At 48.5% G+C, this 71,545-nt stretch overlaps 1 protein-coding gene across 1 annotated transcript; it reads left to right on the top strand.

Moving 5' to 3' along the window:
- Window positions 1-11,577: 11,577 nt before the first annotated feature.
- CA12 (carbonic anhydrase 12) lies at window positions 11,578-68,903 on the top strand. The gene is made up of 10 exons (XM_056115320.1): window positions 11,578-11,722; window positions 17,589-17,609; window positions 46,314-46,493; window positions 47,179-47,321; window positions 53,893-53,988; window positions 54,782-54,845; window positions 55,398-55,555; window positions 56,742-56,868; window positions 67,728-67,815; window positions 68,831-68,903. Exons 1-10 carry the CDS (start codon window positions 11,578-11,580, stop codon window positions 68,901-68,903), a joined length of 1,095 nt encoding a protein of 364 aa, XP_055971295.1.
- The last annotated feature ends 2,642 nt before the right edge of the window (window positions 68,904-71,545 follow it).

Below are 71,545 nucleotides of genomic sequence, written 5' to 3'. Positions count from 1 at the left end.
GGAGGTTCTTCATCCTCTTAGCTATTTTTTCAATGCTCTTGAAGGCGTCCCAAGCCACTCTCTTCCTCCCGCACAACTCAGGTGCCAGGTCATTTGTCATGTTGACTTCTTGACCTAGGTACACATAACTGTTGCATTCGGAGATGTTGGTTCTGTTGAGAGTGAATGGAATGTTAGGAATGAGACCGTTTCTCATAAACATTGTCTTCATGAGATTCAGCTGTAGTCCAAACTTTCTATACTCACAGTCAAAGTCGGCCAGTATTTGTGCCACTTGGCTAATGTTTGGTGTTATTAGAACGATGTCATCAGCAAAGCAGAGGTGGTATAGTTGCCGACCATCTATCTTCACTCCCATTCCAGTCATTGCATGACGTTCTCAAGGGTAGCACTGAAGAGTTTTGGTGAAATAGTATCACCCTGATGAACCCCTCTCTTGACATGGATGATCACTTCCTTGTAGAATGGTGAGATCCTGGTAGTGAATCCATAATATAGCTCACGGAGGATCCTGATGTATTGAGTTTGAATGCCCTGTTTGGCTAGGGCTTTGATGACTGCTTCAGTCTCAACAGAATCAAAGGCCTTCTTTAAATCAATGAACATTAGACAGAGCAGCATTTTTAACTCCTGAGAAACCTCAATGAGCTTGGTTATCATGTGGATATGGTCGATTGTGCTGAATCCTTGTGGAACCCGGCTTGCTCACATGGTTGTCCTTCATCTAGTGTTCTTCCAATCCTATTCAGGATAACTCGAGTGAACAGCTTGTAGATGACAGACAACAGGCAGATCGGGTGATATTTGCCAAAGTCATGGATGTCTCCCTTCTTGTACAGTAGAACAGTACTGCTAGTTTTCCGTTGGGACAGAACCTTGCATTTAGACAGGTAGTGTGTGAAGAACTGAGCCAGTGTATTGATGAGAACTGATGGTAGGTTCTTCAGGTGTTCAGGTCTGACCTTGTCTGGGCCAAGTGCTGTACGCTTCTTTACCAACAAAATGGTGTGTTGGATTTCAGAAGGGAGAACGTTGGGAACGTCATATCTATCCTGCAGAATTTGGTATGTGGGCAGGTGGATGTGGCTATCAAAAAGATCCAAGTAGAAGTCATGGATAATCTTCTTCATTGCCCTTCTGGAAGATGTGATAGATCCATCAGGACGTCGGAAGGCAGTCATCTTGGTCTTGTAGCTGGTGAAGGACAGGCGGGTGTTGTGAATGCTTTTCCCAGCTTCTGCCACATCTATCAGCACTGCTGCTCTTCTCTCTTTGAGGTCTTAATTGCTTCTCTGCACTGCTCTGCGAGCTCGGACGTTCGCTTGCAGTTGCCTGAGGCTTGTGCCAAGCCACATTGGCAAATGAGCTCAAGAGTTTTCGAAGACAGGCATCTTTTTGTGGCTATCTCTCTCTCTCTCGGCATTCCTTGCACAATCATGGAGGTGCTGAGCCAGTCGATCGTATTCTTTGTCAATGTTGTCAACGATGGCATCTTCCCATGTTGCAGCAATAGTGCCAAAGAGCTCCCAGTTGGTTGTCGTTCTGGGAGTTCTCTTTTTAAATGTTGCAGCCCTTTCTCCCTGCTCTGTGAAGTAGAATTTTGCATGAAGAAGACGATGGTCCGATCCCATTTGGAATTTTGGGACAATAGCAACATCTGTCAGGCAAAACCATCGATTGAATATGATGTGGTCAATTTCATTGTGGAACCGTCCACTGGGAGACTCCATGTCTAACGTTTAGATTCAGGCTTCTGGAACTGTGAGTTACCATGGATGGTCTTGGTCAACCTGATGAGCTCAGATAGTTTCTCACCCTGTTCGTTCCATCATGGGTCCTGATGTGGAGTTCCTCAGCTGATCTTCTTGGTCCTATCTTGGAATTAAAATCACCGAAAATGATCTTATAAAAGGTGTGGTCTTCTTTATAGGATGTTTTTAATAAAAATTAATAAAAAGTAAAAGGTTTATGTCACCATAAGAGAAAGTCAAAAAAAGTCAAACATATATTTTAACTATATTAAATTATACTATATATTGAATTAAATTGGACTCTGGACTCAACGGGACCCGGAAGCAGAGATCATCTGCCTCTTCCCCCAGTCTCCAGTGAACCAGGGGTTCCACCCATGAGCCACACTCTGCTGGCACCAGATAATCTCCTCATCAGCCACTCTCCAGAACTCACGGCTGCTCCTCCCAGATGGGAGTATAAAATCAGGCCCCCATAAGCATGTCACCAGACTCTGCACCAGGCTGTTTTCACTCAGGGCGCCCCAGAGGTGGGTAGGCGAGAGCCCTCCCTGCCCCAAGGGACCCAGCCCCGGCAGCTGACCTCCACTACCCAGGCACCGCCACACTCCAGGCCGCTTTCCACATGCTCGGGCTGAGCCTCATATATGAGTGAACATATTCCTGGACACATCATAAGACACTCCCTACCCATTTTTCATAATTACCACACCATATTTGATGGGGTTCAGACAGTAGGCAACAAATCACAGAGGGATATATATATATATATATATATATATATATATATATATATATATGCCTCTCAGAGAGCCCTGCAAGCTATCAAAAGTATCCCGCCCTCACGGCAGAGCCTGGCAAGCTTCCTGTAGCGTATTCGATATACCAAGTAACAAGAAGTCTTACAATGGAGATGTTACTGGGCCCACTCCAGCAAATCAATGAACAATGGGAGGACAGTGCTACAGTGCTATTGTTACTCTTGATGCTGTCTCTTAATATTATGTTTCTTCGCTGTTTTTAATTCTTTCTTCTTTATGCTGGTCTTTTTGTTTGTTTCTATATATTTTTTTATTTATTTGTTGAATCACCATGAGAACAGTAACAAAGCCTTTCAGTTCAAGTCTCGGTCAGTCATACAATGATCAAAAACCTGTCCCTTCACCAGTGCACATTTTCCACCAGAACTCCAGTATACCCTACCTCCCACCCACCCCCCACCTGTGTGGCAGAATTCCACTTTACTCTCTCTCTCTCTCTCTCTCTCTCTCTCTCTCTCTGTTGATCACATTTAATATTATGACAAAAGACCCACCATTGTTATTTGGAATTTTCCCCAACATTCAGAATTGCCACAAAGACATTATTAGAAAATTGGTTTTCTATTTATTATGAAGAGAATATGACGTTGTGTGGCCAATATAGCGGCCACACGAATTTGGATTTCTAATTTTTTAGTAATAAACCTAGAGGGATTACTGCCAGAAGCCCCTGGGTTCCGAGATTGGTATGTGTGCCTCTGGGTTCATGTTCGGTCAGAAGCCGGAGGAAGCATTTCAGAGTGGCAACCTGGAGCATTGTCATGGTGGGAAACAGGGCCAATTCCACCCCCATCCCATGAACCCCCACGTGCCTCGTCAATGCAATCACATACCCGGCTGTTCATTAGGCTCTAAAAGATGCAGGCCACATGTCACCGCCACAGAGGGGGACAGGCGGAGAGACAGACACCCTTTCCCTCCTAGGGCGGCATAGCACCATAGTTAAATAACAGTCCAGATGTATTATGGTTGGGCATTATCTTTTGCTCAGATTTTCCCACAACCATTCAAGCCTGACTTTCAGGGAGAAATGCTGGATGATTTACTTTCCATTGATCACTTTGCATATTAGAAAATGTCGTGCGGCCGTGTATGCGGCCACACAGTTTGGAAATATTGTCCTGGTACCCGCATGCCAGAACCATGCTAGTAGAAGCTTATGGTAACCAGGATTCCATCTGGAGAAGGTGGGGAGACAGCACCTACCCCATCTGGGACCTCCTGGTGATATCGGCTCTGTTTGGGGCTTGGAACACTCTCCAGGAGCTGTGGGGCCCTCCAGCCGGTTTTCTTCTTTGCTGCTGTGTGCTGTAAGATGGCGCTGGGGGGCGAGTTGTGGGCATGACTTCCGGAATCAGAGGTCGCCTGGGAGCCGGGGCGGCCCCATTGCAGTTCGGAAAAATTGTCCTGGTACCCACATGCCAGAGCCATGCTTGTAGAAACTCATGGTCACCGGGATTCCATCTGGAGAAGGCGTATGCTGGTCTTTTTGGATGGCGTTCCCATCCAGCTCCCTACTTTCTGTATCTTCCATTGTGTTACTGAACTCTGCTGCATTTTTAAAAAGTTCAGTTACTGCAGCTTAATACTGCTGTATGATTTATTGCTTTGACATCTTCTTCAGGTAGCTCCTATAGCTCTGTGGCGTCAAAGTTCATTGTGTGAAAAGAACAAAGGGCCTAGCACAGGTCCTGAAGTAACAATAGGTGTCAATTACTGTTAGCGCTCCACCAGCTCAAATAAAGGATGCATTACAAACTGAGTGCCACTATTTGACCTTTTTTTCCCCTTGATTCTTGGGTGACATCCAGCTGTGCTCAGGGGTTACTCCTGGCTCATGCACTCAGGAATTACTCCTGGCGGTGCTCGAAGAACCATATGGGATGCTGGGAATTGAACCCAGGTTGGCCATGTGCAAGGCAAATGCCCTACCTGCTGTGCTATTACTCCAGCCCCTATTTGACCTCTTAAGAAATAAAAATTTTTTATCCAAACAATTGAGTTGAGGGGGAGTGAAGAGGAGGAATTTTGGGGTCCTTGGGAGAGGGAGGGGGCACATTGGTGATGAGTATGGTATTGGAATTATGTTCATGAGGAACCATTATTAATAACATTGTAAACTACAGAATCTCAATTTAGAAATTAAATACACACACACACACACACACACATATATATATATATATATAATATAAAATTTAGGGACGGAAAAGATAATACCACTTGCCTTTGATTTTGATGTGGTTAACTCAAGTTTAGTCCCTGGCACTACACATGGTTCTCTCCAGGCCTGCCAGGAGTGATTCCTGAACTCAGAGACAGGAGTAAACCCTGAGCACAGCTGGATATGTCTCACCCGAAATAAAATAAATTAAAAAAATTATAATTCTGGGGCCAGGGAAACGGCCCATAGAGTTGTAGAGAATGCTTTATATGATGTAGCCCTGGGTCCCATTCTCAGTACCACATGGTTTGCTGAGCCAGAAGTGATCCCAAAGAGCAGCTGGATATGACCCTCCCCTATCAATAGAAATCAAAGTTTGGGTTCAGGGATGTGGCTCAAGAGGTAGAACAAAGGGCTGGAGAGATAGTACAGTGGGGCCTAGGAAAGAAATTTACCACCTTGAAGAAAAGAATATTGCCATTAAGAGAAAGATGCAAGGAGCTCCAGAGACAGTTCAGCAGCTGTGACACATGCCATGCACTGATGCCTATATGGTCCCCAAGCTTGCCAGAAGTGATCCCTGATTGTAGAGGAATAAGTCCTGTTCACTACTAGGTGTAGTTGAGAGAGAGAGAGAGAGAGAGGATGGGAGAAGGACAGTGAGGGAGAGAGAGGAAGAGAGAAAGAAAGAGAGAGAGAGGGAGGGAGGGAAAGAGGGAGGGAGAGACAGAGGAACAGAGAGGGAGAGAGGGAGAGAAAGGGAGGGAGAGAGAGGGAGGGAGAGGGAGGGAGATGGAGAGAGAGAGAGGGAGAGAGAGGGAGGGAGAAAGATGAAATGAGAGAGAGGAAGAGAGAAGAAGAGAGAAAGAGAGGGAGAGAGGGAGAGAGAGAGAGAGAGAGAGAGAGAGAGAGAGAGAGAGAGAGAGAGAGAATCAGTTCCCTAGCCCCCTCCTTTGGTACAGTGTTTTCTGTGTGCATGTTTGCTGTTGCTGGGCCATGATGCCCCCTTGTACTGGAGATGGAGAGTCACACTTGTGAGGAGCTCAAAGAGGCCAAGCTGAGTCAGAAACTGTCCTCGAGATGGAACCCCAGAGAAGGTGTCTATGCCCCGGGACCATCCAAATCTCAAGGAGTCAGATGCTTCCTGTAAACAGAGGAGAGGGCACATTGGATTGACAGTCCCCAAGCTGAGACTGGGTCCTTCCAGCAAACTTCTTCCTCGCCAGGGACATCCACACCGGTCCACATAGTGGCAGGAAGAACGCAAGGGCCTGGCAGGACATGTTCGGTCTTTAATATTATCCAGTCCTCCTCTCGCTGTGCTGGGGCAGGAGAAACAAGAGGGCGAGAGGAAGCCAACAAGTTTCTATAATCATGTCTTTAGTGGTTTTCTCTGAGCAACTGCTTATCACCTGCCGCAGAGCCCGGGGTCAGCTGAGGCGACTCGGGAAGTGCTGGACGGCAGGGCAGGAGGCTCTGCGTGGTTAGAACCTGCTCAGCCCTCTCGCTCAAGGGCTTAGATGTAGAAATGCGTTTAGAGAGAGACTGATCTTACACAAGCTAAGATGGCTAATGGATCTTTTGGGAGGGAACAGAATGTATGCTGTTTTTCTCCAAGTTCCTATTTATAAATAAAGCCTGTCAGGTGGCTAAGTACCATCCACTCTTCCAAAGTATCCAGATGAAAGATGAGAGGCGTCCCCACCTTCTCGTGGCCCCTGGGTCAGGGGTCGGGATAGCCACAGGAATCTTCACAATTCAGCATGCCACGTTTCCCAAGAACACCACAAGTTTAACTCTATGGGGAACACTCTATGCACTGAGTGATCTGCTCCTTCTAGCAGGCTGACATAGATGACCAAGGTAAATGTGATGTAGTAAAGGGGGGATGCCTAGATCACCCTTGACTCAGAACTTAGGGAAGAGGATAGAAAGGAAAGAAATTCAGGGGGGAGGAAGAAGATGAGAAATGAAAGTAATGAGGAGCAGGGGTCAAGAACTGGCTACACTGGTAATATGGGAGATTGGTACAGGCATGTATCCAAAGTACAGACTCAACAACACTGAAAACATGAGATCTAAGCTGCAACCACTGACCTTTGTAATGGGCCTTTTAAGGTGGCAGCCATGGCCGGTGGGGAGGGGAGAGAGATGAAATATGGAAACACTGGTGGAGAGAAAGTTGGCACTTGTGGTGGGATGGGTGTTGAAATATTATATGCTTAAAACTCAACTATTAATAAGCTTGCAAACTGTAGTTCTTTGAGAAGCCTGGCAAGCTCTCCATGGCATATTCGATATGCCAAAAACAGTAACAATAACGGGTCTCATTCCCCTGACCCTGAAAGAGCCTCCAATACGGCAGCATTGGGAAGGACGAGTAAGAAAAAGCTGCTAAAATCTCAGGGCTGGGACGAATGGAGATATTATTGGCGCCCACTCGAGTAACCCGATGAAAAATGGGATAACAGTGATACAGTGGTTCTTTAAATTTTTAAATATTTGCCCCACCCCCAATACATAAGAAAGACAGTAGGAAAAACTGCTTCAATCAGGAGGCTGCCGGTTGCCTTAGGGAAGTGAGTCCTCCAGGGGTGCTCCCTGAACACAGTTGGGTGTAGCCCTAAAACAGAGAGAGAGGAGGGTGGGGGGGAGGGAGGGAGGTATAGGGAGGGAGGGAGGCATCACCACATAGCCCCAAATCACTGTCTTGTGTACTGGGAATGCCTCTTCTCTCATTCCCCAAGAAATGAAATGATCTAAATTCAAAGTTTTATCCCTGAAAGGACAACGAGAAACCGTGTAAAGTAAAATCTCACAAAGAAATAAAAGCCGGGTATTGATTGGACATCTCAAAGGTTTTATGAGGTCATAGAATCTAATCCCTATAGTGGTATCTCTTCCTTGCTGCCCCAGGACAGGTTGGGTGACTCCTGGGTATGCATCAGCGTTCCATCACACTTCTTACAATCATGCTTACCCATTTTTTTATGAGGCTGTTTTGTTTACACACTCTTCACAAGCAGGGACTATGCCTAAATGCTGAGCGTGTTGAGGGTGGATGGATGAATGAACAGTAAAGTCTGCTCTTGTTTATCTCATTCTGGCCATCCATTGACTCTGTTCATGACTCAGGGGCCAGGGTTACAACTTGTATTTTATGGATGAGGAAACTGAAGTTCCCGGTTCTTTAAGACTAAGACAAACCTTGTTCACAGTCAAGGCCATCTGGTCGGTGGATAGTGATACAGTCACTGCAGCCCAGTGCTCCTGACCCCAAATCTCTCCTTTGCCTGCACCATTCTCTGCTCTTTGACTCCTCAGCCTCAGTCTCTTGTGGGTTTTATTTAAATAATGACCCTACATAAGGATCTTTTTCTGGTATGTGGTGGTGGCCAGTTGCCATATTTTGAGTGTGGAGGTACCGCTTTCCCATAACCCACTGAGGAACAGGATCCATAGGGGCTGGCAGAAGCATTTCTCCTGGGGACAGCATAGGGCTGCAGCAGGTCAGCACCCAAGCCCCAGGCAGGGACAATCCTTGGAGCTGGGGCTTGAGTTCAACTTTGTGTTCTTTGTTGCGAGACCCTTTGACAGTCAGTTCAACATTTAGAGGTTAGGTCTTTCCTCCATTTCTGTTTGCTTTGTTTCCCTCAGGTTCCTTAAGACTAAAACATCCAATCAAGGCAATTGGGTTCCAGTTAATATTTGCATTCCTTTTTAATTGTTACCTATTCTTTACTAATTAACCAGTTCTTTGATCTAAGCAGGCAGTGAACTCTCAACAAGTCCAGTTCCAATAGGTTGCGTTACTATTCTGGTACAGCTATACTAACCCAGCCCCTCTTTTTACTCTCTTTTTCTAGGATCCCTGGAGAACACTCAAAAGTGAGCATCTGAGGAGAAATCAAACTTAATATCTAATTTAATTAGACATAATGGGAAATTACTTGGAGTGGGAGTAACACATGTGAGCAAATGTCCCAATTTACCTTAGTCGTGAGATGTAGGGTAGGTGATTTTACTGACTTCAGTACAATAATGATTCCAATACATGATCCCTGAACCCGCAGTAGCTCCTTCCAAGCCTCTCTGTTTCTCTGCTACATTTCATTTTCTAAAGTCCATAATAACAAATCAGAGACACTTCCTTACAAACTAGTCTCAAAAACCCACAAGCTTGCTCAACACTCAAGCTCGCTGGAGGCTCTTTATCGGGAGGTGTAGGCAGAGAAAGGTCAGCCTTAAGCCTGCTGTGGTCTGGGAGTGTGTGTGACACATTGTCTTTGTAACTATTTCCTTTTAAAGACTGCAAACCCCAACCTCAATTCTCTCCCCTCCCCTCCCCTCCCCTCCCCTCCCCTCCCCTCCCCTCTCCTCTCCTCTCCTCTCCTCTCCTCTCCTCTCCTCTCCTCTCCTCTCCTCTCCTCTCCTCTCCTCTCCTCTCCTCTCCTCTCCTCTCCTCTCCACATCCTCTCCTCTTCCTCTCCTCTCCTCTTCCTCTCCGCTCCTCTTCCTCTCCTCTTCTCTCCTCTCCTCGCCTCTTCCTCTCTTTTCTCTCTTCTCGCCTCTCCTCCCCTTTCCTCCCCTTCTCTCTCCTCTCCTCACCATTCCCCTCTTCTCTTTCTTTCTTTCTTTCTTTCTCTCTCTCTTTCTTTCGTTCCTTCTTTCTTTGTTCAGGTAACATGGTTCAAATAATTAACTTTTATGTTTTTGATGAACAAAATTATTGCACCTCACACCAAAGTCCTGAGACAACCCACCACTGTCCTTGTATTTCTTCTAATTGCATCTTCCTTGTCCCTCCCCTCACTTATTACACTTATTAGTAATCTAAGTTTTGCAATCGAAGCCAAAGATCTGTCCTCACTCAACATTGTCTATTCATTCCCTTGTTTTGCTTCTCTAGATCTACAGATGAGTGGGATTACCTGGTGTTTATTCTCCTTCCTGACTTCTTTCACCCTCCAGTTCCATCCATATTGCAGTATATTCAAGATTTTTTCTTTTCTTACCACTATCTAGTATTCCATTGTGTGCTTATAGTACGACTTCTTTATCCATTCATCTGTTGTATCCTCACTATTGTATTGAGTACTGTAAATAACACAGATACTCATACACTTTTTTGAATTAGTGATTTTGTGTTTTGGGGGTAGACACCAAGAAATGGGCTCACAGGAAGCTCTATTCTCAGATTTTAAGATTCCAGACTGTTTTCCATAGCATCTGAACCACATAATATTCCTCCCAACAGTGGATGGGATCCCTTTTCTGCCACATCCTCACTGGCACTGGGTTTTTGAAACTGGTTTCTAGTCTCTACGCCCTTATTAATCCAAACAATAGCTGAACTGATAAGGGACAGAACAGTAGCACCCTAGCATTGTGGGGAAATTTTCAGCGAGAACCTGCCCTATTCTTTCCAGATCTCAGCAGATGGTCAGATCAGGACTTTACTGGTCCCAGAAGCCAGGCTGCAAGGCAGTGCAGGGCTGAGGGCTGGGTCTGGGCTGGCTCCCAGGACAGGAAGAAGGCAGGAGAAGCCTGTGGTGGGTAGATCATGGCTGGTGTGGCCACCCGTCACAGGCCACAGGGTCTGAGCAATAATGCCTGGGGGCGGCAGGGAGCCAAGGAGGTGACTCCAGACCCAGCAGTGTAGACATACACAACAGCTCAGGAAACATTACTGATCAGAGCAGAAAGAACATGTTGCAGGGTGATTTAGAGTGCTGGACAATGGGTTTGTAAAACCTCTGACTTAACCACCAACACAGGCTACATGCCACGGGGTTCAGCACTAGGATTCAAGACTTGATGCCCATGAACACTTATTTGAAAGAATATAGATCTGTGGGTGTGGGAGACAGTCCTTCAGGCAGGGTGCACGCCTGGCATGTGCCTGCGAGGGGTTCTGTTTTGAGCATGGCCCAGAGCAGCCCATGGCTGCAGAGCACTGCTGGGCCTGGTCCTGATCTGCAGTGCAGCAACGGCATTGCATTCTCTGCCTCTTGCACTAAGCTCTGAGTTCACCAGAGGTTCCCTGTTCCTGCTGTCATCTTCGGAGCTTTGCTTGGGAGACCAGAGTCAGCCCTCACCTCCCAAATAAAAAAGAAAGAAAAGAGAAAGAAGAAAAATAGAATACAGGTATGTGAGGCCAGTGGGCAGATGGGAGCAGCAGGTGATGTTGCTGCAGAGGACGCAGGACCCGGGCCGGTACCCAAACCCTGACTTCCAGCAGGGTCCCAGCAAGCTTCCTGGGGGAAAGCAGAGAACCAGCATAAGCCTTGGAACCTTGGCAGTTCCTGAGAGAAACAGCGATTGTTCAAGTAAGGCTGTTTCAGGTGCTGTTCATCTGTTCTCAATTACTCTGGATCTAAAATGCAAAGATAAGACCTTCTGGGGTGCAGTGTATGCTATGTACAATCTATAGAAGTTGTGAGTTTGGATGTAGACCCTCGGCCGTCTTGTCCAGTCCCTCACTGCCCAGTCAGGTAGGCATGCCTGAAGGAAGCTTCAGTCCAAATGGCAGTGTCCTTGGAGAGCTTCCTATAAGGGACCAAGGTGGGGCCGTCCCAGCCAGTCCCCGAGCGGGGTCCCTGCCCAGCCCCGCGCGGCAGCTCCCCCAGACGAGCGGGACGCAGGCACTTCTGCAGGCAGGCGGTCCTTGCCCGTCCACCCCCGCCCCCCAATGACATCATGTGTTTGTGGCCGAGTCGCTCCTTAAAAGCGGCGGGCAGGGCGCCAGGAGCCCCAGAACAGACGAGCTCGCCGGGCGCCCAGGTGCGCGCACGTGGCCCCGTGCTCTGCAGCCTGAGCGAGCGCGCCGGGAGCAGCCGGGATGCCCAGCCACCTCCTGCACCCCGGGATGCCCCGCCGCCGCCCGCACCCCGGGGTGCCCCGCCGCCGCCTGCACCCCGCGGCCGTGGCCGCGCTCCTGGTCGCCGTCTTGGAGCAGTCGCCCGCCGGCGCGGCCCCGCTCAACGGTAACGTGCCCGAGACTCCCCGCGCGCGGCCACGCGTGGACGGCCCAGTTCCAGCGAGGCTTTTCCATGAATATTTTTTTTCCTAGCAGGGGGACCGGCGGGGGACTGGGTGTGGGGGGGAGGGCGTTAGGAAGGGGCGAGGGGCGTCCTGTCCCTTTGGAACGCGCGAACTCGCCACGGCGGTTGCTAGAAGCCCCTGGTCTTCTGCGACATAGGTTGGTTCTGACTCTGAGCGCCCCTAACTCCGGAGGGGAACCGTGGGACCCTGGGCCAGGGCCAGAGACCCCGGGGTGGGCTCCACGTGCGGGTGCAGCGCTACCCCGGTGCGGGGGGTCCGCTGCTGCCCGGCCCCCCACGCTGACCGCGGTGCCCGGCGGCGCGACCGCTCCCCCCATTAACTTCGCCTCCGAGTCCAGGGATGATGCACCCGTCCTTAATCATTGTTTTCTCCAGGAGGCTCCACTACCCCCCCATACGAGTGCGTGTGCTTACGCACCCTGTTTCAGGGGGTAATTAGGGCCTTTGACTCCCAAGGGCTGGAGCCCGAGGGAGCCGAGCGAGGCGGGAGAAAGAGCAGCAAACCCACAGGAACCCGGGCTCCTGCCAGCGGCGGTCAGGGTCAGCGCACCTGAGCCGGGAGCAGGACTGCATGCTAGGTCCCGGGACTGAGTGGCCACCCCCTGCCCCGACAGACTTGCACACAAGTTGGAGAGGCGCTGGTCGGTGCTCCAATTCCTGGGCTCAGGCCGCCTGGACCTTTACAGAAGGACCCAAAGTGACTCTTGATAGCCGGCAACCATCCCCCTGACTCCCTCAAAGGTCACTGTGCCCTTGAGGGCAGATTAGGAATTACTGGGGCGGCTCCTGTCACTCCCCTTTGTTGTGGAGAAATAGAAGGTAGGTGGGAAAAATAAGTTGTGGAAAAGTGGAGAAATTTTAAATTGCTGACTGATCCATGTCCCTCTCTGCAAACAGCTCAGCTGAGACCGAAAGTTTCTCTTGAATTCTCCCCTTTCCCTCTGAGCTGTTCATTGTTTCTCTGTCCAGAAAGGCTCTGAGTGCCCCCTGCCACCCCCTCCGTCCTCCCCCTCACCCCTGCCCTTCCTCCCACCGCCTCCCCTGCCCTCTCTGCCCAGCTTCCTGCCCTATCCTCACCCTTGTCCTTATGCCCCAATCTCATCCCTTTGTTCCTCTCTCTCCTTTTCCTCCCCCTTTTCCAAGGAAGATTGGAAGTTTGGGGCCAGGGATGTAGTTCAGGAGGTAGAGCTCTTGTATCCTATGTGCAAGGTCCTGAATTCATCCTCAGCAACACAGACGCCCTGCAGCAACGCAAGTGTGCCTCCCCCAAATAATTTACTGCCTCCTTGAATTGAGTAGCCAGTCCGTGGACCCCTACATTCTAAGGATTCTGCTTTGATTCTTTTCCCTCCTGTAGCTCTCTTGAGTCAAGGGATAATGTCAAAGCAAAATACTGAGACATTGCGCGTTGGGGCGAGTGCTAAACTGAGAAGTGGAGTCAGGGCATGGTTGGCCTCTGCCTGGAGTAGTTCAGCTTTTGACACTTACGGAATGAAAGAGAAAAATCAGGGTGTGAGGGAGATAATCAGATGAAGTGTTGTGTCTTTTGGAGAACATCCGGAAATCTACTTCCTGTGGCTGCCAGCGGAAATTTGTGGGAGCTGTGGTTCAGAGCCTCCTGCAGGGTTGGCATTGGGGCAGCAGGCAGCCATGCAGAGAGGTTCCAGCACCCATGACAGGAAGCTGCCAGGCTCTGAACCCCTGACCTAGATCCTTGTTGATAGCGTTTGCTCAGGGAGCACCCAGAGAGTACAGACAGGTCTGCAGGTTCTAACAGGCACTGTTCAACCTCAGTCTCCCAGAGAGAAGGCAGCGCCTTCTTGGGGTGTGGGGAGTTTCCTCTTGGAAGGGCCTTGTGGGGTCAGTGGACTTGGTTTCGTGAGGTTCCTGTTTCTCAGGCTGGGGACCATGAGTGTCGCTTCCACCTCTCTGGAAATTTCCTGGCAACCTTCTTAAAGCTGACCCATCACCTCTCTGGGCCCTGATCTTCACTCAGGCACCCCTGAACTCCATCACTCTCCCTTTTCTGGTGCTTCTTCTCCCAAGCCCCTGCAGACAGAGGTTCTCAGTCAGAGGCCAGAGACAGGGCAGGCGTCTCAGGAGACAGTTCTGGGACTGGCTCACCCCGAGCCTTGCAACTCCCCACAGGCGCTCTCTAAACATGGGTCCCCAAGCTTCCCCGAGAGCTGCCAAGCCTCAGTGGGGAGAGCGGCCAGGTCCCCTTCAGTGAGCTTTTGGAGGACCGCAGGAGAGGGAGGTATTAAGACCTAGATTGAACTTGTATGTGGAGCAAGGCAGAGCAGCCCTGAAACAGAGGTTTCATGGGTGCCCTTCAGTGTCACCTACAGCCTAGGTCCCTTCAGGGAAGGCAGCAAGGAAGAGTTCCTGATTCCTTGTGATGCTTCCTGTCCCAGGCCTGCAAATGCTCCACCCGGCTAAGTGGCAATGATCTGGCTTCCTCCATTTCTGGAATCTATCATCAAATTTTATTTATTGATTTGATTTGTTCTTTTGCCTTCCCTGTTATTGTTTTTGCTGTGATGATTGGGATCACACATATTTATGTGGCGCCCTTGTCCTAACACCAGGGATCTAAATGCCGCTGGCATTTGGCAGGTGGCACTTGTGGTACTTGGCATGTGGGCTGGTGCCAGGGATCTAACTGAATCTAACTGGTATCCAGGGTAGGCTCTTGGCCACTAAGCTATTCCCAACCTACTCCATGATTTCATTTATTAATTAGTAAATCATAGATATTTAGGTATTAATAACAATTAAAGCAATCTATTAAGTGGCACTACCTCTCCCCTACACACACACACACACACACACACACACACACACACACACACCCCTGATGGAAAAGCCTCAAGAAGAAAGGCTTGCTGTCTTTGGTATCTTGGCCTTAAGGCAGGGCTTTCTTTGTTCCTTCTTGCTCCTATCTCCTGCTAGAAGTGGTGTGTGTGTGTGTGTGTGTGTGTGTGTATGTGTAGGAGGAAGTCATATACAGGCTGGTTTCTCCATATCTATGGTAAAATGGTCTCACCCACTACGGGTTCACTTTGGTCCTGTTCAGTCCTACTGGGGAGATCTGTGACAGGTTTCAGAGCTCCTGTGGGTTTCCTTAAAGTTACTTGCACGTGAGATTTTAGGGATGTAAGGTAATCACTTTGGGGGGGTGGTTGTTTTTGTTTTGGAGCCCTACCTGGTGGTGCTCAGGGCTTATTCCTGGCTCTGCACTCAAGGATCACTCCTGATGAGCTCGGGGGACCATATGCAATGCCAGGAATTGAACCCAGGTCAGGGATATGCAAGACAAGTGCCCTACTTACTGTACTCTCACTAGCCATAATGATGGAACTGTTTGGGGGCTAGGTGCACAGTTCTCAATGGATGTTTTAGGGACTCCAGGCCTCTGAAGACTCAGGGGTGCATGTGCCCTCTGTGCCGGGGCAAATGTGAAGTCTTATTTCTAAGCAGACATGACTGTGTGCATCTCACCTTGTCGGCTTTCAGTTCTGCATCCCTAAAGGAGGTGGAGGGTTAGGTATGTGTCCTCAACCTTCCCCTTCCAGGATGAGAGCCATAAACAAGCCCAGACCAGTTATGAAGATGGTCTAGAGAGATGGAGAAATAATGGCAAAAGAATCCATTCCAAAGTGTTCAAAGTGGCCACACTGGGATCAGGGAAATAGCTGGGGGATATTTTCTATTTTATTATTTGTTTGTTTTTGCACTACATCCACACCCCATAAACCAATAACAAGGCTTACTCCTGGCTCTGTGTTCTGACAGTTCTCTTCTGACAGTGTTCAGGGAATTATATATGGTCCCAAGATTGAACCAGGAGTCATTGAGTGCAAGGCAAATGCCTTAACATGTACTATTTCTCTGGTCCAGGACTGAGGTGTGTTTGTTTTGTTTTTAATTTTTCCTTTGTTTACTTTTGGGGGGAGCCACACCTAGCAGTGCTCAGTGTTTGTCTCTGCACTCAGGATTACTCCTGGTGGTACTTGGGGACCATGCTGGGTGCCAGGAAGAGAACTCAGGTTGTCTGTGCTGTACTATTGCTCCACTCTCAGGGTTGAGATTTTTTAAGCAAAAAATTATAGAATTAGCTGACTTCTCAGGGGCAAGTTTAATCTGAAACGATCACCAACAAAATTAGAAAATTAGAAACAACATTAATTCAAAATCCTGAGACAAAGAAATGAAGTAGAACTTTAACGAAGCATGTGAAACTAGGGGCCAAGTATGTAGCTCAGAAGAGTACATGCCCCGGTGTCTCAAAAACAAAGCAAAACAAACAACTAAAGTCATGGCCAGAGAGAGAGTACAGTGGTTAGAAAACGTGAACCAACCCTGGGTTTTGTTTTGGTTTTTTCAGGCCTCACCTGGCAGTGCTCAGGGCTTACTTTGGATCTGTGCTCAGGGATTACTCCTGGTCTGGGAAACCATATGGACTTCAGGAAATCAATCCCTGGTCAAGATCCATGCAAGGCAAATACCTCATCCTCTGTACTATCTCTCTGACCGACCAGCCCTGGCACTGTTGGGATGGTCCTGATGGTCTCCAGCATTGCAGGACCCAAGCACATGCAGTTCCTAGCCTTAAACCGAAGGCCCAACTGGCTAGGCATTGAACAGTCCCTGATTGTGGCTTAGAAGGGTCTCCTGGGACAGGATAAGGGGCCTGAGCAGCTGTGTGTTCCCAACTTCCCCTGGACCTGGCCACATTCCATTGGCCTCCTCCTGGAGGTAAGGGAGCTGTGGTCAGGCAGAACACTGAGGGCTTAGCTCTGAGGTGACATTTTCCCAAACATCCAGTGATGGCTTCTTGTCCCTTGCTTTGTGTTGCATTGTCTGGAGCTGTACACTTGCTGGTGGTGCTCGGACACACTGACTGATCCATCCAGGAGATCATACACTCGTGGAGCAGCTACAGGATCAGACTCAGGAATGTGGGGGGGGGGGGGTGCCGGGGATCACAGTCATGGCCTCACGCTGTCACTGAGCCATCCTGGGCCCTGGAATGTGTTGTTTCGAAGCACTCAGCTCTTGTGTGGAAAGTGTGGAGTGGGAGAGGGGGGGAACTTCTCCACGTCCTCTGTGGCTCTGCCTCTCACGACAGTGGCAACTCCCTTGAGGGGAAACTGTCTTTTGCAGTGTGGGTTCTCTCTGTGCTGAGACCAACCGCCGTCGACTGTAGGATGTGTTGTTAGTGGGAGAAAGCTGCAGAAATTGTGTTTCCAGCTTCGTGTGGGCAAAGAATAGAGACACGGGGGCCAAGGAGGGGGTTCAAGTGGCAAAGCACATGCCCGGCATGATGGGGCCTGAGATTAGCCCCCTGGTCACTCCATGTCCCTCTCTCCCAGCCCTACTGGGTGTGGCCCTGGTGGTTCACAGAATGCTCAGGCCCACGCCACAGGGTGAGTGTTCAGGGACAAGGCCTGGACTCCCCAAACTCTGTGTCAGGCTTGAAATGGGCGACAGTCAACTGAAACTGACTGGCTTGAGGGACACGGGAAGGGGGGCAGTGTGGGCGCAGGGCTTTCAGGCTGGCATGGACAGGCCAGGAGCCCAAGAACTTTCACCAATCCAGGGGCTTAGTTTGGCATCACTAAGGTCCCGGGAGGCTGCTATTTAGACTCTGAGACGCCCTCCAGACAGTGTTGTCATTTCTCAGCATCTCCCCATCTTTTCAGTCTCTCCCCATTTTTAAATCAAACCTGTAGCTTTTCCTGCTCCAGCTCTGTAGTACTGACAGGCTTTGTTTTGTTCTTTGCAGGATCCAAGTGGAGCTATTTGGGTAAGTAGAGCTCTTCAATACTCTTGTGACAACGAGAGAGATGGTGGCAGCAGTCTCTCCAGGTTGGTGAGAAGACCTTGATTCTGGGCAAAGGGTTTCTGAAGATGCGCCCTTTTGTGCGCGTGTGAGCTGTGGGCCACAGGGTGAGCATCCAGATTCCTCAGAGATGTCTACCCCAGTGAAAGCCACCAGGGCCCTCAGATGGAGAGAGCTTCCTGCTGTCAGACTATCATCCTCCAGAGAGCAGAACACAGGGGTTTGTCTCTGACATTTGACTCAGGCCCCAGGTTGATATGTTGATATGTTGATATGTCTGGAACACACTTTGTGTTGCTCCATGTATGGGTGATCCAAGGCAGACAGAACATGGGGAAGGTGGGGGTGCGTGTCTTCAGAGGGGGAGGGGCACGGTGTGTGAATGAGCCAAACCAGCCCCACCTCCAGCAGGCTGCAAAGCCAGCAATTGGGCCCAGGGGAGTGTCACTGTCAGCTCTTGTGGTGATGGGAGGCCAAGAACCTGGCTTCCTGGGCCCAGGCTGGAATATTCATGGTGTTTTGTTCGTGAGAGAGTCACAAGGAGTGGGCAAGTCAGACTTGATGGTGAGCAGGAGGCAGGAAGAGGCTTCCTGGCCAGCGCAAGGCGGGGGTAGGCAAGGTGGGGGGTTGCAACGGCAGAAGCAGAATGCAGTCTTTTTTGTGGGGGAGGGGAGGCCACACCCGGCGATGCTCACACGTTACTCCTGGCTCTACACCCAGGAATCACTTCTGGCGGTGTTCAGGAGACCATATGGGATGCTGGGAATTGAAGTTGGGTCGGCCATGTGCAAGGCACGACCCTCTGTGCTATCGCTCCAGCCCTGCAGAATGCAGTCTTGGCTGAGCAAAAGTTAACCATCACCTGTTTGTTCGCCCAGGAGGCAGAGGACGATCACTGTATGAGTTCACACTCCTCTTTGTTCTGCCATCACCGAACTCTATCATTGCAGAATGTCCCCCTTTGGATTTATTATGTTTATTTAAATGTTGCTTAGCAGGCACAAAATTTGTAGGGTAGGTTGTGGTCTGTAGCCAGGAATTACTTAAAGCTCACAATTCAAAGCAGAATATGACAGATAACAATGACAGATAACAACCAATCAGCTCTGATGGTTCAGAGGAAGATGAGCATGTAGGGACTGGATGGTCAAGGAAGTCTTCCTGAAGGAGAAAGGCTTTTACCTGCAACCTGAAGACTGGGGAAAGTTCGGGGGCCAAGTGAGGGGAGGAAATGCTATTGGTGAATGTGTGGGTGGGACCTCGCACTTCATGAGAGGGGTAAATAGGCAAGATAGTGTGTGAGGAGCAATAGCACAGCGGGTAGAGTGTTTGCCTTGCACGAGGCTGACCTGCTCAACCTTGAGTTTGATTCCTCCGCCCCTCTCGGAGAGCCCGGCAAGCTACTGAGAGTATCTCGCCTGCACAGCAAAGCCTGACAAGCTACCCGTGACGTATTCGATATACCAAACACAGTAACAATTCTCACAATGTTACTGGGCCCACTTAAGCAAATCGATGAACAACGGGAGGACAGTGACAGTGTTTGAGGGGAAGCATGGAGGAGTTAGAGGAGCATGATCTAGGGAGCCAGCCTTGTCCTTCCCCACTTTGGACAGTAGATGGAGGAGCTGGACGGGGCAGTCTGGGCTGTGGGAGGAACCGGCTGTTTCTGGGGCGAGAGACGTGGGGAAGGACAGTGGGGAGGCTGGGTGGGCTGGTTCTTGGAGAATCCCTGCTCTGCACGTGGGATACACTTCACGAAAGCGGTTGCGAGAGTGAAGGAAAGAGCACAGCAGGGCCAGCGTGGATGCAGTGAGGAGGCCTGGAGGGGTGAGTCTGGAGAGAAGCTGGGACTTGGAGCTCAGGCCCTTTCCACGGGGATTCAAGGATTCTGGCTGGAGTGCCTGGATCTGGCTGGGGAGGAGCTTGTCAGGATCAGAGCTCCTGGGGCTGGAGTTCAGGGGTGTCTGTGGGACCCACTCCTTCCCACGGCACCACATGACCTCCCAGGCACCTGTGTCTGGCCCCAGGCGTTGGTGCTCTGCTGGGTCGCTAAGCCCTTGATGACCTGCCGGCTTCCTTAGCTAAGTGTTGCTGGGCATCACCCTGTGCTCCTGAGCAATGCTTGGGGGGCCAAAATGAAATCAATACATCTGTGGTCCTCAAATTCTTGCTTTGGGTCACTGGCATCATGTCTGCCTAGATCAGAAGCTTTCCACACATGCGCAGCTCACTAGGCCTTCCCTGGACCTGCAGGGATGGGGTGCTCTGAGGAGCCCCAGCTTCTCATGCATGCCCACACTACAGATCTGCTTAGCCCTGGCTCCCTGTCCAGTTGGGCCAAGTCAGTAGTCTCAGGTCCTGCTTCTCTGCTGAGTCTCCCCACCTCTCGTGACACCCCTCAGCAGAGGTGGGTCCTACACAGCAGAGAGCCGAGAAGCATGGGTGTTCAGGGAGGGAGGGCGTCTCTGGGCAGCTGCACCTCTGCACAAGCATTTCTTCCCGCCGCCTCCAGCCAGCCTGCAGTCTCCTGCCCTGTACCAGTGGAGCAGCCCTTTGCTGAGGAGGCAGAAGGACGAGTCTGAGGTTGCTTGACGTAAGGAGGGGGGTGTGCAGAAGCCAGCTGGGCTCAAGCAGTGGGGAGCAGTGAGAAGAACCCCTGGGCACAGGTAGGGTCTCCTCAGAGAAGCCAGCATACTCATGGTGCCGCTGTGCTGAGTCATGCAGCCAAACAGTGAGCCGGGCATCAGTGCTGGGTGCACTGGGGGCACCTTTCTAAAGACAAAGGGTGCCCTGGATAGACAACCAAGTGCCCCAGGCTGCCTTTCCCAGGCACAGACCCACTTTTTAGGAACCTGCTCTTGGGTGAGCCTGTGCCTCCCCCCCCCACACACATACACACGCAGAGAGTGAGACTCACACCTTCTCCGCTGAGTCAGGAGAGAACGCTGGAGAGGGGTTCCCCCTGGCCACGCGGTCTGGGAGCAGCAAAGCCGAGGGGGTCCCCGTGGGAATCAGCTGTAGGGCAGCCTGTGCCCAGCATGAGGAGTGGCGGCAGCTGCAAGGAGGGTTGTCACGTGAGTGGGGACAGACTCTGACCTGCTGGAGCAGCTCTGCTGGGTGTGGGGGGATGATGAGCGGGAAGCAGGAGTTGGGGTGCTAGTCACGTTGAGTTCCTGGTGAGTGGGTGCCTTGCTGACTTTGTGGAAATGCAACACCCCAGGGTCCACGCACCCTTCTCTAGGTGCGTCTGGTCAGTAAACTCCAGTCAAGGCATCCCAAGTGGCTGCGAGAGTCATCCTTGCTCTGATAGTTCTTCTCTTCTGGTCTCACCCTCCCACCAAAATAAACAAGCACAACCCCCAAGCCAAGCCGAGCCAACAGACCCAGCATGCTCCAAGCAGCTGAACCACCAGGGAACCAGCAGCCTGAGAGCCAGCAGCCCAGGGCCCTGCAGGTGGGGAAAGGCCCGGAGGCTCTCGCTGCTAAGGGCCTGGGGGCTGCTCAGTGCTCTAGCTGTCAGCTAGTTCGGACACAGAACCTCTCATTTAGAGAAAAGACAAAGGAGAGGGCCTAGAGGGGGAGTGTGGAGGCCATCCCCGCCCCCATGAGCATATCCCCCCTTTCCTGGAGTCTGACAGTGCCCCATGCCCAGTAGCTACATCTACTATATCACAGTGCCCCCAACAGGACACCCCGCAGAAAACAAGAGAACCCTGGGCTGGAGCACAGGCCGACCAGCATGCAGGAGCTCTGGGTTCCAGCCCAGCATTATCCTGTGAGCACTGTCAGATATACCTCCCACCGCTCATCCCCGGAAAGTATTTTAATTAAGAAGAATCTTGAGGGGCTGCAGTGCTAGCACAGCGGGTAGGACATTTGCCTTGCACATGACCAACCCGGGTTCGATCCTCAGCATCCTATATGGTCCCCCGAGCACTGCCAGGAGTGATTCCTGAGTGCAGAGCTAGAAGTAACACCTGTGCATTGCCAGGTGTGACCCAAAAAGAAAAATAAAAGAATCTCAATTTTACTGGCGATCTCTCCCTGACTCCTATTCCACCCTGAGGGGGAGTCAAAGGAGCATAACACCCCCAAAGGAAAAGTGAGCAAAAAGAGGCCAGAGGCTGGGAAACGAGCTTCTCTCTCAGTAGTCCTGAGTCTCCAGGGCTAGCACCAGTTCACCGTCACACACTCAACCCACAGTCACAGTTCCTGCTCCCTGAAGCGGCACCCTCAGCCTGTCTGCCCTAGGCTAGGTCACCTACAGAACAATTCCTTGCTTTTAACCAAGAGTTGCAGAATTGGGGTTTGTGAAGGTCATGTTGGCTCTTGGCCTGCAGCAATCCCGAACTTGCCTGCTACTGTTCCCTGCTGGCCGTCCAGCTGGGCAAAGAGGCAGGGAAGCCACCCTTCCTCCATGCAGGCGGGAGAGACAAAGGTCGCGTGTGTGAGGGTCCCAGAGTGGGCTTGGCTATGGCCCCTGGCCGACCGGCTGCAGGAAAGTGACTGCACCTCAGTGAACTTTGTTTTTTTCCCTCCATTGCAAAATGGGATTGTAGCCCCCACCGTAGTTACTCTCTGCTTTGCCCTGCTCCAGCCCTGCCAGCCCCACTGGGAATTCCAGGGGCCTTTCTTTCCTGAACACCTAGAACTTGGGAAGCTCTTGGAAGGCCAGCAAGAGGGACCCCACCAGGAGGGACCCCCCACCAGGATGTACTTCCCTCCCCCCTCCCGCCAGCCCCACCATCCCTTTAGCGGCGAGAAAAGCATGGGCTGTGATTTGGTTAGAAATTCCAATTCTCTGGCTCAGGCCAATCTCTAGAAGGTTCTTTCTAAACCTGTCCTGCAGGTCAGGGGATTCTGAGCAGCCCTGACTGATACTTGCCTGGCTTTAGGGACCAGTTCTCACCCCCTTGCTCCTGCCCACGGCTGTCGTGGAGTCGGGCACCACGGCCCCTCCCTCTGCCTCCTCACCACCTAGACCTTGGTGCTAAGCCCTGAACTTGAACATGGGGAGAAGCCTCTGCTGAGCTTTGAGAGCTTTAGGCCTGGCTTCCAGGGCGGGGGCCCCTGGAGGGACCCTCAGCCACCCTGGCAAGGCCGGGCAGGAGGCAGCTGGCTGGGGAGGGGCCGGCACTGGAGCACCGCCAGCCTCGGTGTGCTCAGACTTGTCCCTTCTGCTTTGAGCTGGTCTCTAGGCCCTGGCATTCAGGCAAGCACAGGGCACAGTCCTGTAGGAGCTGGCGAAAGCCCCGACCACCCCCTTCTGGCCCCAGGAGAAAGTATTCGAGAAAAGCAAACTCAACAGCTATAGAAAGGCCTGGAAAGGTACGCCAAGCTGGTGTGGGCAGCGCTGGGCAGGGCCTGGTGGCCTTGGGGGATGGACTAGGTCAGGGGTGGCTCCACAGGATCTCCCCCAGCTGTCCCTAACCTCTCACCTGGGGGCATGGGCTGAAGGCACATGGCACATGGGTGAGGGCAGAGGGCAGAAATTAAATTACAGTTCTTCCACTGTAGAACTCAGGAGCCAGAGCCCTGAGCTGCTTAAAGGGCAGCAGACACTCACAAAGACGGTTCCCTGGCTCCCAGAGCTAGTTTCCTAGTTCCCTGGATCCCTGCACTCTGGCTTCTCTGGAGCAGGGACACACCTCAGCAGTGGCCTCCAGGAGTACTAAGGTGTGGTCATTCCCCCACAGACACTGAAAAGCACCCCGGTTGTTGCTAGGAACTCTAAGAAAGGAACTGAGATGCTTAGATGAACAATTTAACAGTGTGAGGAGTGAGGTAAAAGCAAGTGGCAGCAATGACTCTTGTTTTTAGCATGCTGCTATTCAGCCTGGTGTCTGGGTGATGGAGAATCATCCAATTTAGAAGTCTAACGTCCTTCCATTTTCACTTGATCCAAAGTTTATAACAATTTTTAATGGTGTTGGATCAGTATCACAAAGGTTTACAGACAGAATAAACGAGGCCCTATTTGTTTTTAATTGGCAAGCACTTTGGTACAAAACCATCTTTGTAGGGAGCAGATGACCCCGCTCCAGACCAGTCGGGAGGGAAGCACTGCGTGTCTGTAAAGGCGGCTGAGAACTGGCATCCATGCCAGGCAAGTGCCGCAGCACGTCTGAACTTGGGAAGTGACGCTGCGGTCACTAGCCTGGGCTCTGAGCAGCCTTGGGGCATTTGTGAGTAGGCCCAAGGCAGCTGGATCTCAGGAAGATGCTGCTCTCCCACCTCTGGAGAGACCACAGTTAGGGTCATTGCGCGGATGGGACCTTGACAAGTGGCTCCTTATGGCACTTTCTTGGACTGGGGTCTCCCAGGTGCTGGTCTCCTGGGGTTGCAGAACTGAGAAAGGAGAGAAGGTGACTGTGAAGGTGGGGACAAAGAGGTTATTCCTGTGGCAAGTCCCAGGAGGCAGTCATGCATGGGTCATGTGGCTGGCAGCTTTGGCCACCAGGAGGGACTCCCGGGCAGTCAGCAGGCTGAGTGCCAACTCTCCGGGTCTGGAAGGTCTCCTTAAGTTGCCTTTCAAGTTGATTGTTTTTTGTGATCCAAGCCCAAATTATATAACCAATAGAGTTCTGGGGTTTTGTTTGTTTGTTTTCCAGACCACACCCAGCTGTGCTCAGGGGTCACTCCTGAACCTGTGCTCAAGGTCACTCCTGGTGCTGCTCAGGAACTATATGGAGTGCTGGGGGTCAAACCTGGCAAGCACCAGGCGAGCACTCTACCCACTGTACTATGGCTCTGGCCCTAGAGAAATTAAATTCCAGAAATTAGAGTTGTCTGGGCTAGAGCAATAGTACAATGGGCAAGGGTACTTGCTCAGTAATTCCTAAGCACTGAACCATGAACTATTGGACCACATTTTGGGTGTGACTCCAAACCAAAACTAAACAAAGAAGTCAGAGATGTGAAACTCCACATTTTCATCACATTTTTCCTCTCCCTTTGTATCACCATAGAAGCATGATTTAAAAGGTGTTTTAAAAAAGTAATATAATAAATGGAATCTGATATTTTTATGATTAATTTACAAATTAAAATATATGTTAGTATATATTAAATAGCACATAACAACATACTATTTCATATTTTGTATTTACTATAACATTCCCGCTGGAGCGATAGCACAGCGGTAGGGCTTTTGCCTTACAAGTGGCCAACATGGCTGACCCGAGTTCGATTCCTCCGCCCCTCTTGGAGAGCCCGGCAAGCTACCTAGAGTATCTCACCCACACAGCAGAGCCTGGCAAGCTACCCGTGATGTATCCGATATGCCAAACACAGTAACAACAAGTCTCATGATGGAGACGTTACTGGGCTTGCTTGAGCAAATCGATGAACAACGGGAAGACTGTGACCGTGACTATAACATTATATTAATTTTAAATTAATGAATCTATGAATGAAATACTTAAACTTCCTACTTATTATTAAGAACAGTTAAAGCCAAAATTTTCAATGACCCATTCCTATGCACGCTGAGGAATTTCCCAAGTTCACACTCTGTGCTAAGCATTGCTCTGGCAGCTAAGGAATGACGTACAAGTCATGTCCCTACTGCAGTGGGACTCAGAAACTGGGGAAGCCAGCAACTAGGGTGGGGATAGAAGAACACAGAGAACTCAGAAGAATGAGACTCACGAGAACCTGGGGAAAGGTCAGGGTGACCTTCCTGGAGAGGTGAGGCCTGAGGCTAGCCTGGTCCAGGGCCTCGTTGGGCAGAGGAAAATGCATGGACACCAGGGTGGTACCTTCTGGAACTGCAGGGGATCTCAGTAGGGAGGAAGGGACAGAAAAGTGGGTCAGAATCCCTGAAAGCCCCTGGGAACTGGGTAACTTGTTCAAGAGGCAGTGGAGGACTGAGGGGGCTGTTCTGAACAAAAGGCTCAGAAGACTGAAGGAGATTTAGAAAGATCATCCAAGCTCAGGGCGGTGAGTGAACCGAGGGCTAAACACGAGTGGGAGGGAAAAGGCCTTTGAGTGGAGCTGTTGTATCATTCGGCTGATGTGGACACCTATTGGCTATAGCTGAGTGCAAGTCTCCTGGGGCTTCATGGAATACTCAAATGTGCTTCCAGACCCCTAATTCTGAGAGTACTTTCCCCGAGGGGATTGTCCATCCAGGGCAGCACTCACAGCCTTCGGTGCAACTGGGGGATACTGAGTGACTTTTCCCAGAAAAGGGGACAGTAGGCCAAATCAGTTAGGGAACTTCTGGTTTAGGGGGGCCAAGGACAAAATATGGAGGCCAATAAACCTCCGGCCATTTAGAGCAAGGGAAGGGCCGGCAGGGAGCCCAAGGGGGAGGGGGGGAGGGGAGGGGGAGGGTGCAGCCGGACCAGGGTACATGTCTCACACTCCCTCCCCAGGCACTTGCCCTGTGCTCTACATCACAGTGTTGTGTAAAAACCTCTGAAGAAATGCAGATCATTCTCTAAAAAGTAAATAATACGGATTTGCCAGAAGCAAATTATGCCAAATTAACTTGCTTTTCTTATCCACAGAGGGATAAAAGGCTTAGCGGTTAAAGATATCACAACAGACTTAATACCTGTTGACTTAAACAAACACTGGATCTGGTTGCCTGTGATGCACTTATGGGAAGCAGGCGTTGAAGACCAGTGTGGTGGCAAGAAAAAGGAAATCAGCAGAGCCCAGGCAGCTCCTGTCCGGAGCGTGTGGCTTGGATCAGGTCACGGTCCTCTCAAGGCACCTTGGTTTAACAGCACTGGGGGATTCTGGAGAAGAGAAAGGACAGCTGAAGTGCTTAGAATCCTCGGCTCTGGGGACAGAAGGGAGATTAGAGGTGGAGGACATGGGGAGAAACAGGCTAGGAGGGAGGTCGAGGCAGGGAATGCATGGTCAGGGCCCAAGTGGACTGCTTAGCCAGCACTCGAGCACCACAGTCCCTAGGGGGGGACCAGACAGCAGAGACCGAATGGCGAGTGAAGCCCGCCCTCCTGCCCAGCTCACTCTGACTTGGGAAGGAACGGTACCCACATCTGCTCCCTCATGCCTGCATGTTCACAGATGCCTGTACTCCCACACTCACCCCTCCCCCCCAATGGGGACTTGGCGTTTGCTTGGAGAATTGCTTAGTTGAAATCTTAACTTTAAAAAAATCACATTGAATTATAACAGAATGTGAGTGTGAGTGTGTGTGTGTGTGTGTGTGTGTGTGTGTGTGTGTGTGTGTTAGGGGACTGGTCACCACCACCCAAGCCTGCCCCAAAGGCAGATGCTAAATACTTTATTTTTTGTATTGCTTGTTATGAATATTTTTCTCAAGATTGGTTGTCTTCTACCTTACACCGCATCAAATTTGGTGTGCTACCGTTGGTAAATCAGTGGCATAATTGTATGAATTATCAGCCATGCACTCCTGGAATTCTACAGTTTTTTTCATAGGGTGCTAAAACAAGAATTAATTTTTTTCTTTCTTTCTTTTTTTTGCTAGAAAAAAAAAATATCTGTGCGATAGCACAGCGGGTAGGGCGTTCGCCTTACAAGCGGCCAACATGGCCGACCCGAGTTCGATTCCTCCGCCCCTCTCAGAGAGCCCGGCAAGCTACCAAGAGTATTCGATATGTCAGACACAGTAACAACAAAGTCTCCAATGGAGACGTTACTGGGCCTGCTCGAGCAAATCGACGATCAACGGGAGGGCCTTTCTTTTTTTTAACTGGATGGTGATTTTGGCATCTGGAGGAATCTCTGCAGTGTGCTGCTCTCTTCCGAGATTCATGTGTGAGTCTGGGTCATGGCTATTAATGCACTCCCATGGCACCCAGAGGCAGTTTGTGGGCATGACTTCCAGAAAAGTGGAAGCGTGGGGAGCTGGGTGAAGGGACCCATTCCTAACTCCGGAAACCTGGAGATTTCAGTCACAAGTCCCACATACCTGGGTTTCTCAGTGAATTCAATTTCATTCATGGGGGGCCCTAGGAGAGTCAGTGAGAGTCGCCCGTGAGTGTGGTGGTGATTGGGTTCTAGAGGTTTGTGGCTGCCGGGGTTCTTTTGGGGCAAGTGGAGGGACACACCTGACTCCCCTCTGAGGTCCCTGATGAAATCAGCCTGGCACAGGGTGGAGAGACATCTCTGTAGTGTGCCGCTTTCTTCTGATATTCATTTGTGAGTCACATTGTTTCTTTAGTTATCCATCCCTGGCACTTAGATGGTTCCCATATCTTACTTATTGTGAGTAATCTTGCAATGAACATAGGGGTGCTGATATCTCTTTGAATTAGTGTTTTTACATTCTTTGGATAAATACCCAGCAATGTTGGATTCCATAGTAATTCTGTTATTCCAAGGAAAGTTTATTGATGCTTGGCTTTTGTTGTTGTGATTCTTGAAAAGAACCCTGCAGTGTGGGGTGTGTACCCAGGTGCCTCACATGTCAGGCAGTGTTATTTCTCTGAACTTGCAATGCTGACCTTTGTAGTTCTTTCTTAATTTGGTAAATTCTTCAAGTGACTTTCCTGGCAGTTCCAAGGAGAGGCCTCAGCTTTTTCTCCCCAGTTTTCCTCTCTTAACAAACTTTTGGTATAATTTTTAAACTTGCACATAAGCATGAATCAAGTAGGGCACATTCATATCCCTGAGTCAGACTGAGTGTGGTGAGATGCTGGTCAGAAAACACTGTGATTACTTTTGGAATTTCATGCTCTAACTAACTGCCTAAATCACCCAACTGCCCCTTGTAGCTGGTTCATCCTGGGTCATTGACCAAGTGTAGGCTTTGCATGATAGTGTACTTGCCCATTTATCACTAAACACTTTTTTTTTTCTCCCAGTGGTGGTTTCTGTACATAATAAACCTGCTGGAACAGGTCAATGTCCCAGGATCTTGAGGTGGTTCAAAAGTGAGCCATAAGCCATTGCTAGGCTCAAAGAGAGTTGTCCAGAAGAAGGAATTCTTTTTTTCTTTATTGTTATTTTTTAATGAAGGAATTCATTGTGTTTTGGTGGGGAGCAAACCCCTTTCCACGGGGCTGCTCTGCTGCTATATTGAGTGCCAGGAGGTGTGCTGGGGGGAATGTGTGTTGCGTGAATAAGGGAAGAGACATTCGTTTCTTTTTTTTGTTGTTGTTGTTCTAAGAGTCAAGGAAGGCACCATGGAGAAATGGTACTTGATCAGGGATGGTAGGATTTCAGAGGTCCAACCAGTCTGCAATGAGATGCCACATCATGCATATCTCATTAGGAGTAAGAGGAGACCCACAGGGAGTGTGAGATTTGTTTTCTAATGAGGTGAAAGGGAGAACTTTCTCTGAAAGGTTGGACAAGCACCTCAGAGTGAAGGAAGAATGGAGATTTCAGCATCTGGGCCCTGGGGCTGCTGTGTTCTCCTGGTTGCACCCTGGTGAGTGGTGCAGCCACTCTTAACTTGTACATGAGACTCAGGGAATCGAAGAGATGGGCAGAGGGCCCAGGACTCAGGGGCAGAGTTGTGTTTGGCAGCTTGCTCAGGTGGTTCCAAAGCCTTCCCTATGGGTCTTGACACCTCTCAGGAAAGGTGGCAGAAATCACCTGAATGAAGATCTACAGGTGCGAAAAGAAGATCCCCAAGCATGTTTTCTCATTCTTAGTAGGAGTAAGAGTGGGACCATGGGCGGGTCTCGGAGGGGCCGCTTCTCATTGGAAATGATGGGGGTCTCTGGGGTGGATTAGCTCTACAGTCTACCTTCACCGTAATTTGGCTCCATCCTGGATAACAATACAAGGGGGTATCTTATATAGACTCTCCCAACAATTTATGTGATCTGCCAGCTTCCCAGGGGTGTTGATGAGGTCAAACACCCTCCATTGCTGCTTCTTGGCTCGACTCCTGGGCCGTCACCCAGAGTTTGTCTGGGATTCCTTCCCGGCCTCCTGTCCACTGACAGGAGTAGAGGCAAGCACCAGCAGGGCTACATCCCTGCCATGTGTCCCACAGTACGTGACATGCCACCCAGCCCTTCGTGCCTTGGTCACCACCTATTTGCACACAACACAGTGCAGTGCTGAGGGCCATTGCTAAGACTGTCACTGTCACTGTCCTCCCATTGTTCATCGATTTGCTTGAGTGGGCCCAGTAACATTGTGAGTCTTGTTACTGTGTTTGGCATATCAAATACGCCACAGGTAGCTTACCAGGCTTTGCCATGCGGGCAAGATACTCTCGGTAGCTTGCCGGGCTCTCTGAGAGGGGCAGAGGAATCGAACTCGAGTCAGCCATGTGGACTGCACAAGGCAAACACCCTACCCACTGTGCTATCACTCCAGCCCATTGCTAAGACTAACTTCTTTAATACATACTGAGTATATAGAATAACGATCCACAAACTCTGACCTCTGAACCCAAGCCAGTCCACCTCCTGGTCTGGCCATAGCGTTTCTTAGAACTCAGATCTGCTCATTCTTTGCCTGCCTGCGCTCTCCAACAGCAGAACTGGAGAAGAGCTGCTGAGTCTGTGCAGCTCACAGAGCTGAAATATGCAGTATGGGCCTGTACAGAAAGATCGAGTCAACCTCAGGCATTTGGTAATTCCTGGCACATTGTAAGTGCTCAGCTAATGGCAGCTTAAGCAAAGATTGTCATGAGGCCCTGGAGAGTAGTAACAGAACTTGACTGTGGTCCTGAGATGACCCTAGGTGGTCACAGCCTAAAAGGCGAACCCAGAGCTTCTCTGGCTGTTAGTCGGCCTTCCAACTCTCTTCCTTTTCCCCAGAGCCAGGTTCCCATTCTTCTTTCCTGTCCCAAATAACTGGCACCCCCAATCTCAGGAAGGGCCTCTTCTGCCTGTGTGGCCTGATCCTGCATGCCCACTGGACCAGGGTGTCTCCAACTTCCCCACTCATCATCCCCCTCCCCACCCCTCTCCCACCTTTTTTTTTTTTGCTTTTTTGAGTCATACCTGGCTATGCTCGGGGGTTACTCCTGGCTCTGGACTCAGGAATTATTCCTAGAGTTGCCTGGGGAGCCATACGGGATGCTGGGGATTGAACCTGGGTAGGCGGCATGCAAGGCATCAGCATCAGCTATTATCCAAGAAACGTTTATGTAACCACAGGTATAGAAGTACAGAAAATAGCACTGTAGCACTGTACTGTAGCACTGTCCTCCCGTTGTTCATCGATTTGCTTGAGCGGGCATCAGTAACGTCTCCGTTGTGAAACTTGTTGTTACTGTTTTTGGCATATCAAATATGCCACGGGGACTTTGCTGTGTGGGCAGGATACTCTCGGTAGCTTGCTGGACTCTCCAAGAGAGACGGAGGAATTGAACCCGGGTCAGCCGTGTGCAAGGCAAACACCCTACCCACTGTGCTATTGCTCCAGATAACAAATCAAACATGCATTTATCGTAAATCATACAGAAATGTATTTAAAAACATGTTAAAGATTTTTTTTTGTAAATTCCTCAGTCTTTCTCACAGTTATGTGTGGGGTCAGTCCACACAGTTTAAGAAGCCAGAGTGTAGATCAGGCTTCTCTCTTCAGCACTACAAACACAGGCAGAAACAGTGTCTGAGGTGGGGGCTGCCCTGGACACTGTAGGATGCTTAGTCACACCCCTGATGCTTCCCATGGGTGCCCTTGCATTCCCCCATGTCTGATGACCAAATATGTTTGCCACGTGTCCCCAGGGGCAAAAATCACCCTTGCGAACCACTAGACTTAGTCTGAAAACACACCCCAGGTGGGTACCAGCATTCCGTTCCTGGATGGCTGACTTTGTACTTGGAAAATGTGTTCTTGGAAGGGCACAGACCCATTTGAGCGGCTCCTGTCTTGTTTCAATGGATCCCTCCACAGCTCTCAGCACGCATCCAGCCAGCTGGTACCTGACTCCGAGGCTGGTGTAGTCCTTGCATGAAGGAGGCTTGTCAGGTGCTCTGAGACACACCTCAGGGAGTGCCTCCCCAAGGATGCCCAAGGATGCCCAAGGATGCCTTGCTGAGTGTTCCCCAGGATGTGGAGATGCTTAGATCCCTCTCCCCATTCCTGCCCTTGCTCTTTCTACCCACTTCCACCATTGCCGATGTCTCTGCTTCATGTTTTCACATCAAGAGACAGAAGAAATTCCTGGCAGCTTTGACTGAACAGTCTTTTTGCTGATCCTGATTCCTCACGGCAGCCATCGGGGATCTCTCTGCATCCTGTACCACAACAAGGCATGATTCTGCGGCTTCCTCAAATATGCGAGAGTAGTAACAACATGCATATCTGAGCACAGAGATACAGGAGAGTAATAATAGTGCAGATGCTCTGAAGCATGAAGAAAGGCGAGCCTATGAAGAGGATATGAAAATTCTCTGTTCTGTTCTTGCTTCTATATATTTTTTTTTGCTTTTTGGGTCACACCCGGCAATGCACCCGGCAATACTCCTGGCTCTGGACTCAGGAATTACTTCTGGTGGTACTCAGGGAACCACATGGGATGCTGGGAATCGACCCAGGTCAGCCACGTGCAAGGCAAATGCCCGATCCGCTGTGCTATCACTCCAGCCCCTCTTATATTTTTTAAAAAATTATTTTATTTTATTATTTTTAAATTATTTTTTAATAATGTAGAACTACTGCTATTTGTTCGGCCATGGATTAAGCTGATTGAATTGGGCATGAAATCCACATTACTTTTTTTTTTAATTGTATCACTGTGAGATAGAGTTACAAAGGTTTCATGTTTGAGATTCAGCCATACAATGATGGAACACCCATCCCTCCACCAGTGCACGTTTTCCACCACCCACATTCCAATCCTCACCCTGCCTCTATGACAGACAATTTTCTAATTTTGGGCATTATGTTTTGTTCAAAATTTCCCACCACCATTCAAGCCTACCTGCCAAAGGCAGACACTAGATAATTTATTTTCCATTGCTCATTTTGAGTATCATGAGAGCTCGCACGGCCGTGATTGTAAGTGTAAATTTCTAGATTGTAAATGATTGGGTACCAGAGACATCTCTGTATGGCACTAATCCATTTTGGGATTCAATTGGAGTTTCTGGGCCAGGACTGTGCCTCAGATGGCACCTGGAGGCAAATTGTGGGCATGACAGCCAGTCTGATGGGTGGGCAGGGACCCAGGGACGGACAGCCCAGGTCCGCTGCCACTATGCGGCCTAGAGATTCAGTCCTGGAACCCTCATACCTGGGCCTTGCTTGTGGAAGCTCTTGGTCACGGGGATTCCATCTGGAGTAGGCGGGGAGACTACACCTGCTCCATCTGGGATGCCCTGGTGAAACTGGCCCAGTAGGGGGCCCAGAGAGATCTCCAGTGCTGTGGTGTCTTCCAGGACTTGGTGCTGTGTCTCTGGGTTAGGGCTGTTGGTGCGCTAAGATCCACATTACAAAATTTTCAGCAGATTATATCTTGGTGAGGTCTATCCTAGGATGGTGGAGTTAGGCTGGGAGTATGGTGGCAATTTTGGATTGTGGAAGCAAGTGTCTACCGGGGGCTCTGCCCAGGTGGGCACAGGTTAACTTGCTCCCCTCTAGTTTACCCCAGTCTATTCAGCCATGCACAGATCTGAGCTTTTCTTCGGCTTTTGATCTCTTTCGAGATTTATTTAGGGGTCTCTGAAGCAAGGCCAGCAGTAGAGCTTACAGGGTGGCACTGGAGTTAGTTTGGGGGGGTGACTGTTAATGCTTCCATGTGTATTAGGAAGTGGGAGAGGTATACCCCACCCCAACTCTGAGAAAGCCTGGAGATTTCAGTCACAAAACCCTCATACCAGAATTTTCTGCAGATTATATCTTGGTGAGATCCGTTCTGAGACGATAGAGTCAGGCCGGGGATATGGCAGTGATTTTGGATTGTGGAAGCAAGCGGCTGCTGGGGAATCCGCTTGGGCAGGCCACCAGACCAACCCCCCCCCCCCCTTGATTTACCCCAGTCTGTTCAGCCATGTGCGGGTCTGAGATTAACTGTGCCTTTGGATCTCTTTCGAGATTTATCTATGGGTCTCTGAAATAAGGCCAATAAATGAGCTTGTATAGTGAGCCGGAGGTGGCTTGTGGGTGTGGCTCCCACATACCTAAGTTTTGGTCATTTAATTTCTTGGTAAACTTGGTCCCAAGTTTTTGAGGTCAGGCCATAGGCATAGTGGCAATTTGGGGGTATCAGGAAGCCTGAAGGCACCATCAGGCTGCTGATGCATTCGCCCCACAGATACAAGTTGACCTGCTGGCGGCATCATACCCCCCTTACTTCTTTTCTTTGTACAAAAACTTCTTTCCAAAGAAATGATTTTTTTGAAAAGACCCCCAGGGGCTGGAGAGGGAGCTGAAGAGACAGAGTGCACAGGTGGCAGCTGCAGCCCTACGCTGCGATCTTGGTCTGTGGCTGTTCTGTGATGTGGGAAGATTACATGGCAGGACTGAGCTCATGACAAGTTGGTTTATTCCCCCAAGCCAAGAGGGAGACCAGGACTCACTCAGGAGGAAGCCCAGCTGCCTGTGAAGGCCGTAGGGCAGGCTCTCAGGACAGCTGCAGCACTTCTTAGAGTTTGTTGGTTGTAAGGTGTGTGTAGACTGGGTTGTGGGTTCTCAGCTTGGCTCCTTCTCCTCAAAACATAAAATGGGCAGGGACATATTAGAATTTAGAAGTCTTTGTTCATTTTCCACATGGCTAACGCAAGCTAGTGTTGTAGTGGTGGAAGCCACACTCCATCACAGTAAGCCTGCACTGATTCTCCGTGGATGGCAAGAGTTGAGAAGGTAATAGGAACAGCTATGCCTCCAGCATCCTCAGCCCATATCAGATATGGTGAGGGGGATGGGAAGGGCTGCCACGTCCAGCACAGTGTCCTCCACAGTGGCGATGGCAGAGCCAGAAACACAGAAGAGTCTCTCTGGAGCACAGGACCCAGTTTCCTCTCTCTCAAGTCGATCCAGACCGAGAGGGAAATAATCAAGGGAGAAGGTGGAAATGGCGTATAGATGAAGCCATGTTCTGAAAAATCTTTATTAATTGTTTATTTGTTTTTCTTTTGTGGCCACATCTGGTGGTGCTCAGGGCTTACTCCTGGATCTGCACTCAGGCCTCACTTCTGGGTTACTTAGGAGACCATATGGGGAACCCAGGTCAGCTGTGCACAGCCCAAGTGCCTACCTATCTCTCCAGCCCTCATTTCTATTGATCTGTAGAGTGCAAAGGAGAAGATACTGTGGTAACTAAGTGTGGACTTTTATAATGATCCTAACCCCTGGCCATTGACCTGTTCTAGATCCATCCCTGGTTCATCTGTAAGATTTTAAAGAAATTTTGGGCAGGATAAATAGTGCAGAGGATAAAGGGTTTGCCTTGATCATGGCTGACTCAGATTTGATCCCCAGAGCCCCACCAGGAGTAACTGGGGCAGGTGTGACCCCAATTTTTTACCCTGCCAAAATAAAAAGAACACCTTTGGTGCCAGTTTGATTTCTTGCCTTTCATTTGTTTATGATAAAATTATACTGCTCGGCCCATGACCATTAGGCCTCCCTCTGGTGGTCACTTCTTTGGGCAGGAATTCAGACGTTCTGGTTGTGTCTCTCCCCTGGCCTTGCTGGAGGACTCCAGAGTTGGGAACTGTGGCCTCTTATGCCACCGGGTGGATGTAGGGTACAGTCAGTATCCAGGAAATGGGGTGCCGTGGGAGCCTTGGACTTTTCTCAGAAACTGTCTTTGGAACAGATTTAGGCATTTAAGTTACTGGAGGCATGTGATAGAAATGACTTTAAAGTGTGGCTGTCATATGGAAGCAGTGATCTGCACGTGTGTGGTTTCAGATGGATTTCAGGGCTCATGGAGGCTGTAGACTTCTGTGACTTGGACCACAGTGGATGACTGTCCCCAGAGAGGAGTGGTTGTGTTTGCCCAGAAGGGAAGGCCTTCCTGGGGCCTGTCATCAGGCTCGGAGGGTGGATGCACTCTGACCCTAACATGGGACAGAGCCAGTGCTGGACAGGGCAGCCGGGTGAAGATGAAGTTCTTCCTGACATTCTCATGTCACAGACACAGGAAAAACACACTGCTGCCGGGTCTCCAAGCTCACCACAGCCTCCTCGGCAAGCCACTTTTCAGGTTGCTCAGTCTCGACTTCAGTGACACCTCCATCAGCCTACCTATGCCCGTTGGCTCTGATGCTCTCCACGGTTTCCTTGCTTGTGGTCCTTGCTTACATTCTTCCTAGCTCTAATGGCGACTGGGACTCAGTCCCAGAGTGCAATTATATGTAATAGCTTCTCTTGTTAGTTTGCTTGTAACTTATTACCAGTCTCTTCCCCTGGGAGATTAGCTTCTTGAGGAATGAGACCAGCTCTGCCATGATCTGCATTCTATCTCCAGCATGTAATCCAGGCCCTGACAGGGTAGGCACTCCTGAAAAAAGTAATGAACCCAACTCATAATTAAATGGCATGTCAAGGAGATAGCCAGCAATTTGATCCTTCATCCAACATTTAATCATCATTTTTATTGTGAATATTATTTGTTTTATGAAAATGTATTAAACTTTGAACACCACCTCTGATCACGGTTGCAGAAATATATATACCATGACTTGGTACATTTTTACTATATAGTCAGATATCTTTTTCAAAAATTTTCTTTTCATAAAGTTGTTCATAATAACTTGGATTACATTCAATATTTTAACACCAGTCCCACCACCATTACAACTTCCCACCAACATTATTTTGAATTTTTCCACCACTACTCAAACCTGTCGGACAGACAGATGCTAGATAATTTATTTTGTATTGCTTATTATGAATAGCGTGAGATGTCGCGTGGCATGTCTTATCTTCTACAATTTTAGATAATTAGAGTCTGGAGAAATCTCTTCAGTGAGCTGCTAGGAACCTTTTGTGTGTCTCTGGATCATGGCCATTAATGAACTTAAATAGCAGCCGGAGGAAGCTCTTGGGCATGGCATCCAGGGTCCCAGAGGGATGAGGAGGTGAGAAGGACCTGCTCATTCCCTTCCCTTGAGGCTTAGAGTTTTCAGTCATTGCTCCTGCATACCTGAGCTTCTCATTGGGTTCTGGAAGTTGGCATCCTCCAGGATTCCTAGGGGCAGGTGGGGAGACGATCCCCACTCCCGCCTGAGGCACCATGGTGAAATTAGCCTGGTGCAAGGTTCAGAGGCATCTCTGCAGTGAACTGCTCAGTTCTTTTTTTTTATCTTTACAAAGAAAACTTTGGAGGACCTAAAGCTTTTATGATATTAAAATTCTGATGCTTTTTTAAAAGGCATATATATATATATATATATATATATCCAGAATACATTAACCTTGGCACTAAAGTTTTATCTTGGTAGGTTTTGATCTGTAATTTGATTACGTGTTCAAAAAGACATGCTCTGGGTTCAGGTCAGGCCACCAGCAGCTGTGTGCAGGACCTCTCACACGCAGAGGGATTCTTCCTTAGAGAGTACATGTCAAGGCAGTAGCAGATGTGAGAACTGACTTAGATAGGCCTAAGCAGACCAACCTCAAACAGAATAACAATAGATGCAATTTTGGTGTCCAGACTCTGACAGGAGTGCCCAACTGACAGCAAGATTTATATTCAATAATAGGTTTATATTACTTTTGAGGGTGGACTGGAGTCATAGCACAGCGAGTAGGGTGTTTGCCTTGCAAGCGGCCGACATGGCCAACCCAAGTTCGATTCCTCTGCTCCTCTCAGAGAGCCCAGCAAGCTACGGAGAGTATGTCACCCGCACAGCAAAGCCTGGCAAGCTACCTGTGACGTATTTAATATGCCAAACACAGTAACAGTTGTCACAATGGAGACGTTACTGGTCCCGCTCGAGCAAATCGATGAACAATGGGAGGACAGTGACAGTGACAGTGACTTTTGAGGATGCAGAATTCATTCAGTGGTGGCAAAGTGATCGATGAGAAATAAATCCTACATAGATATCAGCCATAGGTTTTTTCCTTTTTTTGGCTTTTTGGGTCGCACCAGGCAATGCTCAGGGCTGACTCCTGGCTCTGCACTCAGGAATCACTCCTGATGGTGCTCGGGGGACCATGTGGGATGCTAGGAATCAAACCCGGGTCAGGCACATGCAAGACAAACGCCCTACCCGCTGAACTATCGTTACAGTCCCCAGACTAATTCTTTTGAGGAGCTCTGCATGATTTTATGATGACAGTGTAACTTAATAAGAAATTATTCACCCCATAAACTTTGTACTTATTAGCATGTCAGCAAACACATTACAAAATAATAAAATAATCCTCCACTTACTTGCATAAATTGCTATTTTCCCAAGGCAGTAATGAGCCATGTGTATAAATACAGAGTAAATGCACCATGTTGGGAAGAGATGTAGAGGGGTATCCACGTAAAAAGAAACTCATCACACCTATAACTATTGTAATACATGGACCTTTTTTGGACCCTGAGTCAAATAAACTGTTAGATTAAGTTTTAGCAGTTTGTTAAAGAGACAATTCTGGAATTTTGTTTACTATCTATTTTATAAGAGTAAAAATTTCCTTTTAAACAATTTTTAGACTTGGAAATGATACTGTGGTTATTTTTGGAAAAGTTCTTCCCTTTAGTGATATGTGACCATCTATAGATTTTCTTCAAATTCAGGGGAGCAGGAATAGCTGGGGGATCCTTAGGTGCAGCTAAGTTAGTCAGGAATTGCAGGGCACGAGAACAGATGACTGGTTAAAGAAATTTTGGTACATCTACGCAATGGAGTATTATGTAGCTGTTAGAAAATATGAAGTCATGAAATTTATATACAAGTGGTACTACATGGAAAGTATCATGCTAAGTGAAATGAGTCAGAAAGAGAGGGATAGACATAAAAAGATTGCATTCATCTGGGGAACACAAAGTAACAAAATAGGAGACTAACACCCAAGAATAGCCAAGATAAGTACCAGGAGGTTTACTTCATGGCTTGGAGGGCAGCCGTACATGCTAGGGGAAAAGGCAGCTCAGATAGAGAAGGGAGCACCAAATAAAGGGTGTTGGGAGGATCCTCCCAGGATGGGAGATGCATGCTGAAAGTAGACTATAGACCAAATATGATTGCCTCTCAATGCCTCTTTTGCAAACCACAGCACCCAAAAGGAGAGAGAGAACAAAAGGAAATGCCCTGCCACAGAGGCAGGGTGCGATGGGGGGGGAGGGGGTGGGAGGGATACTGGGATCGTGGTGGTAGGTAATGGGCACTGGTGGAGGGATGGGTACTCGATCATTGTATAACTGAAACCCAAGCACAAAAATTTGTTAGTCTACAACTGTACCTCATGGTGTTAAAAAGAATTGCAGGGCACAGGGGACCATGATATACTCTTTACTTTGTACCTGCTTTGAAGCTTTAATTAAATTTTAAAATAAGACATTAAATATTAATATACAAAACAAACCCTGAATTTTTTAAAGATTGTAAAGGCCATTTTGTGGCTCTTGGCCTGTGTCACCTCAGAGTGTGACACCGCTTATATGTCCATGGCAAAACTGAGCGTCCTTGAAGGCCTGCTGAGGTCCAGAGTTTCTCACTGAATTTTTTACTCTAGGGGTTTCATGTCAGGCCAAGTTCAGTGTTTGGGACTGATATATCCAGCAAATCATCAGCAAAGGCTTCCTGCAACCCTGAATTGTCTTCAACTGCTGCTGGCTAGACTGACCCCTGCTGAATCCTCGGGGTCATGTCCAGCTGCTTTTTCTTCAGGAGCCAACCTTCCTTCTCTATCCTCCTCTTGCTTCTGCATGGAAGTGCACTCAAGTCTCTCCATTAGAAAAGCGAAGGGACTGAGGATGGAGCCAAGTGGTGGAGCACGTGCCTCGGGAGTGTGAGGCTGGACTTGGTTCTGGTTCTGGCACGTGCATTCCCTAGCACTGTAATGATTACAGAAAGTCTCATGATCCTCATCTCCCTATGACCCCATCCCTCTCCCTCCCTATCCCTCTCCCTCTCCCTCCCCCTCCCCCTTCCCTCCCTCCCTCCCTGTTCCTCACTATCTCTGTCTCAGACTCTCTTCTCTTAGCCCTTATGGCTAGACACTGGAGATGAACATAAGAAATCCCCCGAGTGTTTCATAAGTGCCACTCTACTTGTATGTGGGAGGGATGTAAAGGAAGTGCTCGTGTTTCACAGGTCTTCTAGGGCAGGCAGAGTGATCTGCACACTCAGGTATTATAACTACAATTTTGAATGGGGTGATACCACTGGAGTTAATTTTTTTTAACTGGATGATGACTTTGGGGTCCAGAAGCATCTCTATAGCTTGTTGATCGATCTCTTTTGAGATTTATTTATGAATCCCTGGATTATGGCCCATTAATGAGCTTATTTGGTGCAAGAGGCAGTTCATGGGCATGACTTTCAGGCTCTCAAAAGAACAGTGAGACTAGGGGAGGGTGTACCATCCCCAACTTGATGAGAACCTGGAGATTTCGGTCACAAAACCCATATACCTGAGTTTTTCAGCAGATCAGTTTCTGGATGAGGCACGTCCTGAGCAATGGAGTCCGGCCATGAGCAGGGCAGTGATTGTGGAGTGTGGAAGGTTTTGGCTGCTGGGGCTCTGTTCGGGTGGGTGAGGGCCCACCCACCCTGCTTTGGGGTGCACTAGATGAGACTCAGTCTGGGCCAGGGTCTGGAAGCATCTCTGTAGCTTTGAGGCACACTCTTACTATAAGAGCATTGGTGCCAGTTGGTGGACAAAGCTTGCTCTCAGGTTGGGAGAGTCGCCTGGCCAAGGGGTGACGGGGACATGGGGTCCTTGGAGTCCCTGAATTGCAGAGGCATTTCCCGCCATGAGTAAAGGCTCTGACTCTGCTTTGTTGAGGGAGGGCAGGATGTGCAGGGGTGAAGAGTGGGGAGATGAGTTTAAACCTGGTTTAAACCTGGTTGCATAGCAGCAGCCAGATGCTAAGAAGAAAGACTGGGATGGAGCTTGGCTGGACCCTGGGCAAGGTGACATGCCCAGGGCTGGGCCCAACAGCTGGAGATAATGGCGGATGGTGATAAATTTCAAGTCTCGGGATTTTAAGACTGAGAGAGGCCAGTGAAGAGGGCTTAACCCAAAGGGTCTGACATCTGCAAAAACAGGGCCATTAAATCTCTCATTAACTCCCATTAAATCTCTCAGCTAACTATAATCTGAAGAATTTTCCTGAATCCTGAATTTCCCAAATAAGTCATTAAAAAAAGTTTTGAGATAATTGAAAAAAAGGCTAAATTCTTCTTGATTTTGATAGTATTAAGGAATTGTTAATATATATTTTTTTCTTTGGGAGTCTGAGGAATGCATGTATGAGAATTTCATACATGCACAGCAGTTGTTGTTCTGAGCTGCATCAGGTCATACATTGTTAACTAAGGAATGGTACTATGGTTTGTTCTAAGAGTTCTTATGTTTTAGATATAAACTGAACTATGTATCAATAGAATATGTTTGAATCTATCAAAATTCTCCAGGGAGAGGATTGTGTGTATATGAATTGACGATTTGCTGGCAAGGTCGGGGACGTGGTGTAGGGTTCATTTTTCTCATCGCTTGACTGTTGCTAATATTTTAAATATCTCATGAAAACAATTCTGGTCTTTGAGTAATGCAAGTCTTATACCCTGGGCTTCCTAAACCCCAAGCAGAAATCATAAGAGGCATTTTGAATTGTGCCACATTTATCTCTTTTTACATTTCATAACAGAAACTTACGCTATGAGTTAACATAACATAAGCAGCCTGGCCTTGTTATGTTTTGGTCCTTCTGTTTTACAAAGCAGGAAGAAACATTGTCTTGGTTTCATCTGGAAAGGATAACTGGGAGATACAGAGTCAGGGAGATACAGAGTCAGATCCAGGGAGAGACCAAACAAACTGTAAAGGAAAAACTCAGCAATGTCACCTTTGCATGAGAGCCAGAAATAAATGCCCCTTCCCCTTTAAAATTTTTTAAATTTTATTTTTTTTATTAAGCACCGTGATTTACAAAGTTATTTGTAGTTGAGCTTTAGACATTCATTATTGCAGCTCCGATCCCACCACCATGGTCAACTTCCCTCCACCAAGGTTCCCAGGTTCCCTCCCATATTCCCGACCCCCCGCGCCCACCCCCCTCAGCCTGCCCTCTTGACAGGCAGCTTTTCCAAGTTTGTTGTTAAAGTTTGGGTCTCTTGATTTCAGCGTTGTTGATTCTGTGGTTTGAATATGTGGCTCTATCATTCCTTAACCCCACCTCGTACCTGATTCCCCTGACCTGGACCCATTGTTTCTCATCCATCTCTTCTCCCCTTCCCCTCTATTTCTTCTTTCCTTCTCTGCCCTATACTGTGTGGCCTATCTAGGCATAGATCTAGGCATACCCCCCTTTAAAGCATTGCATTCCCTCATCTAGTTATTTTAAATACTACATATATTCCTTTAAAAAATAAACAGTCCAAAGAAGAGTTTTTGGGCAACAGAGCCCTAAGTCTGAATGTGGGCCCTTAGCTGAAATGTGGGCCCTCAGCAGAAGATAACAGAGCAGCCTGGGTGCCTGTGCCTGACCTGGGTTCAATTCCTGGCCCCACATGACCCTCTGAGCATCCCTGGATGCAGTTCTGGAGGCCCCCCAAGTACTACCATGGCGGCTCTGGTGGTTCTGGGTAGCACAGGGACCGAGCAGTGTCACATCCTCAGACCTTGGTGTTAAACTGTAGGTCCTATTGGTCTAACATCGCTGGGACTGACCGTGGGCCCTTGGAGCATCACTTGGGAATCTCCCTGACCCTCAAAAAAAATCACAGAGCAGAGTTGACAATGGAAGAGGCTTGAGAATTCAGCTTGTGAGTGTTGCAGTGTGAGAAATTACCCAAGAAGTCTCCAACACACTTGTTTGCTCAATTTAAGAGCCTTTATTAACCTTCTGGGCTGCTGACCCTGAGAACATGGTTTTCAGCATAACAAACAGCCCCGAACCTGAGTCCAGGCAGTTTTATATATTCTTATCACTTCCTGCTTTGCTACATCAATAAACTTTCTTCTAACTAAGCAAGCAAGCATAATGCAGCAGTTAGACATTTGTGCTTAGCCTTGAACAGTCTACTTGGCAGCTGAAAAGAGCAACATGTGATAGCTACTTAGTCTAATCTTGGGTTATTCTCTGGGCAGCCTGTCCTTGCCACCTTGGAGTGTCTCGTCCTCCTTCCCAGAGATCTCTCATCAGCCACCTGCTTTTCTGCTACTGCTGGGCCACCTTGTCACATGAGTCTGTTGCATGCCTGCTCTGTGCTCAGTATGACACCTAGGACCTGTTGCACCTGTAGTGAGAGCCTAAATGAACACTGAAGTAAAGGGTCAGGAAGTCCTCTGGCTGAGGCAAGGGAACTTTGTTACTAAATCAATCTTCTTTCCATTTCTAAAAGAATCTATAAAATGTATTGTTCCTGCCTTTTTGACTCTGTGGAGTAATAGAGTCAAAAGGATCCAAACTATAATGATGCTGATGGTGGTGAAGAGATGATGGGGAAATGGAAAATGAGGGGGCTTTGAAAGAGCAGAAAGGGGGAGAAAGGTTTCTGAGACTCTTTTCCCTAAGGCCTGTGCTGGGGGTTCAAGACAAGCACCCCTGGGGTGTGTCACTCTGAGACCTATGACTGGTCCCTGGCACAGAGTTACCAGCTCCCGGGTAGTCTCACGAGAAGTCACTATCTGTGTTTTCATCCCCACAGATGAAAACCCTTTTGAACACCTTACCACGCATCTGAGGGTTCTCTCTTGCTTGCTCAAACCTGCCTGATGCAGAAAGTGAGGATGCTACTCCAGGAAATCATAATAACTCTTGGTGCTTGAGAGCCTTCTAGAGCTTTCCAGCCCACCCCTTTTGTATGAATCGGAAGTAGACTCAGCAAAGTGGGTAGGATGGCTTTCATTAGAGGCTTAATCTGTAGACCGCCCTGGTGCATGCAGCATTGTGACTTCTTTTATCCTTGAAAGCTTTTACCACTTAATTCCTCTTTTGCAAACCACAGCACCTAAAAGGAGAGAGAGAACAAAAGGGAATGCCCTTGCCACAGAGGCAGGGTGGGATGGGGGGATGGGGGATGGGAGAGATACTGGGATTAGTGGTGGTGGAGAATGGGCACTCGATCATTGTATAACTGAACCCCAAGCATAAAAATTTGTACGTATACAACTGTACCTCATGGTGTTTCACTAATAAAAATTTTTTAAAAATATTTTAAAAAAAGAAAAGGAAAAAAAAGGTTTTACCACCGCTGACACCCTTACACTTTCACATCTTTAGTGTTTCCTGGCTCCAAATATCTGATTTGATCTAATCCCTAGTAAAGAGCACGTTGAAATAAAATAAAAATAAAAATTCCTCCTGATAACCGGTTGGTTTGGTTATTTGGGAGCCAGTGCTTGGGATCAAACTGGGATTCCCTCACGCAAAATATATGCTTAAGCCTGTTGTTATTTTCCCAGCTGTCTTCCCAATAACCTCTTCTCAAGCACTCTGTGCTTTAAGAAAATGGTTACAAAACGCCTGCTTAGCATATAAGTCAAATCAGAACATGGATTCATTAAGTTGTGAAGATGCCCCAGACACCATGGTTTGGGGATGAAGGGAATCAGTGGTCACTAAGATGCTCTCTTCAAGAAGACTTTCTGCTCTGGGGAAAGAAAGTCCTTCCCAGCCTAAGTCCTGGGTTGCAAAGAGAAATCTTAGCACTCGCTTTCTGACTTCTCCATTCATACCTGGCAACAGCTACTGCCACCCTGGCTGTGGGTCCAGGTAGTACTGAGAGCAGGTAGAAGGCTGGCAACCAGGCCTCTTCCTGAGGGGTAGAGCTTGCGTGTCTCCTGCTTCATCACTGCTCACTGCAGTTCCTGAGCAAAGTTAGTCCTGGCCCTCATCAGAGTGACTGTACACTTCCAGGTCTCTCTGAACTTACTATCCCACCAGTTAGAGCACAAGGCATAGGAAATCTGGGCTCTGTGCAGATGTTGAGCCCTCTTTGTCTCGGGAAATGGGGCTGTTGTCAGTGGAAGTTTTCCAAGAAGCGGTGCTCCTTCCTCTTTTGCTCAAGTGTGCATTCTTCCTGGCGCTCACATACTGGAAAATGCACCCCACATGGCAAAGCTTGGCTCCCAGATTTCAGAGAGCCCGAAGGGCACCTTAACAAGCCATGACATGCCAATTATTTGCTTTTCTGGAGAAACCTCAACCTGAAAATCCATTTAATTACCATAGGAGATAATCTTTTAAACATAGTTTTACATTCCTTCAAGTCTTTTCCCTGTGGGAGTAAGAAAGTTTATCTGAACATGGGATTGGATTGTTTATTTTCATTTCCAAAGGAAGGGTTGTCACCTGGTAGTTAGCAAGAAGCCTGAGCCCAGAATATTTCATTTTTGTGTCTATTCTTGCATACTGACAGCTTGTCACTGACATTGTAATAATTAGTTGACCGGATTGTCACGCATCTTCCTGGCACAGACCTTGCACTTAGTTCTGTGATTCCAGACCTACATTTACTTGATGGGTTTTAAGCGTCCCTCTCATGGGGTGAAGGGGTCCCATGTTTACTGTTCATACCACACCAAAATTCTTTGTTCTCAAGAGCATCTTATTAGAAAGGTTAGACATACAAATCCACCATTTGGGTCACAGGCCTCTATAGAGCTGTGGGCAGTCCATGTTTTCTCAAAAACCGGGGCATTTCCCAGGACTCATTACAATATTTCCCCTGGAATGCAAGCCGGGTGGGTCGGGGCCCCATTCCTGTGTCATGGAGCAGGGGGTCCCATGACTGAGTAAAAACCCTTGCAGGAATCTGGATGCTTTGACCTGTGCCCCAAGTTCACAGGCACAGCGGTTCGTGAGGAGAGCCCCATGCTCTGCCTGCAGCTGCTGTCCAGAGAAACTGCTGCATTAGGAGAAGGACTCAGCAAACAGATGTTAAATTGTTGAAATGCAAGCAGGCTTTGTGAGGAGAAGAGGGGGGTCATGAGAAAAGAAGAGCAATGTAAAAGAAAGCTAAGCCACCCAAGAATAGCAGAGATAAGGATCAGGAGGTTTACTCTATGGCTTGGAAGCCGGCCTCACATGCTGGGGAAAAGGCAGCTCAGATAGAGAAGGAACCACCAAGTAAAGGGTGTTTGGAGGACCAGCTCGTGTTGGGAGATGCGTGCTGAATGTAGATTATAGATCGAACACAATGGCCTCAATGCCTCTGTTGCAAACCACAACGCCCAAAAGCAAAGAAAGAACAACAGGGAACACCCTGCCACAGAGGCGGGGTGTGGTGGAGGGATAGGATGGGGCTGGTGGGAGGGATGCTGGGACCATTGGTAGTGGAAAATGGGCACTGGTGGTGGGATGGGTATTGGATCGTTGTATGACTGAGACGCAAGCACGAAAGTTTGTATGTTTGTAACTGTACCTCACAGTGATTCACTAATAAATATAAAAAATAAATGTAAAGTTAAATCTTTGTGGTGGGCTGTTAGCCCAGTCCCAGGCCCACCACCTCCCCTCCACACACTGCTTGCATGTGGGGACCCGCTTCTCAGACTGGACCTTGAAAAATAGATTTCTGGGGAGAAAGGAAATGGGAAAATGAACAATTGCACTGAACACATTCAGAATGAATGAGAGAGGGAAACTGGTGGGTAAATGACTAAATCTTGGGAGTGACTCTCTCCATGCAGGTCCCAATGGAGAGAAGAGCTGGTCTAAGAGATACCCGTCCTGCGGGGGCCTGCGGCAGTCCCCCATAGACCTGCACTCCGACATCCTCCTGTACAACGCCAGCCTGGCACCCCTGCAGCTCCAGGGCTACAACCTATCCGCACAAGAGCAGCTTGTCCTGACCAATGATGGCCACTCTGGTGAGGGGGCACTTCCCTTGGATCTGGCCAGACAGTGAAGAGGCAGTAGAATCCGTGGATGCCAGGACTTTCTCTGGAGGAGGGGCTGGACATGGGGAGGGCTCGGGGGGATCCACATCTCTCAGAAGAAGCACTTCTCTCCAGAGGAGACAGGCCTGAGGTCCCTAGGCTTCAGAGGTGAAGGGGTGAGCTCTGGGCTCCATTCAAGGGAGCATCCAGACTTTGGAGTCAGGCAAACTCGGTGGTGAGTCCTTTCTTGACCAGCAAGCTCTGGGGATAAAATGGAACCTCCTGGAACTTTTATCAGGAAGATGGCTGTGTTGAGGGGTGTGGGATGACTAGATATTTGGCAGGTGGGGTTATAGCTTCTGTTTGTGGGGGTGAGGGATTCCACAGCTTCCTTCCTTACTTCCTGCAAGACTCTGTCTTCAGCGTAACACCTCATCTGCCAAGAACCATCCCCCCTCTGCTCTAGCACGAGCTTGTTACCCTCTGTTCTTGGGGTGCCAAGCAGGAAATGGTGCTGCTTGGAGGAGCAGCTTGAGGCAAAAGGGACAACGAGGGGACAGCCCCAGTTTCTGATCGAGCACTGCCTTGCTGGCTCCTGTGTGACCCCGACAGTGCTGAAGGCCTTGAGGGGGCACCCCGCAGCCAGGACCCTGAGACCTGCACCTTCTCCCCACAGTGAGGCTGAACCTGCCCCCCAACCTGTACCTGCACGGTCTCCCGTTCCGCTACAGCGCCTCGCAGCTGCACCTGCACTGGGGGGACCACAGCAACCCCCGGGGCTCTGAGCACACCATCGCAGGGGAGCACTTTGCCGCCGAGGTGAGAGGGCACGTGGAGGGGGTGGTCGCAGGAGCAACCTGGCTGGAGCACAGTTCAAGTCAGCTCTGGAGCACAGCTCAAGTCAGCTCACCCTCCAAGCTCTGCTCTCAGGCTCACCTGGCTCCCATCACCTGGGCCACTGCATCTTCCAGCAGGTGTTCTCAGAGATTTTATGGGGTGTGACTATTATGTGATACTTAAACTTTGCCAGTATTACCGGGTGGGGATGGATGGAACACACAAGTTCAGAGGCAGTCACTCAGCTGGTCACAATTTCAGGGCACAGAGGGATCTGGACATTCACTAGCTCTCTACCAGCCTGGGAAGTCAGCACTGCCTTTGGTTATGCCACTGGTGGGACGCACCTAAATGCATGAGAAAACAGGAGGAGGTGCAGAAAACCGTTCTTGTTTTATAAGTGTACAAACAGTGTGTGCGTGTGTGCATGTGTGTGTGCATGCTTGCATGCATGGGCAATTTCCGAGCTCTAGGGAATGGAATATGGGAGTGTGGTTCAGATGTGTGCATATGTATTTACACGTGGAGTGTGTGTGTGAGTGTGTGCGTGTATGCATGAGTGTGTGTATGTGTGCACGCGCGTGCACCCACACATGCATGCATGCCCCTTTCAGTGCTCCCGAAAATAGAGTATGGGGGTGTGATTCTGAATGTCTCAGGGCAGCACAGAAAATCTGTGAGCTGAGCCAGTGTAGCGAGCCCACAGTTCGACTCTTCTGCTGAAATTTAACATCTCAGACTAATTACATGCCAAGTTGCATATGTGGGAGCTATAATTCTGGCCCAATAGGATGGCACGACTGAGACACACATTTCAGACCATGCCCATCTCTGAACCTTCCTGAACTGCAATTTCTTTCCAGCTAATTGCAATGCTCGGGAATAAAAAAGGAGTTTGGGTGCAGGCCTGGGAGGGTTTGAAAATACTTCTGGCCTTTGTATTTTCTGGTATTAAGTCCCATCATTAGACTTATGGCCTTATGAACAAGTATCATAAAGGGCAATACAAGGAACATTGCCAGGATAATGGAACATTGCCACGAGAAGGCAGATTCTCAGAGAGGGACAAGGAAATACCATGGTTCCTTGGAACTGAGTATGTCAGAGATGTCCTTCAGACCTCAGGACAGGGACTGATTTTCCTTTCGTTCTAGGAAGTTGGTGCCTCCTCTGATTTAGGCTGAGCATAACAAGAAAAATTCTTATACAGAGCAAAGCACAGAGGTCTGCTCTGAGGAAAAATAAGGGTCTTGGACTGTGGAGGACTGTAGTTATACACAATTCTGTTTCATTTTTCAAACAATACATGACCTGAAATTTTTCAAACAAGTAGATAAAAAACACTCCTGAAATTCATATGGAACAAGAAACCCCCACAATTAGCTAAAGCAATCCTTGGGAAAAAGAAGTTGGGAGGCATCACCTTCCCCAACCTCAAACGGTACTACAAAGCAGTAGTAATTAAAACAGCCTGGTATTGGGAAAAAGACAGATTTACAGATCAATGAAACAGAGTAGAATATCCTGAAAATGACCCTCAAATATATGCTCACCTAATCTTTGATAAAGGAGCATGAAATACAAAGTGTAGCAAGGAAAGTCTCTTCAACAAGTGGTGCTCAGAAAACTGGGCAACTACATCTAAAAAAAAATGAACCCAGGTCTCTTTCTAGTGCCATGCACAAAAGCCAGATCAAAATGGATTAAATACCTCAATATCATAACTGAATCCATAAGGTTTGTGGAGGAAAATGTGGTCAAAACCCTCCATGACATTGAAGCTAAAGGAATCTTCAAAGATGAAACACCACTGACCAAGTAATTGGAAGCAAAGATAAACAAATGGGACTGCATTAAACTCAGAAGCTTCTGCACCTCAAAAGAAACAGTGGCCAAGATATAAAGACATCTCACAGATTGGGAAAAATATTTACCAAATACCCATCTGATAAGGGTTAATATCTAAGATATATAAGGCACTGGTAGAACTTTACAAGAAAAAAACATCTAACCCCATCAAAAAATGGAGAAAAAAACATGAACAAAAACTTCCTGAAAGAAGATATACAGATGGCCAATAGACACATGAAAGAATGCTCTACATTGGTAATCATCAGGGAGATGCAAATAAATACAACAATGAGATATCATCTCACACCGCAAAGAACAAGAGCAGTCAGTGCTGGAGTGGATGTGGGGAGACAGACTCTCCTTTATTGTTGCTGAGAATGCCGACTGGTTCAACCCTTCTGGAGAACAAGAAGGGCATTTCACAAAAAGCTTGAAATTGAGCTTCCATACAATCCTGCAATACCACTTCTGGGAATATACTCTGCGGGCCTAAAAACACACTGCGGAAATTCCATCTGCACTTCTATTTTTATTGCAGCAGCACTATTCACAATAGCCAGAATCTGGGGGGGGGCGAGGGGGGGAACCCTTATGCCTGAGAGTAGACAACTGATTAAAGAAACTATGATATGCCTACACAGTGGAATACTATGCAGCAGTTAGAAAAAATGAAATCATGAAATTCACTTATAAATGGGTGAACATGGAGAGTAACATGCTGAGTGAAATGAGTCAGAAAGAGGACAGACATAGAAGGGTTGCACCCATTAGTGTAATATACAAAAGCAGAATATGAGACTAATACCCAAGGACAGTAGAAACAAGTCCACAGTTGAAGCCTGCCTCAAGTGCTAGGGAGAAGGCAATTGGGTTAGAGAAGGGACCACTATGACAAAGATAGTTGGAAATAATCACACTGGATAAGAAGTGCATGCTGAAAATGGGTAAAGGAATAAACATGACAACCTCTCAGTATCTGTATTGCAAACCATAGTGCTCCAAAGGGGTGGGGAGAGAAAGAGAGAGGGGAAGTGGGGAGGAAAGTGCCTGCGATAGAGCCATAGAGGCAGGCTTGGGGAGGAGGGGTGGCAGAAGGGAAACTGGGGTTATTGGTGGTGGGAAAAGTACACTGGGGAGGGGTGGGTGTAGGATCATTATATGACTGAAGCCCAATCATGAACAGCTTTGTAACTGTTTATTTCATAGTGACTCAATAATAAAAAAATAAAATAATACATTAAAAAAGGGCTGGAGCAATAGTACAGCGGGTAGGGCGTTTGCCTTTCATGAGGTCAACCCGGTCAACCCAGATTCGGTTCCTCCGCCCCTCTTGGAGAGCCCAGCAAGCTACTGAGAGTATCTCGCCCACACGTTAAAGCCTGGCAAACTCCTCGTGACGTATTCAGTATGCCAAACACAGTAACAAGTGTCACAATGGAGACGTTACTGGGCCCATTCAAGCAAATTGATGAACAACGGGAGGACTGTGACAGTGACATTAAAAAAACACACACACACACACATGGCCAAAATATCAGCACAATGTGGCAGGCTCATTCCTTTGGGGGAAGCAAGATGAAGATCTAGCACCTGTAAAATGTTAAGCTATGATCGTTTGAAAGAAGAAGAAATCTGATACAATTTTCATTAGGGTCCTATCCAGCAGTGCTGGGGTCTGGGACCTGGCGCGTCACCAGGGCTATCCTGAGGGAACTCTGGGGTCCTTTAGTAGGGGAGTGATAGATGCTGAGATTAAGCTCAGGGTTTTAAACATGCTATGCATATATTCTATTACTTGAGTTATCTCTCTGGCCCCTTAATCTATCATTACATAACAATATTACTATTATATGATACATTGGTATTTACGTTTTTAAAATTTTATTAAAGCTCCATGACTTACAGAGTTATTCATAGTTGAGATTTAGACATACAGGATTCAAGCAGCAATCCCGCTACCAGTGTCAACCTCCCTCCACCAATGTTCCCATGTTCCCACTCCTATCCCCGAACCCCTAGCCTGCCTTCTTGATAGGCACCTTTTTAAGTTCATTTGTTATTCAAGTTTTGGGTCTCATGATTGCAGTGTTGTTGACTCTATATGGTTTGACTATTCAGCTCTGCCATCCCTTAACACCACTGATGTACCTCAATACTCTTGACCTTGTGTTGCTTTTCATCTGTCCTTCTCCCCAGTCCCTCAACTTCTTACCTTCTCCTCCCTACTCTCTGGAGCTCAGACTATAAAGCTTAGGTTTAAACAAGCATCCCTTGTTTAAACCATTGCATTTCCTCATCCAATTATTGTGAATAATACATGCAAGTGATATCATTCTGTGTTCATCTTTTTCTGACTGACTTCATTTAACATGTCTACTAGTTCCATCCATGTGACAGCAAACTGCATGCTGTAAGGAATGATAAAATAATGTTATACTACTGTATAATAATCTGGTTATTGTATAACTTTATGTATCTAATTTGTTTTGAGGCCATGCCCAGCTGTGTTTAGGGCTTACTCCTGGCTCTACCAATGATCCCTCCTGGCAAGACTTGGAGGACGTATGTGATATGGAGGATCAAACCTGGACTGACCACGTGCAAGACAAATACCTTCCCTGCTCTATCTCTCTGTGCCCTCCTTGATACAGTTTTTTAAGAGTTAGACAAGGTGTGGTCTGGAGTTGTACTTGAAGGGGTAGGGGACATGTTTTGCATATGCAGGACTCTGGGTTGGGGTCAGAACACTGCGTGTCTCCATCCTGTACCTTAGGGCGAAGTCTTGGGCCCTGACCATGCTGGGCGTGGCACCCCAGCAACAAAACAAAATTATGAAGCTTCACTTGCACCTGACCTAGGTTTGATTCTTGACTTAGCATGGTCCTCTGAACATCACTGGGTGCATGGCTGGGCACGGCCCTGGAAGTCCCACAGTGTGGTTGTGTATCTGGAGGCTTCTAGCACCATCTGTGTGGCCTGGGTCTCCCTGTCCCACAGGGCCTGAGTGTCTTGTCCTGGGATCCTGGTGCTGAACTTCTGGTCTGGTTGGCTTAAAACCATCCACCGGGCACCCAGACCTCCTGAAGAAAACACGAAATATGAAATTATTATCTTACACATCTGAAACTAATGTTCTGTGAAATATATCTCAATTTAAAAAGCAAAATGAATGACAAAATCTCAACATATCAGAGAGGCAAAGATTAAAAAATTGCATACACCATATGGATATAGCTACAAAAAAAGATGTTTGGAGGACTGGTAGGACCACTCTGTAGGTTAGAAATCAGGTGGGGGTCTGAAGTGATTGCTCAGAGGGCTGGAGCAAGCACAGGTCCCTGGGGTTTATCCCCAGTAACCCCCACCATCTGGCTCCATCCCCTCCCCCCCAAGAATCACTAGTTATAGCCCTCCTAGCCCCAGCATTCCTGGGGATGCCCCAAAACAGTCATGTTAAACCTAGTCCAAATCTGTCAGACTCATTTGTTTGTTTGTTTGTTTTTTGTTGAGGCCACACCTGGTGGTGTTAAACACTCTGTGCTCAGGGATCGCTCCCAGAAGGGCTTGGGGGCTCTAGGCAGGTGCTGGAGGTCAAACTAGATCTGCAGCTTACAACACAAATGTCCTAGTGTTTTTAAACCTGTGATTTCTTAAGACCCTTTTCCTCACTATCATAATGATGAATAGTTTTTGCTTTGAGAAAAAAATGAGTTTGGAATTTTATATGTAAAGGGGAACATCTGTATTCATGGACCTTCATGGCTCTGAAAATTAGGGTCGGAGCAGGTTAGGTACTTGCCTTGCACGTGGTTGACCCAGCGTTCATGTGGGTTCAATCCCCAGCATTCCATGTGGTGTCCTGAGGATCACCTTGAGTATTGCTATGTGTGGTCCCAAAACAAAACAAAACAAAAAAGAAGATGATGAAAATATCTTGTAGCAAATCTCTTTAAAGGTTTGTATACACCATATGGATATAGCTACAAAAAAACAAAAAGCTATAAGCTATAGCTTTTCTCCCCTGGGGCAGATACTGCTGCACTCAGATACAATTCTAATTAAGTTACAGCTGAAGCTCAAACCCAACTCGGACTGCTTTTGGGTCTTTGTATAGGACAGAGGCTGATCAAGTCACATGAGACTACTTTGTGCCAAGCTTTAGGATAAGTAGGGAATATGAGAAGGGGTTATGCTTCAAAGTACTTTTGCTTCAAGCCGGAGATAATAAAGCAATTAGAGTACATGCCTAGCATGCACCTGACCCCAGTTTGATCCTCAAGCGTGGCCTCCTGAGAATCCTTGGGTATGGTTTCGGGGCTGCAGCTTTGCCCTGGCACCCCAGGTACTGAGCTGCGTCCTCAGGTCCGACACTGAACTGCAGACTGAGTTGGTTAAGTACTGTCAGGGTTAACCTCTTGGAAGCACCCTCCCCCAAAAAGTACTTGGACATTTTCCCGGCTGATTTAAAGCTCATTCATTCAGCACTTTCTGAGCACCACCTCAGACGCTATCTATGAGCAAACCAGAGGACACAGTCTGTCCGAGGGGACTGATAGAAAAGGGATGTTGAGGGCAGCAGGAGGTGGTGTCTGAAGGTGGGGCTAGGGGCCAGCTGAAGTGTGGGATTGGGTCTGTCTCCCAAGCTGCCCCCTGGAAAGGGTCCTAAGTCGCCCACCCCCGCTGGTGGCTTCTCCCGTTGCAGCTGCACATTGTCTACTACAATTCGGATCTCTACCCCAACGCCAGTGCTGCCAGCGACAAGACCGAAGGCCTCGCCGTCCTTGCTGTCTTCATAGAGGTGAGGGTGGAAGGAGTTTCACCTGAGAGTTTTCTGTCTGCATGTAGTGAGGGTTCATGTGTGCCCATCTATGGGAAGTCAGCCTGCCGTCAGCTGCGTCTACTCCAGAGAAGCGGCATTCCCTGCCGGGCCCTTCTCTCTCAGTGCAGGTAGCACTTCCTGTGGCCAGGCAGCAGAAATTGGCACATTCTTTGTGATGCTGGAAAAATGAGCGATAGTCCCCAGCCCTGCTGCATGGATGGCCCAGTGGAGGGCGTGTGGAGGCCAGGAGGGGGAGTCACACAGCATTCCCATCACATATGACCCCCTAAGACAATTCCTACTATCCAAGCTCCCTCCTTTATGGAGAATTTAGAATGAGTCCCATTTTTCTTGTTTCCCCACTAATGAGACAGCATGCACCTCATTTGGCAACATGCAGACTTGCCTGACTTGGCCTGTGTGAACTCAAGCTCCCTGTACCTGTGGTTAAAGAACCTACAAGTAATGGCATTTGGGCTCACTGTCAGATAATCAGTCTCAAATGGTATGCCATGTCCTGGGATGCTTCGCTCTAGAGTCTTGAATTAGAAACAAGAGGTCCTGAGAGTCAGGACCAGGACCACTGACCTCTATGCCACCCCCTCCACCCCTGCCATAGACTTTGCTTCATCCTAATGGTCCTGGTAAATAGATCATTCAGAGGAGACTTTGGCAGCACTGATGACACAGTTGCACCGGTCCATTTCACTGTCAGTTCAGGCTCAGCCTAAGAGCATCCTTCCCATTTCACCCCACTCTGTCTCTGTTGCAGATAGGCTCCTTCAATCCCTACTATGATAGGATCTTCAGTTACCTTCAAGGTGTGAAGTACAAAGGTAAGGAGCCCTTGGATATTCATTCACTCTGTGAGAGAAGGATGTATCAGCCCCAGGTGGGAAGGGGAAGGTGCTACCTGTGACAGGCCCCAAGGAGGCCAATTCATTTCCCACCTCTCAACATGTTCCTCCATGTGTGCTGTAAGTGGGCAAACAACTAATGATGGCCTCTCAGTATCTGTATTGCAAACGATAATGCCCAAAAGGAGAGAAAGGGGGGGCGGGGGCAAGGAGAGAGAGAGCCTGCCGTGGTGGTGGTGGCAGGAGGCATATGGGAGATATATTGGTGGGGGAGATGGGTGTTGGAACACTGTACAACTGAAAGTCAATCATGAAATCTTTGTAACTATCTCACAGTGACACAGTGATTCAATTAAAAAAATCATTCATAATATAAGAAGAAAAAATAAATAAAATTATGAAAAAAAAGTAAGGTGGAGTTCATGCCCAATTCAATCAGCTAATCAGTGGCTGAATAAATAGCAGTACTCCTACGTTTAAAATTCATTCATTCATTCATTCATTCATTCATCAAAAACCATGTATCTCCAGGTCAGGAAATGCTTGTTCCAGCCTTCGACATTGCGGAGCTGCTTCCCAAGAGGCCTGAGGAGTACTACCGCTACCAGGGCTCCCTGACCACCCCTCCTTGCCACCCCACCGTGCTCTGGACCATCTTCCGGAATCCTGTGCAAATTTCCCAGGAACAGGTGACTGTCTCTCCACACAAGTCACAGAGCATACAGTACCCTGCCTCAACTGCCTCTGTCAAATACCCAGTGGTTTGGCTCACTCACCTGCAGTCACACCCGCCCAGTATGGCAGTGCTGGAAGCGCTACTGAGTTTGCCAGGGAAGTGAGGAGACAAGCCCACTTGCAGCCCTTCAGGCCACACTGCTCATCGGTCTCCTCACCTCCCACAGTGCAGCGCTGGATTCATGAGGGCTGGAAGGAAGATTGACCGGATCAGGGAAGGTCATCTTACCAGATAGAAAGCTGGCATTGCAGCAAGGGTCAGTGGGGGATTTCTCCTAAAAGGAAACTTGGGGAACCAGAATACAAATCCTTAGCAAGTTCCTGAGAGGTCCTGGGTTAAGGAAATTTGCAGGGTCACCTGCTGGCTGGTGCTGAAGCTAAGACTTGGGCAGGTGTCCTGAGTTCCCAGCAGGCTGTCAACTGCTCTGTAGTCTTCAGTCATGCTGAGGGAGCGCAGGCCAGAGATGACCCCGTCACACCTCTTTGTGAGGATAACACAGCCCACACTGTTGTGCCTTCTTTTGGGGGGAGAGGGAGCAGAATGGGGGGTTCACTCCTAGTGATGCTCAGGGGACCTTGCAATGCTGGAATTAAATCGGGGCATCCTTGTGTCCCATCCATTGGCCCCTAAGAGTTTCTAAGTAGGTAAGTGGCAGCAAGTGGCAGACAGGCATGAATGAAGCGATGCCTGGAAAGAGGTGACACCATCTCTGCAGGTGAACGAAAATCCACGGAGTCACTCAGCTGGCCTAGAACCTTCTTATTCCTTTGCATGGGACTGGCAGAACCAGTCCCCAGGCCACTCTGGCTTGGAATTAGACTCCAGCGAAGGCTCTTGGGAGGAGTAGTCACTGTTTATGGACCACCTCCCCGAAACTTCCAGGACTCCCTCCTGGCAGGGCAAAAAACCCTTAGGCAAACAGCAGCATTCAGTCTGCCCCAGCCTGCATGGTCAGCTGACCAGCCTTCCCCTGCTGGAGCTCAGAACGCACCTGGGCTGGGAACTGTTCTTTGGCTCTCCCACTGCTGTTTCCAGACGCTTCTCCCAGGAGGTGAGGTGGGAGCTGTTCTCCCTTGAGACCAGACCAGAAACCTCACTCTGCCCTTAGGGGTGTTTCTAATCTCCCTTTCACCCCCCAGCTGCTCGCTTTGGAGACCGCTCTCTACTGCACCCACATAGATGACCCATTGCCCAGAGAAATGGTCAACAATTTCCGGCGGGTCCAGAAGTTTGATGAGAGGATGGTGTATGTCTCCTTCCAACAAGGTAAGAAGGTGCAGAGCCTGTGGGCATGGAGTACCAAGAACTTTGTTCGAAATAAACATGAGGCCCTATCCTCTCCTTGACATTTGTACATGATGCTAGTACAAGGTGAGCTAATAGCTCTTTGGAAGCAGGGAACCGAGGCTGCTGAGGAGCTACTATGGAGAAGGGAGTTGGGGTCTCCTGACACTGCCTTTACAGTGAAACCCAGAGCAGGATACATGGACCAGAGCCTACATCAAGTGTGGGAGTCTTCCAAAAATGTGGGAAGATATTTTTGTGGGGTGGAGGTAAGTTGAGGTAGAAATTCCTGAGACCCAACCTCTAGCTTTTGACCCTGCACTGCCTTGGTATCAAGGCCATTTCATCCTTCCAGATGACTCATGCAGGACCACTGGGACCACCTTTGCAGGCTCTAGAGAGTGAGTGTAAGTGCATTTGTATCCACAGCAGGGCCTGAGGACAGGTCCCCATTTACCTCCTGTCTCAGGAGTCCCTGGAAACACTCTGCAGGTTGAAATTTAATGGCCAGAGTTAAATCTGTTGACCAGAAGGACATTTAACATCAGCACTTGCTCGGTACCTGCATTAACGGTTCTGGAAACTGAGGGTCTGGGAAGAACATCTGGTGTCTGCATCTTCCTTCCAGCTGTCTGCTTTTCTCACTGAATTGCTTGAGTAGGTCCTTATGTTGCTCCCTGCGGTGGAATTTTGACAAGGCAGAGGCAGAGGAGGTCTGTCAAACTCCCATGTGGTCCCATCCCATCAGGTTTGGACGAATGAGCCATATGCTCCTCCTCCTCCCCACCCCGCTAAAACACACAGCTGAGAGTCAGGTTTTACCCAGTGCTGCATCTTTGGCTCCTACTCGTTGGGTGATATTATACCTCTCACATCCCAAATTGCTGAGTGTGTGAGGGTTGTATTTCAAGGTGCCAAAAAGATTTAGAAGCCAGTCTCCAGAACTGACCGGCAGATCTGTCCCTCAGACCAAGTTCTTTTCTGTGAGTCACTTCACTGAGAATTTGTCTCTTGTGTTCTCTCCAGAGATCTCTTGCTAAGGTCATTCCCCCCTTGTCTTCAGTTTCCCAGTCTGAAGACTAAATCTGTAAGCCAAACCTTTTCCTAAGAATGGAGTATGTCTGTGATGATGATTCCCAACTTCTTTTCTGGAAGATTCTTCAAATGTACCATGTTTTCCCTCTTATCCATCCTGGATAAAGCTCTCTATTTTCCCATCCTAAAAATTAGAATTGAAACCAAACTTATAGTTGTCACTATTGCTCTAAAATTCTTCAACTCTTAAATAATTTTTTAAACCCATAAAAATCCTGCTTAGAGATAAGGGGCATGGCCCACCTAGATCAGGTAGAGATTTGTCATTTGACAACAGTGATCAGCTCTGTCCATGAAGATCATCTGTACCAACCCCAGGGTAACAAACATACCCATGAGCTAGGAGACTTTGATATGCTTGCTCCTGGATAAATGATAAGATAAAAATCTTAAGCTTTCTTTTGGGGGAGAGGTCCTCTCAGCAGTGCTCAGGTCTCCACGGCTCATTCTCTGCAATACTCTGCCCAGTTCTTTGACAGGTTCCTCCCGGCCCCTTGGGTCTTGTGATGCAGTACTGTTCAGCCAGCAGTGTGTGGGCTACCAGGTTCCATTCATCAGTGCTTTGTGGGCCCACTTATTGCTGGGGGCTGAACATGGAACCTCGAGCCTGTGCTCCAGCATCTCTAAGCCCCTCCTGAGTCTTCTCTGCCCTTGGCTTCCTTAGTGATTAAATGGCAGATTAGAGGAGTGGGTGAATGTACTTTTGGTGCTGTTCTGAGTGGACACTAACAGCTGCCCCCATGACTTTACATTGCAGGGACAGTATTTGAGGGCAGTAACAGACCATCGGAAGAAACCATGCAGGAACTTGAGCTTGACATCCAAAAGTAACCCCCATGTAACGCGGAACTGTGGCCTTGGGAACAGTTAGCCATCTTCTTAGACCGGCTCAGGTCTAAGTTGGCGCTTGTAGAGTAGTGGTGCAGAGAAGCTTGTGGCCAGGAAGCTTGGGGCACAGTGCTTTGGTAGAACCTCCCAGCCTAGCAGGGGGAGCTTGGGGGGTGTCTGAGCAGAAATCCCCAGAGCAATGCCTGGCATAGGACATTAAGACCAGATCCCAAGTGTAGATGTGTCACTGCCCTCCCTCTCCTTCTTCCCTTCCCTAAAACTCCCACAGACCTTCTGCTTCCAAGAGCTCAGGATGGACCCCACTCTCTCTAGAGGGAGAGTCCATGGCAGCTCAAGATAAATTCATTCATTTGGAAGCTGATTATAGAAACTTGGTGAGAGTTCTCCCTGCCTTCCCATTTCCCAAAGATGAAGGCAGCAGAGGGGACGTGTCTCCAGGAACTATGAAAAGGCAGCTGAAAGAAATTAAGTTTTCACCACCCCCTGTCAGGGCACCACCCCCCTGTAAGCTGCCCTTGCAGGTAGCTGGGAGGTAGGAGCCTATTTATCAGTGTGAACCTTGAGCAGTTGGGACATGCTCTTCACTTTGGATGTGTGTCATGAGTTCTGATCAGGTTCTGCCCAAAGGTAAGCAATTAGAATCAGAGAAGTTCTGCCAGGAAAGAAGTAACTCTCGAGAGGAAGTCCTGAAGTTTATCACATTGGGACTGTGTCCTTTGGACTCACTTCCCCCTCAACTGGGCTTGGGAAAGGAACCTGCCACCTGGTGCCTGTCCTCAGGTGGATTGGCCCAGTCCATAGACAAGGATTCTCAGCTTTGGCACTACTGACATTGGGGGCTGCATTATCCCTGCATGGGCTGCTGTCCTGTGCTACAGCGGCACCTGGACCTCCACACACTCAATGTGAAGAGCACCCCCATCTGGGACAGTGTCCCTGGGAACCAGGGGTGGAAGTGCCCCAGCTGAGAACCTACTGCCTTGGGGATTGACAATTATTTCCCAAGACCCAGAAATGATATATAATGTACTTTTATTTATGTTATGGGATTCTGGGACTTGAAATCACATGTCCTGGTATTTATCCTATTATAGCATGGAACTTTTCATCTGGTGATGGAAATATCCCAGTTGGAGCTACTGAACAAAGACAGTGTACAAAATCTTGTTACTCCATTCCATAGGAACTTAAGTGTATTCTTTGCATGGAATCGGGAGTATACAAAGCTCACTGAAGTGTAGAAAAGTATATCTGCCATTAAGAAAAAGATGCAAGGGCTCCAGAGACAGTTAAGCAGCTGTGACACTTGCCATGCACTGATGCCCATATGGTCCCCAAGCTTGCCAGAAGTGGTCCCTGATTGTAGAGCCAGGAGTAACTCCGGTGCAGGCCAGATATATATATATATATATCTATATATAGATATATATATATCTATATATAGATATATATGTAGAGAGAGAGAGAGAGAAAGAGTCAATACCAGATTCCTTGGCCCCCTCCTTTGGTACAGTGCTTTCTGTGTGCATGTTTGCTGTTGCACTGGGCCAGGATACCCCCTTGTACTGGAGATGGAGAGTTGCACTTGTGAGGAGCTCAGAGAGGCCAAGCTGAGTCAGAAACTGTCCTCGAGATGGAACCCCAGAGAAGGTGTCTATGTCCCAGGACCATCCAGATCTCAAGGAGTCAGATGCTTCCTGTGAACAGAGGAGAGGGCATGTTGGATTGACAGTCCCCAGGCTGAGACTGGGTCCTTCCAGCAAACTTCTTCCTCGCCAGGGACATCCACACCGGTCCACATAGTGGCAGGAAGAACACAAGGGCCTGGCAGGACATGTTCGGTCTTTAATATTATCCAGTCCTCCTCTCGCTGTGCTCGGGCAGGAGAAACAAGAGGGCGAGAGGAAGCCAACAAGTTTCTATAATCATGTCTTTAGTGGTTTTCTCTGAGCAACTGCTTATCACCTGCCGCAGAGCCCGGGGTCAGCTGAGGTGACTCGGGAAGTGCTGGACAGCAGGGCGGGAGGCTCTGCATGGTTAGAACCTGCTCGGCCCTTTCGCTTGAGGGACTAGATGTAGAAATGCATTTAGAGAGAGACTGATCTTACACAAGCTAAGATGGCTAATGGATCTTTTGGGAGGGAACAGAATGTATGCTTTGCGGTTGTTAACCTGTGTTTCTCCAAGTTTCTATTTATAAATAAAGCCTTTCAGGTGGCTAAGTGCCATCCAATCTTCCAAAGTATCCAGATGAAAGATGAGAGGTATCCCCACCTTCTGGTGGCCCCTGGGTCAGGGGGCGGAATAGCCGCAGGAATCTTCATAATTCAGCATGCCACGTTTCCCAAGAACACCGCAAGCTTAACTCTATGGGGAACAGTGACTGCACTGGGTGATCTGCTCCTCCTAGCAGGCCACCAGCACAGACAATCATGTTAAGAAAGACAGCAGGGAAAACTGGTTCCGCCAGGAAGCTATCAGCTGGCCTGGGGGGTCAATCATGCCGTCATGCCCTGCGGTGTCCTCTCCATGGCAGGTGCTTTCAGGGTGCATGTGGTTTCCTTCTGCACACACTGGTCACTAGGTGGGTGGGGTCTTGTCCCGCCCCCTCCATTTGAAGTCTTTCAAAGCCCGGTAGGAATCGTATACTCACGGGGCTCAGTCTCTTTCCTCTGTGCAGCTGGGCCAATTTGCTTCTCAGGTAGGTTCTCAGCACACCAGAGGGTAACGGTCTGTCACCACGGAGAAGAAAAAGACAAATGTCTCTGTCTTCCGGACACGACAGGCCCATGAAGACAGGGCAGGTGGTGCTCCCACCCTCCTTCACCCCCAGTCATACTTGGTGCTCATTACCTGTTGGTTTAGAGCCTGATAGGACCCCTAACCAGTCGTCACATTTCACCTTAAGTAAATTTTGTTTTGCTTTGTGGTTGACTTGCCAAGAGTGGTAAATCAGCCCATTTGTTCCAGACAAATAGAAGATGGGAATTTATTTAGCTGTCAAGATTGAAAGGTTAAGAAAGGGAGGGAGGGATGCCCCTGGAGATGTCTTCAGCACTTCATTGCTGCACCCAGCCCAACTGCCCGATCTTCCTGCAGCACAGTCTGCTTGCCAGACCAGCCCCCATCTCAACCAGGGCAGCTGAGAGGTCCACAGTAGTGCCACTTCTATCCCAGAGCCCTCTGGCCTGGGACTACACCCCCTCTGATCTAGGTGTCCTCCTCTTCTCATCCATGCAATCTGGGGCAAATACTTCCTCCCATTTCATTGAGGTATCATGCTTTATAATACTTATGAATACACTATGGTTTCATGAATACACCATTCCAACACTACACCCACAATCTCCTAAGAACCCCTCCTATCCATTCCACAGAGGCTTCCCCAAGTTTATTCAGCTCTGTGGACTGGCTTGTCAGATCTCTTGCCTTTTGCCATTTTTGCTCCCTTCCTATGATTTGTTATATCCCACCTCTGGAACAGCTCATTCTGTACCAGTCCTTTTCCTTCTGAACTGACTTTTCCCCTCAGGACACCCTCTATTTTCATCTGTCTTGTAGCAAATAGCTTGATTCCACTTTTCTTGCAGCTGCATAGTATTCCATATACTACAGCTTTATTTATTCATCTGATTGTTGAACACGGGTTGTTTTCTTGTCTTGGTTATTATAGTAAGTGCTTCAGTGAACATAGATGTGTATATATTCTTTCATATTGATGTTTTTGTGTTTTTGACATTCCTGCAATCTGAAAGACTCAATCCCACTGGTTAAATAATGAGTCCACCAATGCAACATTCTGGTTCTCTTGGGGAGAACTTATTGGTAGAAAGGAATTTGTCTCTTGGTTTGCATCATGTTAAAAGGGAGCATGCCCAGTTTTCCAACAGGTAGGTATGTGAGTGGTGCATGGGGGCAACTTCCTTGCATCCCTTACCAAAGTGTCATCCAATGAGAGGACTAAGTAGCACTTCAGCTTTTGGGTTTATGATTTGTGTTAAGTGTGGTAAGAGTTTTTCCATTAGAGGCTGGACTTTTAATGTATTCTCACTTTCAAATCCTTGCTAACCCAAAATTCTCCTTGCCTTTTTTTTTAATACGTTGCACACAGACACACACACATAAACACACACATTCCCACACACAAGCACATCACCTACAAAATGGTCCATACTTTAAAAGCCACAGTTTAAAAGGAAAAGGATTGCATTCCTTTCTATTTGAATTATAAAGAGTTAGAAACAGGATTATGAAGATATCTATGAAATGCTAGAAATGTTCTAAGAACGGCAGCATTTTGTGCTCTTACACTTGCGACTTCAGGAGGCCTCAGATATACTCACCCAGCATCTCTCTGTTCTGCAAGATGCCCTTGGAAGGTGCCAACCTGGGCCAGCAGAACTGGCAGCAGTGCAGCTCCCTGGTCCATTCTGGGGGTGCGCACTTTGAGTCCCCATGTTTGATTTCCTGCCATGGGCCACACCACATACCTTGCTGTGTCACAGCTCCTTAAGCAAGAGAAATACGCCCACTGCACGTGCCACCAGCAGTCCCTCCCCCGCCTTCCCCTGGGTCTCCCAGCCATCTCCGTCAACCTACCATATCCCTCTCTCCCGTCTGTCCATGGTTTAATGGCAGTGAAACCTGTCTGTTCACCATTTAAAAAGGAATGTTTTGGGTGGGGGCTTGGGAGGGGACTCACCGGGTTATGCTCAGGGTTTACTCCTGGCTCTGCACTCAGGGATCATTCTGGAGGGCCTGAGGATCAAACCCAGGTTGGCCAAGACCAAGCACCTTACCCACTGTACTCTCTCCCTGGCTCCGTGTTCATCATTTGGAAAAAAGAACATGATTGAACCTGCAGATGAGCTCTTCTGGCCCTCCCCTCTTGACCTATTCTCTCCTGGAACCCTGAGAAGATTCATAGGTTTTGGTTTCTCTCTCTGGACTCCAGTAACTCTCCGTGACTTCTCTCCCAGCACCTCCCAAATTTCCATGTGACTTCCCCTCAGCCTTCAGTTTCCGGGTGCTGGAGCCTTTGTCTGCAAAGGCACATGAGTCCAGGGCTTTCACCAACCCTGCAAGGCAGGCCCCACTTCTATGCTGGTTGTTACAGTTTCCCCCGGCAGGAAGAGCATCCTTGCAGCTTCGTGTTCTGTTTCTTGTACAGTTTCTAGGAGAGGCGGTTCCTGATGCCTTTCCTTTGGCTCTTACTGGTGCCGCCAAGCAACCCTGTTTTCACTGTACCTGAGTCTAGATTGGAAAGCTTCTGCCCCAGTCTTGTGACTTTCTTTATCTTCCCTGGGTTTCACCTCACTGTTATCAGCGAGAGGAGCACACACCCTGGCACGGGGTCATCCAGGATCCAGTTGCTGGGGCAGAATCCTGACCAGAGTGTGACTGTTATTTACAAGTCAGAGTTTGCAGTGCTCAGTGAACTAGTGAGGTCGATTCAGCCCACATTACCACCGCCCTGGGCCATGTGCTTTAAAGCTGTGACACGCAGGGGCTGCTCTGGTCACTGCGTGCTGCTGCCCAGTTCCCCGAGTTACTGAGCTGACGGTGCAAGCAACAATTTACACACCATCCAGTTCTGACAGCTTAGCCAGGTGGTTAGGTGGTGGCTAATCGTGTTACGTGCGGAGAACTGATATCTTGCTGCAAGCAACTGGAGCTGCTTGAAAAGCAAAGAACAAGAGCGTTTTCTTTTTCAAAAGATTTGGAAAAATAAGCCACAACTGCCTTTTTTTCCCCCAGTGGTTGTATTAAAATCTTAAGGACCAAGACTTCAAGACAATTCTGGTCCCAGTTCACGATGTGCAGAGGCTACGGCCTGTGTTTTCAACACACAGAAATTTAACACTTTCTAAGAAGAGACTCAGGCCCTGAGCCCCTCCCCAAACCACAGACTGGTCTTTAGTGACACACAGACCCAGGACAGGAACTCTACGCAAGGCAGCCACACTTCCTGCCACTTGGGAGGTCACTGTTGCAGAGGGAATGGTGACAGAGATGAAAGCAGGCTGCTGTGTCCTTCCTGCCCCGTTGTTCTCATCCCTCTGGTGCCACCCCTCCCAACAGACCAGAGCACCTGGAAAACCCGGGCAGGAGCCCCCGGGCCAGGCTGTGGGGCCCCAGGAGGCTTTCAGGCCAATTGGAGACTGTATAGAATAGATGCGGGGTTGGTGGCTTCAGAGTGACCTGCCAAGACTGTGACCATGTGTCAGGAGAAACAGGTGAACCAGACCTTCCCCTGAAGTCTCAGGTCTGGCCCTGGGGTGTGAATGTCCCCAAACCTGTCAATCTCTCCCACCCGGTCTGTGCTCTTCCAGGAGCCGCTGATATCTGCGCTCAGTATTCTATGGGGGGATGGTGCACAACTCTATATTTTCATGGGAACTGGAAGTGGCACCACATACATGGCTACCATGCACACACCCGAATACACGGTACTACAGACGTACATGCATCTTCAGTCATGATCCCATACACTCACACACCTGCACACACAGTACTACAGATGTACACACCTGTTTGCATGGTACCACAGACACGTGGTACCATGGGTGCACACAATACCACAGATGCACACACATCTGCACACATGTGTACCATATGCACACACACACACACACACACACACACGGATTTTATTTAGAATCACCAGATAAGAGGCATGTGGCAACAAAGACCTTTTAGGTGGAAGAACCTCCTGGAATAGTGGGGAGGAGCAACAGAACCTGGGATGTGGAAGAGCAGGTTGAGGGATACCTGGGGTGGGGGGGTGTTGAGGTTCATGGTTAATCCTCTATCCTCCCCAGGAAGGATTCGAAAGTGTCTCCCCTCCTGAGAACCCCACGGAGGGCTGGTTATGGGATTCCCTTCTGAAAGCAGGGTACTCTGGAGCATTCCAAGGACTCCCAAGCCATCACATCTATCTCTATAATTTGCTGGGACTAAGTTTTTGGTTTTTTCCCAATTTATCTGTGTCCCAAGAGTGGAACTTCACACATGTGGTGCAAGTGTTCGTCAGGAGAACCAGCCCAAGATTTCATCAGTACTTTGCTGGTGTGGTCACACTTCTCTGGTTCCACCTGGGCTGTGGTTTGCACAGTGACTGGGTTTCCTAGTCTGCACAGAGAGACTAATGCAATCTTAGAAGCAGAGAGTGATAACAAGACCAGATGGAACTGGTCAGGGGTTGCAGCTAAGCCCAGCCAGCCTGGGTATCCAGGGCCTGCTCGGTTCCTTGCTGGCAAAGAGGGCCATTGCTAGCACCTGCCAGGCCAAGAACAGCTTGCCCGAATGGACGCTGGTCCCCTTACTCCTCACCTGCAGTTGTATTAGAAGCTAAAGTCTTGGTCTAGCACAGAGTCTGACAAAATAAAAGAGCTGCAGAAACAGAGTGTTTGCCAGATGAATTCTCTAGCAGGGGCAACTCCCTTTACCATCGAGAAGGTCACCTGAGTTATCCAGGCCCAGGAAGTCTGCATATACTTGCATCTGCGACCAAATCAAACCGAGAGCCTCGTTTCATGCACTATTCAGAGCCTCCATGTTTGACCTGGTTAATTTCGTCTTTTTCTTCCTTCTTTGAAGTGCAAGACCTCACCTACGCAGGACTGAGCGTGGGTACGTGGCCGCCAGGCCATGCATGCTGCAGCTGGGTGCCATTGTGATTCTTGGTGTGATCTGGGCCTGTGATCCTTCTAACCCCCTCTCTGTCTCTCTGTTCCTCCCTCCTATTCCTGGTTCCCTTCGCACATAAGTCTTCCTCTCAATTCACTGATTCAAAGATGATCTACCAATCAAAGTTTCTCCTAATGAAAGACCTGATCATTCAACAGTTTATGTGCATTGTGAACATCCAAAATTTCTGTGGGCACAGCCAAGGGCCATTGCTTATTAAAAAAAAAAAAAGAAGAAGAAGAAGACATGCCTCAGCCCAGCATGCAGGTGAGGTGGTTTGGCTGGGTGATTGCCAAAGGCTTGATTTGGACCCCGTGGGACTGTGCAGCAGAACATGGGGTCCAGGCTGACAAAGAGCCCCCCCACTGGGGACAGACCCATCTCCCATCTGCTGAAACACAGGAGCAGGACTGAATTCTTTCTGAGATCTGTATACCTGCTTTTACTTCCCTGAATCCAAACATCCACCCACATCTTACGCACATGAGCTGTTTGTGCCTCTTGTCCCTTTTTTTTATGTTTATGCTTGATTTTTCCTCAAACCAAATTTCTTTTTTTTTTTTTTGCTTTTTTTTGAGGGCGGGGTCACATTTGGCAATGCACGGGGGTTACTCCTGGCTTTGCACTCAGGACTTACTCCTGGCGGTGCTCAGGGGACCATATGGAATGCTGGAAATCGAACCCAGGTCAGCCGCATGCAAGGCGAACACCCTACCCACTGTGCTATTGCTCCAGCCCCTCAAACCAAATTTCTTTTCATGGAAAAGAAATGGATGGAATCCATGGGCCTTCACTTCAGCAAGTGATGATAAAGTCAGTTCTCTTTCTCTACCCAAGATTTCTCAAATTGTGATTCATATGTCAAGTGTACTCTCATCAGCTAAAGGTGTTGGGACACATGCTTGTGTCCCACTGCAAGCAGAACGAGTCATCCTGATGGCTGGGCTTTAAAGGAACCCTACCATTCCAATATACTCTTCAGATGATGCTGGTGCAAATTTAAGAATCCCTCCTGGAAAATTGCTACAATTTTCAAATGGCCCCTTTAAGTCCTCTGGCCAGTCCTGCTGAGCAGAGGTCCAGACTGTGAGCACAGAGATGGGGAGCACTCCTTTCCACGAGAGACTCTGCAGTGCTCAGCTGTCCCTCAATGCATGCAGTGGGCTGAAGGAAGGGGAGGGGGGATGTAATGTGTGTCTCTTCACTAGGCATCATCCTTTCTGTGGCCCTGGCCGGTGTCCTTGGCATCTGCATTGTCCTGGCAGTGTCCATCTGGCTTTTTCGAAGGAAGAAGAGGTAAGCTGGGGGGACTGGAAAAGGGGGTGTACAACACACATGTTCTGAATACAGAATGAAGACCCTCTATACTTTGTGCCAGCTATCTTCATCAGGAACTTCCACAGACACTTCTGCCCCGATCACCACGACAAAGACGCTGCACATTGTGTCCACGATGAGGGCGTGTGGGGGTCAGCCTTGCAATCGCTAATCATCACCAGTATGACCTTGGACAAAAGTCCTGGTTTGGGAGACAAACCAGTCTCCTGTTTGCCTAAACACCCAAGCAGGGATGAATTCTTCCTGAAATGGTTATATCTAATTTTACTTCTCTGAATCCAAAAATCCACGTATCTCTCACCCACATTAGTTGTTCATGCCTTTTGTTTCTATTTTTTTTCTTTATTGGATCACACCCAACGATACTCTGGGGTTACTCTTGGCTTTGCACTCAGGAATTACTCCTGGCAGTGCTCGGGGGACCATATGGGATGCTGGGAATCGAACCCAGGTCAGCCGCATGCAAGGCAAACACCCTACCCTCTGTACTGTTGCTCCATAGTTTGTTTCTATTTTTATGATCATATTTTTTTTCCTCAAGCCAAATTTCTTTTTATCCAACCTGGACAAAAATGGATGGAACCTACAGTTTGAAGTAGGCTGCCATGAAACTCGTCAGGCCTCAGTGTTGTAATATGTAAAAGCACAGTTAGAAAATGAACAAACTTGGAGGCCAGAGAGAAAGAATATAGTGGGTAGGGCACTTTCCTCGCACAGGGATGAAACCTGGGTTCAATTCCTGGCATCCCGTATGTTGCTAGAGCACCCCAGGAGTTATCTCTGAACTTGAGAACCAAGAGTAAGTTCTGAGCACCACTGAGTGTGACCCAAATAAGAAAGAGAAGAAAAGAAAACCATTTTAGTTAGCATATTATTTGGGTATCTAAGATTCGCTTTGTTCCATAAATTAACAGACTACTTTGTGGTTCTCTCTCCTTACACTAACAAGTCTCCTGTGTTCTAACTCCAATAGCAAAAAGGGCAACTACAGCAAAGGAGTCATTTATAAACCAGCCATCAAGAAGGAGAATGAGGCCCACGCTTGAGACCCTGTGTCCAAGGAAAGATTGGAAGGGCGTTGCCGTGAGCATGGTCTGCTGTGCCTTGCCGGACATTGGAAGGGTGGACCAAGGGTGTTTTGGGGGAAAATTTGTCACACTCGGGGCCTATAATTGGGGGCAACTTCTACTCTGTTCTGTGACCACAGACACCACAGTGTGATGTGTGGATGGAAGAAACTTGACCCAAGATACAGCATTATGACCCCTCACCTCAGCTTTCAGAGACTATGCAATGGCCTGGTTCTGGGGGTCACGCCAAGCTGCCTGCTGAGGGTCGTGATGGTTGTAAAACAAGAAGCAGAACTTCCAGGACACTTAGAACCACCCTCTGGCGAGCCCCTGGTCATTCTGCTTCTGCCCAGCTTTTAGAACAGAGTGTACGTTCTCTGCTTCTGAGACTCAGTTTCTTTCCTCAGGGAAGGGGAGTTGTCATTCTTTGGTTTATTTCTGCTCTGATGATTTCTTTATTCTGACTTACAACTGGGGGGAAGATTGCCCCGCTCAGGGTCAATGTGGTAGAGAAAGAAAACAAGAGGCACAGTTGGCATATACCAGAGGTCTTACCAAGTCCCGTCCTTTGGATTAGAGGCATCAGATAGACCTTAAAGAGTGACTGGAATGTTCTAGGACGTTTCCCTTTGGAATCCTAATGGGGATCATAAGTTGTTTGCCAGAAGGACAGACTATTTAGTCCAGAGCCCCTGTCCCTCCCATTAGTTGGGAAGTTCTATTGTGTTTTAGTTTTTTTTCTTTTTGGGTCACACCCAGCGATGCTCAGGGGTTACTCCTGGCTTTGCACTCAAGACTTACTCCTGGCGGTGCTCAGAGAACCATATGGAATGCTGGAAATCGAACCTGGGTCGGCCGTGTGCAAGTCAAATGCCCTACCCACTGTGCTATCACTCCAGTCCCGTGTTTTAGATTTTATAATCTGGCCAGTCCTTGGAAGTATGCTGCTGCTGCTGCTGCTGCTGCTTCTGTCTTCGTGTGAATATATGTTTTGAGAAGGCCTTTAAAATCTTGAAAAAAAGAAGCAGAAATGGTATGATTGAGTAGTTTGTCTCAGATTCCACTCCTGTCCCCTTGGCCAAGTCCCTGCTCTCGACCTGGAACTGGAACTGCCTTCTTGGACTTTGCCGCGGGTCAAGCCACAGCTTCAGTACAAGAGTCTCAGACCCTAAAGGTCTGCTGTCTGTGGGGGCCAGCATGGTGGTGTTGAGGAGCCCCAATGACAGACTTTCAAAGACTGTGAATGGTCTCCCACCCGCTACCCCATGTCACAAAGACGTTTTAGAGAAGATGAGTCCTCCCTAATTCTCCTGCCAAGTTGGAGGAGTCCCCTATCCCTGATAGAGCAGGTGCCTTCTCTCCTGAACGCTTAGCTGCACCTCACGCTTCCTGGAGACTTTAACTCCCCGTCTCATTCTGACAGCACGAATGTCCTCTTGGAATATTGATTTCCTTAGACCATCTTTTTCCTTCTCTCCCCTCTGATTCTCTTATCACCTCCTTTCCCCCCGTCATAGTTTTATGCTTACACTCTTCCTCTGCCTTAACCACGGGGCTCCGTGTGGCTGAGGGGGATGAGGTTGTGTGTGCAGCCTGAGCCGGGGATTTCCTTGGGGCAGTCTGGGGCTCACCATACCACAGCAAGCACAGTGCTCAGGACCAAGCAATGTGAATTTGGGGTGATTTCTGAGAGACCACCATAGACTCTCCACTGCCACAGGACAATCTTTTCGAAACTGTCGCACCTTTTCTGGGCATTCTGTGAAAGAACACAGCAAGCCTAAGGTTTATTCATAATAAAGGAGGATTTGCTGGTTGATGGTTACAGGGGTCCCCCTCTGCTCAGCCCTCAGGCTCTCAGGGTCAAAACTGAATTGAGCCCTGAAGGCAGGTAGGAAGCACCAAGAATAATCTGCACTACTCATTTTTGTGCTGAGCCTCGGGGGATACTGGCCCTTCAAGGTTTCATTTAGGCTGCTGATACCAGTGGTCACTAGAGGAAACCGGGGTGTGGACATTCTACTGCCTCTCAATTAAGGGAGCAGGGTACTGGGGAAAATGAGAAAACCAGGCTGAGGCTGGGGAAAGGACCTTCCTCTGCTTCTTATGAACTCTTGGGAGAGCTTCTGTTTCCTAGTGACTTCGGACAAAAAATCAGAAGAACTTAAATGTGTTTCTCTAATAATGAGCATTTTAGATTTTGCTTCATTGACCAGTAATCACATTTCAAGTTCAGGTTAAATTCTTCTCCCCTTCACTGAACTCTATGAAGGCCTCCTGAAACTTTTGGTCTCTGAACCATAGGCTACCATGAAGATGGTCACTTCTGTATTTATTGTAAGAATGATTGTAATGATATATGCTCTACATGTGAGAAATCATAAATAAATTCTGTTTTTTCCAAGTCAGACTGGTTTTTGGGAGCTGAGGGTCAAATGCGCAGTGTGACCTTGTGGTGTGTAGTTGCTTGTCTCTGGTAATTGGCTACTGTTATTTACATTCAGGTGTTAGAGATGTCTGAGGAGAAAGCCTATCGTCTGGAAGCCCCAAAGTCAGACGCTGGGAGTAAGAAGAGCTGGAAAGTCAAGTAATGAGGGAACAGCTTAGAACATGGTGTG

Source organism: Sorex fumeus, unplaced genomic scaffold (genome assembly GCF_029834395.1).
Source record: "Sorex fumeus unplaced genomic scaffold, SorFum_2.1 ptg000029l, whole genome shotgun sequence".
Taxonomy (NCBI): Eukaryota; Metazoa; Chordata; class Mammalia; order Eulipotyphla; family Soricidae; genus Sorex; species Sorex fumeus.
The sequence above is the reverse complement of the archived record's forward strand: the minus strand, read 5'-3'. Positions and strand labels throughout refer to the sequence as shown.

Excerpts from the sequence above, each read along its gene's own strand:
- CA12 (XM_056115320.1), top strand. The coding sequence starts at position 11,578 with ATGCCCAGCCACCTCCTGCACCCCGGGATGCCCCGCCGCCGCCCGCAC. Across the intron at positions 54,846-55,397 it reads TCAAGGTGTGAAGTACAAAG|GTCAGGAAATGCTTGTTCCA; the intron begins GTAAGGAGCCCT and ends ATGTATCTCCAG. Across the intron at positions 55,556-56,741 it reads TGCAAATTTCCCAGGAACAG|CTGCTCGCTTTGGAGACCGC; the intron begins GTGACTGTCTCT and ends TTCACCCCCCAG.